At 42.2% G+C, this 72,089-nt stretch overlaps 2 protein-coding genes across 2 annotated transcripts in view; one reads left to right on the top strand and one right to left on the bottom strand.

Annotated features, from left to right (window-relative positions):
* The window catches only part of DIPK1C (divergent protein kinase domain 1C), a gene marked incomplete at its 5' end in the record, with an annotated part of 17,407 nt that extends 11,224 nt beyond the window's left edge, over positions 1 to 6,183 (top strand). Inside the window, 2 exons of the mRNA XM_082640613.1 lie at positions 1,120 to 1,284; positions 5,537 to 6,183. Of these exons, the coding sequence (XP_082496739.1) occupies positions 1,120 to 1,284; positions 5,537 to 5,737 (366 nt within the window). The 3' untranslated portion in view covers positions 5,738 to 6,183. The remainder of the gene's footprint in view (positions 1 to 1,119; positions 1,285 to 5,536) is intronic.
* Positions 6,184 to 41,205: 35,022 nt separating this feature from the next.
* LOC309814987 (uncharacterized protein C18orf63) lies at positions 41,206 to 71,292 on the bottom strand (the record flags this gene model as incomplete). The annotated part of the gene is made up of 12 exons (XM_082641345.1): positions 71,132 to 71,292; positions 68,481 to 68,559; positions 66,474 to 66,530; positions 64,570 to 64,681; positions 63,620 to 63,661; positions 62,082 to 62,158; positions 54,822 to 54,931; positions 52,122 to 52,218; positions 51,928 to 52,010; positions 50,544 to 50,727; positions 41,449 to 42,447; positions 41,206 to 41,262 (listed from the first exon to the last, which is right to left on the bottom strand). Exons 1-12 carry the CDS (start codon positions 71,263 to 71,265, stop codon positions 41,206 to 41,208), a joined length of 2,031 nt encoding a protein of 676 aa, XP_082497471.1. The 5' UTR covers positions 71,266 to 71,292.
* Between the last annotated feature and the right edge of the window lie 797 nt (positions 71,293 to 72,089).

The raw sequence follows: 72,089 nt of genomic DNA, 5'->3' as shown, positions 1-72,089 counted from the left end.
TGAAATAAAGTATTTTCCCTCCTCTGTTTTACTGAATAATCCCCAAGAAGCTGTACTGCATTCTGGCATCAATCTTGAAGGAAAAAACAGAAACAACAACCTGGGAATGTGCCTCCTGACTTTGCAGAGAATTGAGATGTAAATGAACACTTTTTTGAGACGCTACCAAAGGGAGAAAGGTGATATTTTGAGGTTGACCTGTGAAGGCTTGTGAAATGCCACAGACTCCATTAACCCCATCGAGTCTTCTAATAGCTCTTTAATACCTTGAAGCTATAAACTGCTTGATTTGGGCAGAGTCCAGGTTTCCTCAGGTTTGAGCTCATTTTTTTTTTTTTTAATTCAGGTGGTGGAGGAACATCTGCATAATTTAGACATTATTCTTTTTCTGGTTTTGAAGCCTATTTGGGTTGAAGCCAGGAAGATAAATCTGAAATTCCAGGGGCTCATCACATTTTCACGCTGATAGTGGGACTTAGTTTCTGATGCTGCTGGATCAGGGTACACACGTATCGACCCCAATTTGAGAACTTTGGCTTTGCCACTCCCTGCACTCCCCCAGCTCCCCGCAGTTGGAAACTGTCACCTCAGGTAACAGACAGCATAAATAGACGACCTACGTACTGCCCACCCCTCTCTCACCATCACACCCTCCACCTGTCCCTTGAATGTAGTTTTCTTTTGTTGCTTATATTCATAGGGATAGATTATCTGTATTTCACAGCTTTTGTATTCCTGAGGCTTGAATGTCAGAAACCAAAGTGATAAAGCAACAGAAGGGGAAATCAATTCATTTTAAAGATATTTCAGAGATTCAACTTTTAAATCTGAGAAAACTTTTAAAGATGAAAAGTGATACTGGTTCCACATTCTAGGCTTTCACTGGTGACCACGAAGGTCCTTTTTGCAGTTAAAGCCTTGCCATACCATCTGTGGCAGTGGCTTGTATGTCCCCAGCACAACCTGGCTCCTCTTCCCTGCTGGCAGATTTCTGTGACCCCTGAAGTCTGTGACACTGGCACCTGCAAAGGGGAACAGGGGTGGGGTGAAACTGCAGGGCTCCCTCTGTGCTGCGACCTTGGGGGTCCTCTTGAGAGGCATGTGCTGTTTCAATTACAGGTGGTGGCTATTGATGTGGACATGGCCTTTTTTGAACCTAAAATGAAGGAAATTCTTGAGCAGAACTGCACGGGAGATGAAGACTGCAATTTCTTTGACTGTTTTTCAAAGTGTGATTTGCGAGCGCACAGGTGTGGAGCTCAGAGAACCAACAGCAACCTGCAGGTGAGCAATGCTGCTGTCCTCTCTGGGGGGGGGACCCTGTTCTCTCTGGGTGCCTCTGCCTGCCACACTGTGACATCCCGGTGATGTAGCTGAAGGTCATCACCCTTGCCATGTCACCTGGGCTTAGTGTGTCCAGTAAGGGCAGGGATGGTGGGAGACGGGGATCATTTGTTCTTAGTCGTCTAGCCCGGAAGTTGTCGGCCAAGTGACCCCATGGGGCTAATGGATGGTGCTCCCAGCACAGCCTTTACTGGGTCCCCCAGAGCCATGGGGACTTGGGTAGCCCTTCTCTCTGGGTCTAATTTCTGCATCTACACACACACACACACACACACACACACACACACACACACACACCCCGAATGAGCACCCAGAGACTGATTCACCACAGATAAATCTAGAAAAAGGGCAAAGCAGTCCTGAAAATTGGCCAAACCAGAGAGGGTGGGCGACACCACAGATCCAACAGGCAAGAGGTTAGGCCAGCAGGTGGTTAATAGAGGGAGGAAGTGCATGGGTCCCACATCCAGGAGACCAGTGATAAGTAGGAACCCATCCTGGCTTCCAGCTCTCAGATCCAGTCTAGACTGGGGGAGACCCAGATGTGGGGCTGGAGACCCCTGCACTGGGAAGACATATCCCCTCTGCCGGCAGAAGCTGTCTGCTCCCGGCCCTCACTCCAGGCCCTCAGGTGGGTGTGGATGATCTGGGCTCACACGTGTTGATCACAACCAGGAAGAGGTCATAGCAGGGAAGCTGGGCACACCTCCACCACCGCTGATCTGTGCTCTAGCCTCAGCCTTCCTACTGTTTCATTCTCCTAGCCAGTCCACTCCGCAGTCTCACCTCCACCGCAGTCTGTGGAGTCTGTGTACAGTCCTCCAGCCCATAAGGCCAATATAACCCCGGTGCACACCTGGTGATGGGGCCAGAGCCTGGGGCTGAGTCACGCCAGCACAGAGGACTGACCCGGGGAGACCTGGACAGTCGTGTAGTTAACCTGGCGGCCCTGGACCAGGCCGAACAAGGCCCTGGCTTGGCAGCCTCTACAACTTAACGTGGACTCGCACCCTCGCTGGGTCTGCAGCGCAATCATTCTTCTCCAGATGTGGGAACAAGATGCTTTCACTAGAGCATCAACCACCCTGTGACCTCAAACCACAAAGTGGAAACACTAACACCTGCCCTCTGCAGCATAATTGGAGACTAGGGTTGTATCCTTAATATATAAACGGCTCTTACAGAGCCATTAAGCAGTGAGAGGTACACACACACAAAACTGGCAAGCAAAGAACATATGACAGATACACGGGAGCTGAAATGCAGACGGCCAGAGAACCTGGAAAATATTTAATCTTACTATTCAAAGACATGCAAATTAAAACCCAGCGATAATAATTTTTTACTTTTAACTATTGGGAATAGTTGTTAAAATGCTATTAATTAACAGGTGAGGCTTCAGAGAAATATAGGTAAGAGTCTATATTGTTAACGTGATTGTAAAATTCTACATCCCTCTGGAGGGTGCATGACTCTTGGAAATACTCTCTTTAGCTGAGCAATTTCATTTGTGCACCTTTTCTGATTATTGCCTTTGAATAAAGACCTAGAAACGAAATTTCGCTTCCTTTAAGGATATGAGAAAATATGAAGCATTCATTAAGCGAAAAAATGCAGGTTACAAATCAGTATTTACCCATGATCTCATTTTCGTTAAGCAGTACGTGATTGGGAAAAAAGGTATGAAAACATCAAAAGCAATTACTTACAGATGATAGGATTACAGATAATTTTTATTTTCTTCCTTTTGCCCTATATTTTATAAATTTTCTACGGTGGTATGTATTACTTTTCTAACTTACACTTTTACTCAAAAAAAAAAAAAAAAAAATCCCTGCCCTGCATCAGCTGATTGATAGATCAAAGGAATAGAATTTTTAAAAATTGCAGAAGTAGACCTAATGACATATGGGTATTTAGTACGTTATAAAGGCAGCCTCTCAGGCCGGTGGGAGGGAAGCTGGGTTATACAGTGAGTGGTACTGGTAAAGTGTCTATTCAGGAACAACAAATGATCACATTAACTCCTGGTTCACTCCTTATATCAAACTAAACTTCAGATGGTGCAAATACTTACACCTAAAAAATGGAATCCTGAATGTTCCAGAAAAAAACTGGGAGAATTTAAAGTACTACCCTAGAGTTCGGAAGGCCTTTCTGAGTACAGAACAAAGCTCAGAGGCTATTAAGAGGCACAACTGACACATTTAACCATTAAAAAAAAAAATCCACATGGCAAAAACAAAACAAAGTTACAAAAAATATGAGCAAATTTAAAGGTTACATGAGAAAATTGGCAACATATTTGCAACTGCTCTTACAGACGAGGAGCATAGAGGACACAGACAGCCCTTATCTGTCTGAGACTCAGAGCTGCTGAGACTCATGGCATCCCCCAGCATCGTCCTTGGCTCACGGTAACCCCGCATCCCAGGGGCAGCGTCTAGTGATTGGTCAGTGGGGAGGGGGGGAAATGCAAAGCCCAGGCCCCTGGCCTCGATAAGGAAAACTCTGTAGGCCATTCCAGTACCAGAAGTTTTCCTTCTCCCTTAGTTCCATGTTAAGATGGTTTCTGAGAACGCCCCTCAATAAATCCCTGCATGCAAACCTCCACCTTACAGTCTGCTCCCCAGGAAACCAATCTAAGCAGGGGGTTAATGTCCTTAATATATAAAGAACATTTACATATCAATATGAAAAAAGTTAACAATCTGATGGAAATGTGGGCAAAGAACATCACCTTGACCACCCACTGGAAAGGAAGCACAGATACTTTCAACCTGACTGATAAGAAGAGCCATACAAATTAAACCATTTTCATTCAGCAGTTAACAAAAAAGAAAGACGACAGGTGTTGTTGAGGGCATTCTTGTCATACGCTGCTGTGAGAGTGTAACTCGGTACAACTTTTATGGGGTCAATCTGGCAATATCTATCAAAACAAAAAATATGCATACCCCTTGGCCCAGAAATTTCATTTCCAGAAATTTAGTCATATGCAAAATGAAAAAGATATCTGCAAGATATGTATTGCAGCATTTTTCATAATAGCAAAAGTTAGTGAACAACCTAAATTTCCATCAATAGGGAACTAGCTAAATAATTTATGATATGCATTTGAGGTACAGCCATTAAAACAAATGGAATATCCTTATAAGGACTGATTTGGAAGGCTCTCCCTGATATTTCATTAAATGGGAATGGAAGCTATAGAACAGTGTGTGTAATATACTCCCATCCATGTAAAGTAAAAGAAAAAGGAAATGCATGTATATTTATAGACTCTCCAGAAGGACATTCAAGGGAGTGGTTGCCTCTCAGAGCCTGGAGCCGAGTGTCTGGTTGTCAGGAGTGGGGTGGAGACTTAAGATTACAGCCTATCTTTTGGGACATTTTCCATGTTTGCCCCTGAAAGTGTATTATCAACTCAAAAGAGAAATAAGATAATTTGTTTTTAAACAGAATCCTCAGTCTTGCAGAGGTTGGGAAACACAAGTCAAAATTATAGAAACAGTAGCTCTATAAAATTGAGGCATTTGTTAACTGAGTCTAATTTGAAGTGTGACATAGAAAAATGGAGAATATTAATTATGCAGTGCTCCATCCAACAGGGAGGGAACCATGAAGCTTGTAAAACAGACAGCGTGTTTAAATGGAGAATTTAAAGAGATCTTCAGTCTCATTGAATTTCATACCCAAGGAGAATTAAAGGCTGTGAGATAGTGGCTTAATTTTTACTTCTAAAATAAAACATCTCAAAGGCTCCTCAAAAAGAGTCTGCAGCCTTTCCCTTCCAATATACCTTTTTTTCAGTGAGCCTCAAATTACTATCACGTTTGCATACCCCTTGTCACCAGCGTGTCCTGGGGCCCTCAGGACAACCCTGCCAGGTGGCGATGACTGTCACCGTGACCAACCTATGGATAAGAAAGTGCGCCCTCAGGGGTGCGGTGATGGTGGGGCTGGCAGCCTCGGGCCTGCCCAGGGCCCACTCCTTATGCAGCAGCTCCCGCCTGTGATTTTTCTACTGCAGTGTCCTCAGTCCTTTCTGAGTGTCACCCGGAGCTTCCCCCTCGGCATTTCCACCGCACCCGCGGTGGCCTTCTCCCCGCTGGGCGGGTTAGGGTCCAGGAAGGGCCCTTCCAGGAGGTCCCCGGACCTGAGCTGACCGCCCCCTCCCGCCCTCCCCCAGGTCGTCTGCGACAAGATCCTCCGCCACTGGTTCTCCTCGCCCCGCGGCAGCCCCGCCGTCTCGGCCCCGCTGCGGCGGCAGCTGCGGGCGACGGTGCTCGAGTGCGCGGCCCCGGGGGCCCAGAGCGCAGCGCCCCGCGTGCTCGCGAAGCTGCGGCGCCTGCTCCAGGCCGCGCTGCAGGAGCTGCGGGAGGACGAGTAGCCGCGGCCGCCGCGCGGTGAGAGGAGCGCGTGCGCAGCGCGGACAAGGGCCTCGGGGACGCTTACCGTGTGCGGAGGGGGCCGCCCGGCGCTGTTCGTCCCTCAGCCGCCTCCTCTCTCTGCTCTGCTTTGAGGACCCCCTCCGGGCCTCGCCCGTCACCCCTTCGAAGTGACACGAGGGAGGGGGTCCCGGCGCCGGGTTCTCTGAAGGAGGCTCCGCTGTGCTGAAGCAAGAGCCCCGCCGGGGCCCTGCAGACGTCACCATGTCACAGAGCGCACCTGCGTGCGCACACGCGCGCATGCGCGAGGGTGAGTGCGCGCGAGGGTGAGTGCGCACGTGGCCGTGAAAGTTGCGCGGGTGTGTGGACGTGTGTGAGCGGGTGAGGGTGTGGGGCCTGTGCGCCTCCGGGCGGGGAAGGTGCCTTCTCTGGCGTATCCACTGGCACCGCGGGCCTCGCTAGCAGAGAAGCGTCACCTTGCTTTTGGAATTGAAAACAATAAAAAACCCAAGTCTCATCTCTGGGAACTGTAGTTTGTACTGGCGAGGGTGTGAAAGCAGAGTTTACAGTGTTTTTCATTTCGAGGAATGCATGGATTTTACGAATTGTAACATCACCTTTAGGGAGCACTTCATCTCTTATCACAGTACATCCTCCCTGGGAGCAGGCATTGCAGGCTTGGTGAATTCAAGGCAGAGCCAGGCCCAGCTGGCCTGTGCTCAGTGCCTGTCTGTGATCCGGCGCCTCAATGCCACTCCAGTGAAGACCAGGCCGCAGGCCCCATGTCAGCTGTTGGCAGAATTGGTTCCAGGGGGTTCCCGACGCTGCCGCTCTGCTGCAAGAGAGCAAACGGGAGGAAACTGCATGCTGGTCACTCCCCGGGTTGGGCACGTGGAGCCGGCCAGAGGTCTGTCCACCTTGGGGCGGGGGGGGGACACAGTCCTAGTCCACATCTGGGGAGGGTGAGAGCTCAGCAAACCACCACAGGCCACCCTCAAGGTAAACCCAGAAAGACGCCAAGAGAGGATTAGGGATTCTGTTGATGGTTTACAAACATGAGAAGACAAAGTAATCCGAAGTTTTAAAATATCACAAATTGACAAATTCCAAGTATTTGTCTTTTCCTTGCCCAAACCCCTTCTGATGCAGACAAAGAGCAATTGCCTATGTATGCTGGTTCGGCTGCATCTCCACTCACCCTGAGGAAGGACGTGTCTAAGGCCCCCCAGTTCTAACTCTGTAACTCCTCACACTCTGGTTGGAAGGACCCCTCCCCTCCCCCATCACCACTGGCATTTTCCACATGACTGAATTTCATCAACGGCCTCCTCTAATCAAATATATGAACGACCCACTCTGCCTAGCAGGCAGCAAAAATCCACGTCTGTCACTTTTGTGGCAGAAGTAAGTTAAAACTAAAGTTTGAGCACAGGCCCTGGATTAGTAGATTCTAAAAGGAAAGAGAATTGGCTGCGGTGTGCCCAGCGGAGGTTGTTGCACCTGAGCTGTGCTGTTCGAGGTTGTGTCTGCAGTGGTGAGGGTCTTAATGAGCCTCGGGGCCCTCGGGGCAGGTTCTCTTTCTGAGCCAAAGGTTCCCACGAAGACAGTGAGAAATAGACGGCGAGGGAGGGAGGCGCAGGGGCTTTGCGGTCTGTGCCCTCCAAACAGTCAGCTTTTGCATTGTGAGGGCACATGGGTCTCCTGTGGTTGCCCTGGGGTTACAGCCCTTCCTTGGCCTTTGAGCTAACCGCCCAGGCAGCGGAGGGAAAAGGTTCCTTTTCACTTCAACCAGAATGGAAACAAATGTTTCTGTTTGTCATGGAGGCTGTGCAATATGTAATTACCCAACACAATAGTGTTTTTATTGCTGAAAACTGCAGTTTATTCCTTCCCCTGCGTCTGACCACCCATCTCACACACAAACACACAGAGACACACACCACGCCCCTTTCCCATCCTGCCTGGAGAATTCCCTCTATGGCAGCATCTCTTAGACTGTGGTGAAGTTCAGTTTTTTTTTTTCAATATTCAAACCCTTGCAAAATAATACTTTCATCCACTTTAAACCATGTAAATCAATCCCTTCTGGCCCATGCTGCTGAAGGGGGCTCCCCAAAGAGCAAGGACAGAGCAGAAAGGGGTGGAGGCCGGTGGGGTCTGCTGGATGTGGCCCTGTGTGGGGCTGGCTAGAGCAGAGCTGGGAAAAGGCATTCATTCCTTGATAGGCACAGAAAGCATCTCTACTTACTGCTATTTTTTAAACTCCCCAAAGTCAGTTTTTCTCTCATCTTTTCAGTTTATAACTGAAAGAACTCTTTCTCTTGTGTCAAGAGTAAGGCCTGGCTCATAGAAGTCACGCGGAAAGTGTAGCTGGTTACAAGTATGATTCGATCACTGTTACAACTTCTACAAAAGCCACTCGTACTGTAACTACTAAGGAGAACTGGCCCCAGACAATCCTGGAGGGAAGAATTCTACTTTGGACCCAGTCTGGCGCAAAGCAGGGTCTCAGTCACAAAATTCTGCTGACAGAGACATTGGAACCTCTGCCACTATGGCAGCTCCATCTGAACGAGATGGGTTGACAGAAAACTGGGGAGTAGTGATTCTCTGGGAGTCGTCCCAGAATCGTGTGGAGGCTTCTTCAAAGTGAAAATTCCTGGGTCTGGAATCAGGATCTCTGGGGCTGAGGCTGCCCCCAACCCCCATGATTTCCAATGCACCCCAAAAGCTTGAGGATAGCTTCTAAGTCTATCGTTGCGGAGGCCGTTACCAGTTGGCTCCCAGGGGCCTTGGCTGGAGTGTGACTCCTACAGCAGGTCTTTCCTCAAGCAAGCTCCTCTGAGCTGCAGGGCACTGAGTCAGTTTTTCTACAAAGGATCATCTTTACATAAAATAATGGCCTGCTGACCAATCACTTTTGCATAATAGACATGGAGGTACGACTTTTGTCCTTCCAACTTCTATTCCTTAACGTCAACTGTCACCAGCCCGTTTACCAAACTCCCGACTGGTGGTCCAGAAGCACTGCTGCCCTGGCCCTCAGCTGCCTGTCCTGGCCGAGGAAGCGCCACTTTGTCCCCATTTCGCTGGGAAGCGCCCCCTCTGACTGCTCCTTGCTCCCTCCCTCTCACAGTCCTAAGAGAATGCCCCTTGCTCAGGGCAAGGACAGAAAATATGCAGTCGCCCACTCACTGTGTGATTGCTAATTGGGAAAGGTCCCCCCCAACTCCACTGAGATCGTTCTAACTCGTTTACTCTCTCTCACTCCACCTTTGTTGCCAAAACTTGATGTGCCCTGAAAGAAATCTCTGGCCTGGGACAAGCAGAGTCTAGGACACTTACCGGCTGTCACATTTAAAAACACATCTCAGGAAACTGCATGGCTGTTTTCAATGGCTATGGAAGGGGTTTCCCGGGATGCTTTTGCTCCCCTTCTTAGCAGGACCACGTCTCCTCCCTCACATTTCTGGACTGTGGGTGTTTTGATTTGGTTTTCCAGTGGTGATGAGGAGAAACTCGGGGCCATTCATCCCTTCTCACCTGTTCCTTTCCTGCGCAGGGTACCCGTGGGTGTTCTAGAAATATCTGCCTATCTGGAGAGGACCTGGCTGGCCTGGTCCTCGCCTTCCTTCAAAGCACATCTTGCAGGCACCAGGCGGTTTCAGAGAGCTGGAAAGAGCGGGCTAGGCTCCGCCCATTAGCAGAGCTTCGTGTTACGTCATCACACTGCTTCCCGGAACGGAAGGCAGCAAATCATCCCCACACCTCCTTTCTTCAGACTCTTCGGCCCTTCAAAACTTCATTCTTTGCTACTATTTTCCTTCTCTCTAATCACTTTTCCTTTTATCCTCTCCAGCCTCCTGACAGGCCTTTGAAGGCAGGGAGATGAAACTGGAGACGTCTAACAAGGAGGCATGTCATTCTGAGAAAGCTACAAAAGTCTCCAAATTAGTGCTTTTTTAATCAATACTTTGACTCACTATAAAAAATTCCTGCTTACCTTCGGCTCCTGCCACATCTTTAATCTTGCTGTTTCCTCTGAAAATACTCGGCTGAACCCCTGCAAGCCGGCCTTCGCCAGACACCCCCCCGGGACCCCCGGCCCTGTGGGAGCTCTGCTGTGCAGAGACCAGGGGACTCGGGGGCTGCCCTGTGAAGAGCAGCCTCTCTGTGGGCGGTGGGGCTGGGTCCCCGGGAGAGGAGGGGAGACCGCATCCCACGAGCACAGTTTCTCGGGGTCAGGGCGCTTGCAGCATCAGAGGGGCCGAGGGGCCGAGGGGCCTCCTGGTCCCTCTTCCTTGCACAGCGTCCTGTTCCACGGGTGTTAACGCTGTAGGCTTTCAGTTCTAGGAGGGCAAACTACAAAGCGTTTACAGGCAATTCTGATTTATTGCGTTTCTTTCCCACATGTTCTGTGCAGTTCTGTGCACCTGGGACCTCGCCTCATACCCACACGTTTTCCTAAAGGAGGCCAATGTCTACAGCAACGCTTGAGAAAGAAAGAGGCAAAGAGCAGGCAGGAACGTGTAGCTCGGACTTGACAAGTAAAATCGATGCACTCCATAGGTTTTTTTCTTGTGGTAAATATACATAACATAAAATTTACCATTTTCAGGTGTACAGTTCAGTGGCATTATGCACAGTGACGATGCTGCTGTATGACCGTTTCTATCTGCAAATTGAGACTCGTGCCTGCTCTGGGGCTGCTGGGCCGAGGCAGTGTGGACCCTGGCTTGGTGGGGACTCTGCACACAGCAGTGGCTCCTGTGACCCTCCCCAACACCCACTGTAGAGCAGGGTCCCGCGCCGTGTGGGTGCTCTGTGAACATGGGCTTATTTAATTCTCATCTCAACACTGAGGCTGGAACGAGCTCGTATTAGAGATGAGAGAACAATATGTGAGGTCAAATCCGAATTCTGTCCAAGGCAGAAAACCCTCAGTCTTTTGACCTTGGCCGTCACTGGACAGAGATCAAATGCTTCATCAAACTCCACCTACGCGTCATGCGTGGGGCTTCCAGCACTTCAGAGAGCTCCAGGGGCCTCTGAGCTGACTGGGGGTAAGCGCTTCTCTCAGGGGCCGCTCTTGCAGGGAGACCAGCAGAATCTCTCTGCATCTCCAGGACGTTTAGGGTGCTCAGGGTGCTAGGAGCACTGTTGCTGAGCCCAAACTCCTGGGAGGTCTAGGATGCAGCCTTGCACCGACCACCAGGCTTGGAAGGACGGGACTGACAAAGAGTGAAGACCCCAGAGTGGCCCTGCACGGACGACCCAGTGGCATGCACGGAGGAGGTCTGTGTCTGCAGGACGCAGGCTCCCTTGGGCTGGCATGCTTAGCAGGACCAGGCGGGACCTTGCAAAATCATGCCCCTTTTATCCCGTTTGCATCCACCAAGTTCTCTGCACTCACTCACAGCACCATAGGTTCTTACACAGGAAGAAAATGTCAGAGCAGCAACAGTGCCTGACATTGTTTCAGCACTAACTATGGGTCAGGCATTAAGTAAACACCTCACACGTGTTATGTCATTTAATCATCTCGATTCTAACGGGGATGGATGACTAACGTGCACATAACCCAGAGTTGCAGCCTAGGGTGTAGAAAGGCCAATAACTTGCCTGAATTCACGCAGCTTGTACACGATGGGGTTGATGCCTGGGCCCTGGCTTTCAGACTGAGCAGCAGTCATCGCCAGATGCTGCTCCTGAGATGATGGCGTTCGACCTTCTCATCAGAAAACAAAGGAATGCCAGGCCCGAGTGTGGCTGGCCCACGATCAAGGACTGAGAGCTCTACCGTGTGCGATGCTTGCCTTCCCAGGCTCGGTTGGCAGGAAGAAAACCAGGCGGTATGGATAACTGTAGTGATTGTACCATGTGATTTGGGTTCTGAGTCCTCTCCCATGGAAGCTGGGCTTCTAGGGGCCTCCCTGTTCTCTTTGAAGGCTGGGACGTTCTCTTGCTGCTCTGCCCATCACGGCCCCTCTCACCACTGCGTCTTCAGTTGCCTCTGGCCCTGCCCCTCTGTCCGGGATGGAGAGCACCGAGGACAGGGCACAATTAGGCGTCGTGATCCAGGTACCAGGTCATTAAGATGGGACTGTGGTCATGGGAGCTCAGAGTGTAGGGCAAAGCACATAGCCTGGAGCTGCAGCCTAAGGTTCCAGGGTTAAGATCGGATCTCCCCACGTGGTGTATTGAGGCGGGTGTGCCAGTTTGTCCTGCTGGGGGGGAGAAGCATCATCACTCCAAGCGGGTTTTGAAAGATACTGACAGATGGAGAGTGGGAGTAGGACCACGGCCAGGGGCAGCTGTGCTGTGAGGAACACAGGGTACACGATGAGGCCCTTCTCCCAACATGACGGTCCCCCCACTCCCGGGCTCTGTTTGGAAGAGTCTGAGAGAAACGGGGGAGGGGATGCCCAGTGCAGCTGGAGTTCTAATTCTAGAGGAGATGCCTTCTTTGAAAGAACAATCGATTCCCTCCTACACATTAGTGAGGGCATCCCAATCATTTAGGAGGCTTTAGCTACCACAGACAGCAGTGAAAGGGCAAAGAGGCAAAACTACTTGTAAAGACCTGAAGCGTGGCTGGCCTGAGGGATGAGAGCTGCAAACACTCCAGAAGACAGGAGCGTGAAGCTACTGCAGCAACTCCACCCAGAAAGGCTGTAGCCTGGAAAACAAATTACAGTGCTCTGTGTTCCATAATAAAGTGATTTATGCAGCCTCTTGGAGGGAAAATGGCCAAATTCTCTTCTTTAGTAGCATAATAATGCGTAACTTTAAAAGTAGAGTCATCTGGGTCATTGGGGGTATTCACAACCCAGTTTGCTGAGGGCAGGGGTGTGCCCCTTGTTTGCTTGGTTCCGCTGGCATCTGGGAGCAGGCGGTGGGGACAGCAGGGCCCGGGCCGGACTGGGGCACGACCACTTCCAGCAGCCTCTGTAAAGCGCGTCCTCAGGCCAGCGTCTGCAGCGCACGCCTCTGGTGACCCCACTGCTCTGTTCCCCCTGGGGTGGAGCCTGCGGGGCTCACTGCCCCCGCCCTGCCTGCCCTCCATCACCCAGGAGAGACGGCCTTGATAAATCCTGACATGACAACAGCCAGCTGCAGAACAGTTGGTATATTACAATCCAATTTCTTTTTCATTTTTAAAAGTTGAAATATAATTGGCATATAACATTGTGTAAGTTTAAGGTATACAACATGTTGATAATATAATATATATGATTCAACATATATTATATTATGATTACCACCATCATGTTAGCTAACAATTCTATTATGTTACATAATTACCATTTCTTTTTTGTGGCAGGAACAATTAAGATCTAATCTCTTAGCATACACTTCAATTTTTGTTAAAGAATAAAAAGCACCTCTGTGTGCATGTGTGTATACACTAATATTTGAGAATATATGTATATACAAATATATGTATTTAGAGCTCTAGAAGTATACGCACAAAACTACTGCTTGTGATTATCTCTTAGAGAGGGTGGGAAGGATATTCACTTCTTAAATTATATCCTTCTGCATTATTTCTGATTTTTTTGGTAATACTCATTTTTGGTAATTAAAAATTAATAACAAATACATATTTTAAAAGTCAAGGTTTTCAAAGTTTTCCAAGAGTCAGTTTTCAAAGTTTCCCAGGGAAACTTATTTTAAACTGTTAAATTTAATAAGATTATGGGCCAAGGCCTTAGAAAAAAATACAAGTCTATAAAAATCAAGGTTATTTTTGTTCGGATCCTTAGTACAGAACGGTTCTGTGAGTTGGGAAGCAAAGCAACTCTGCTCTTACACTCAAAATATGTGCTACCTATTGAATAACATAAGGGGTACATGGATATTTCTTTTCATGGAAGGGGCTTGGTTTCATATTTTCTGAAACTTAGAATTTATATTTATGAATACGATCCTATATAAACACAGCGTCTATGATAGGCTATGCTCGTAGTTTGAGAGAAAACTGCATTATTTGAATGTACTGTTCATTCTTGAAACGCTTTCAAATTCAAGGCACTATTTACTCAACTATGTTGACTGGATGGAATTTGTCTTTACTTCTGATATTGCCTTTTTTTGTTTTGCAGTTTTCTGAAGTAATTAACCTATTTTATTTTGGGGGGACAAGTAGACTATATACCTAAATATAAGTAGAGATAAAAGACACGCCTTTCAAATCCCTCTCTCTCCACAAAGATGTGGCAGGTTTCTGATTGCTGCTACAACATAATTGATCAAGGACATTGGCGTTGTGAAGCCTTTTCTTAAAATTTTCAAGATACAGGGAGAAAAAAACAGACATGGCAGACAAAGAAAGCAGGTTTGTAAAACTTTGAAGGTAATTCACCAAAAGTATATTTGGGGCCTTTGATACCTTATTTTGCTTTGGTTTGGTTTTTGATTTTTCTGCTTTAGGATTCTTGAGAAAATATATTTCCTTTCAAACCCAAAGGCTGTACCATAGTGATCTCTGAAACACTTTTTGGACAGAGGAGAGGGATGACTAAGCACATCTGTTTGGGTCCAGCATTAGCTGGTGTGCAGGAGTCCGCTGGAAATGAGCACCAGCACATCTGCGTCTTGGCCATACCTTTGTTCTTGGATCCATCTTTGTGACTCTGTTTTCCCAAGCTTCCAGGGATTGGAACCTCCCCACAGGGGGACCATTATGGGAGGGGCTCACGGGAGGACAGGAAGCGCCACATGGTGACTTGGAAAGTTCACGGCAGGGTGGGTGAAGAGGCCAGTGGTGCAACTAATTTTCAGGTCCATCGGCAAGGGCCCCAGAAGACAGCTGCTCCTGCTGCCGGTTCCCAGGGTCCACATGGGCTCAGAATAAGTTCTAATGTGGGGTTTCCTGGGAACACGCAGGCCTGAGACCCCTGATGAAGTTGTCAACGCAGCCATCTCCTCTCCAGCTTCGCTAAAGCTCCTCTTCAGCTGAGTCTGAAGATTAAAATGGGAGGCCCAGTTTCAACGAATAAACAGCCAGGTTTAGGCGCCTGTTCTAAGGAAATGGCTGGAATGTGTTAGATTAGGAGACAGAAGTTATTATCTTAGCTATCCATCGATCCATGGATCCATCCATCATGTATCTATATCTATCTATCTATCTATTTACTATACTTAAGATAGATAGTCTTTCCTTAAAAAACAGCTTGTACAGAAAGTAGAAATGACAGATCAGCACGGGAACTGGAAACCTTTCACAGTTGAGTGCCAAGTCCTCATAAACGCACTGGTGGAGCCTTTCAGCCAACATGCTTGCAGAACACTCAGTGTTCCTGAGAGGAGAGATGAGAAGAGTCAGGGGAACAGGAGCGAGGTCCTCCCTGACCCTTCTCCCCATCTTGGAAGTTTCCTTTTAAAATGCAAACCCTCCGTGTATAAGTGAAAGAACAAATCACACTCCCTTTCAATTTCCCACTTCCCTCCCCTCTTCCCCAGCTGGAGAGGATGGCCCAGCCCTCTATGCCTTTGTAAGAAATGGGCTCATTTCTCCAGCCCAAGGAAGCATAATCTGAAAAGGTGCTGGGGGGATGAGGGGGTGAGCAAACACACTAAGACAAGATGCAGTAATGCACCCACCCCTCTGATGGCATCACAACCTTGAAAACTGTGGGGTTCTTAGGAAAATGTTTGCATTCCTCTGTTTGGATTTGATTCCGTTACTCCTCACTGAGGTTGGATTTGGGAGCGGGTGTGCACGTGTTTGTGTGCGTGCGCATGGGTGTACATGTGTGTGTGTCCCTATGTTGTGCCAGTTGGCACCAGCTTGATGTTTGGAAGGAAAGGATGAAGAGACCTGAGGGGGCCACTGAGGGAGCCCATGCCAGCTTAGCCTGTTCTTCCGTCGGTAACACCCTCAGGGTCTGAAGGCAAACTCTAGCAAGGGGACAGGTACCCCTGGGTCGAGGACAGGTTATGTGCCCGGGGCAGCTTTGTGGCCTAGAGAAGGGGTGAGCCTGTGAAGGTCGTAGCCTGTTTTGGGTGGTCTTCCCCTTGAACCTATGGAAGTGATGCCATCTTGTACTGTTAAAAATCTCCTTCTTTGGGACTTCCCTGGTGGCGCAGTGATTAAGAATCCGCCTGCCAATGCAGGGGACACCGGTTTGAGCCCAGGGCCGGGAAGATCCCACATGCTGCAGAGCAACTAAGCCCGTGCGCCACAGCTACCGAGCCTGCGCTCTAGCGCCCGCGAGCCACAACTACTGAAGCCCGCGCATCTAGAGCCCGTGCTCTGCAACAAGAGAAGCCACCGCAATGAGAAGCCTGCGCACCGCAACAAAGAGTAGCCCCTGCTCGCTGCAACTAGAGAAAGTATAGTAACGGAGACCCAAAGCAGCGGGAAAAAAAAAAAAAAACAAAACTCCTTCTTCCACCGTGTAATTCTCTTTAGTTGTTGCTCTAAACCCTTCAGGAGACTCTTCCCCAACTTCACAGGCGGTGGTAGGCAGAATGGGGGCTGGGCAGAGAGGCAGGGGAGCAGGCCAGCATCTCCCCCTGCTTTGCCTGGGAGAGGAGCATGTGGTGTCCCCAAGTCTAGGAAGGGAGTTCTGTGGAGAAAGCTGAGGGGGGAGGGGTGCTCACAGAGGAGCAGCTGCAGAAGGACCCGGGGTGCCCCTAGAAGAATAACTGAACTTCACACCTAGAGTGGAAACAATCGAAACCTTTTTGGTCCAATAAGAAAGGACCCCAACAAGTCACTTAGCGGCTGTAAATAACTTATAATTGCTGAGTAAATTGCTGACATGGCCGGCAAAGTCGTCCATCTGACATCACAGGGAGGAAAAGAGATGTCCACACACAGCTGGCAGAACAAGTCATGAAGGGACTCTTGCCAAATGGACCTAATTTCTGGATGTGATAACAAGCTTAGTGGATAATGGGAGTGCAGTGAACTAGAGCATCTTTCTGCTTCTTTTGAGCATTTGTGGCCTCTCCATAAAACCTATCTCAGGGAAAACCAGCTAGTTTTATATCCATTGATTGCATGGATTTATTGGCTCCTATTTTTTTCCCAGTGAAATCATACACCAAGTAATCATTAATAGCTCAATGTCAAGTCAGGAGGAAGTATTGATCTGAAGAAAGCACTTTTCTCAACTGCTCCCAGGTTTGGAAATTGAAATTGACATTAAGCTTTCTGATTCCTTGGAAGAAATAAATGGGAATCAATAAAAGAAGACTCAGTGAGACCTAAACAAAGAAATTGGTTGGGAACAGAAAAACTAAAAAAGTAAATGAAAAATGGTGGAGACAGACATTTGAGCAGGAAAAGAGGAGCATGCCACAGAGAAAGACCAGCAGTCCTATGAGACTCTTTCTGGATGCCTAACATAACATGATTTGAGTTTATCCCTCATTCCTAAGGGGCATGGCCAAGTATCTACCAGTCATACGTGGGTGCTTTGTCATGCATGCCAGCTCTACCCTGAAGGCTTCCTGACCAAGTTCCGTAACTCATGGGTGGCACTCATCTCTGTTAATAACCCAGCACTGGTAAGGTGCTTACTCCTCTCTCAAAAAGAGGATGCCTAGAATCTATTATGGCAAAATTCAGGGATAAGGAAAGTAGATTGGAGTTTTCCCTGGGCCTGTGAAGAAATTCTGCTAGTCCCGCATGTTTCTAAGGTAAATGATTTGGGAGCATTGAGGCAGGAGGAGGCCTGCCACACAGTCCTGATGGGTCCCCGGATTCCTTGCTAGCTCAACTAATCCCCATTCAACCATCTTCCTAAAACCCACTAATCTCATCATTTTTCGGCTTTAAAATCTGCATTGCCTCTAGAAAAAGTCCAAGTGCCAGCTGGGATAACATGGGTATGAGCTGCTGGAGCTAGTCTGCATTGAACTGAGTCATGCTAGCTCTACACCAAGCCATGCCATCCAAAAAAAAAAAAAAGACTTTACTTCTTGGAGCAGTTTTAGGTTCACAGTAAAACTCAGCAGAAAGTACAGAGAGTTCCCATATACCCCCTGTCCCACAAAGGCACAGAGTCTGCCACTATCAACCGCCCCCCACCAGAGTGGTGCTTTTGTTATAACTGATGAACCAGCATCCACTCATCATTATAACCAAAGTCCACGGTTTACATTAGGGATCACGTTATGGGTGTTGACAAACGTACAAGGACACATATCCACTATCACAGCATCATACAGAGTAGTTTCACTGCCCTAAAAATCCTCTGTGCTCCACCTATTCACGAAGGAAGAAGGGGGATCTGGAGGGGGATGCAGGAAAGAGCCATAAGGTTGATGGGTGGATTGCGGTCCGGGCTGGACTGGAAGACGGTCGAAGAATAAAAGGATGGATTGGGTTTCCTCATCCTTGAAAGGAGAAATCAGACACAGTGGTCAACCCCTTTAGGGGGCCTTTCAGATTGGTGGGTGAGAGGATGGGATGCCCCAATGTGGATTAAAGGGCGGGGATTTGTATGTGTTAATTCACTTTTATATTCTGAGTTCCTGGCACGTTAACAGGTGCTCAATAAACACCTTGGATGAATAAGCCAGACAAACTAAAGAACAGGGAACTTAGCTGAGCGAGATGAAGGGTTTCCATGCCGCACCCATTACCAGCCTCTGTCACTGATGGTGAAATCCTGCCTCAGGAGGCAGTCAAGTCCCCGGAGGGTGTGACTGGACACGCATTTCCTGAGCGCTAGAAGTGTGGGGTGTTCGGCGTGACTAAACGGCTTCTTAAGTATTATCTGATCCGGGAAAGCAGCAGATGTGCAGTTAGCTATAAAAATAGAGCGAGGCAATGCTGTCAGAAGAAGGAATAGTGCTGCACGCACAGCAGTGTCTCCCCAAGCTGGCTGAGCATGAAGACTCTCCAAGACAGCAAGGTGCAGGCTCCATCCCACACCTTCCAAACCAGAATCTCTGGCAGCGACTCTGGAGTCCTCCCCCCGACCTCTTACAAAAGCTTCCCCGTGTGATTCTGATGATCAGCTAGGTTGGTTTGCCAAATGTTGGTACAGAAAAACAATCAAGTGGGACGTCTTTAAACACTGGCTGGCGCTGGCCTGTTCAAAGTGATCTTGGTGCAGTCCCTTCTGGAGGCCGGGGGGCCAGCCTTATGCTCGTGAGCTGAGGCAGGGTCTGCGGGGTGGAGGACGCCCCTCACAGATCTGCCCTTCTTCTGCCGAACACTCCACCACCTGCAGATGAATCCCCCATTGCGAGGACTCGCCTCTACGGAAGCAAATACTGCATTTCCGGGAGTGTAAACTATCATATCATACACCTGCATCTGTTCCCTGCAGCTGCTGTAACAAATTTCCACGAATCTAGTGGCTTAAAACAACAGAAGTTTATTCCCTTAAGTTCTGGAGGCCAGAAGTCCAGAATCAGTTTCCCTGGGCTGGAGTCAAGGTGTCGGTCGGCAGGGCTGGCTCCTCCTGAGCCCCCAGGGAGAATCCCTTTCCTCACCTCCTCCAGCTTCTGGCGGCTGCCGATTCCCCTCGGCTTGTGGCCGCATCCCTCCCCTTATCACCTCGCCTTCCTCTCTGCCATAGTCTGATCTCTTTCTGCCTCCCTCTTTTTTTTTTCTTTGCGGTACGCGGGCCTCTCATTGTTGTGGCCTCTCCCATTGCAGAGTGCAGGCTCCGGAAGTGCAGGCTCAGCGGCCACGGCTCACGGGCCCAGCCGCTCCGCGGCATGTGGGATCCTCCCAGACCGGGGCACGAACCCATGTCCCCTGCATCGGCAGGCGGACTCTCAACCACTGTGCCACCAGGGAAGCCCCTGCCTCCCTCTTTTAAGGACACTTATGATTATTTAGGGCCACCAGGTAATCCAGGATAATCTCTCCATTGCAAGGTCCTTAATTTGATCACATCTGCCTTTTGTCACATCAGGAAGCGTTTGCAGGTTCCAGGAATTAGGATGTGGGTCTCAGGGGGGGTGGTCACTAGTCAGCACACCCCAACATCGGTCTGAGTGAAGGACCAAACGCAGGCATTAAGCAAATTCACTGACTTCCTAAATATAAGCCAAACCAGCTGCACGGAGTGACAAGCATTTTGTTTGATGAGAAGGAGAATTGTAGAGCTGAGAGGAGGCCTGGGCTGTGCAAACAAAGGCAGAGGATGCTGGGTTCCCCAGGAGTTTAGTGGACTCTGGACTCCCGGGCTAGAAAGCAAAGCTCAGGGCTTGGAGTGGCAGGGGAAGGGCAGGAAAGCCCCAGGGACAAAGGCCCCCCAGCTTCTGCAGGGATGTGCCTGGGGGTCCTGCTCTGCTTACCTCCACGTGTGACAGCGAGGCCCGCGGGAAAGGACGGTCGTGAACGTCTTGGGCCACGTGATAGTTATTACCATCATTGCTTCAACCTGTTCCGAAGATCGTTTCTGGGCTGAGCTATCCAGTTCCCAAAAGGAGATACTCAATTTTCACTTTTTTTCTTTTGTCCTTTTAACCTAAAACCACACTGCTCTGAGAAACTTTATTCTTCTGTGAAGCAAGAGCTCACTAACGCAAACGGTGGGGGGAGTTGCTAAGCGTCGCAGCTGCAAATACTGAAATGGAGACCAGCAGGTTACAAATCATCAGGGGCCTATCCACAAGTCTGTCTGATGAGGTCGGAGGGAAGGGAGTATTTTTAAAAAGTGCCTCAAGACTATGAATAGAAGGTCACGGAACTTAAATAACTGTATTTTAAAAAGAGACATTCTTTTCCTTAAAGCAATACTTGAATAATAATGTTTTTGTCTTTGACACCAAATAAAGTCATTTAAGATGAAAAGCTCCTTCGAGCTGCTAATGCTTGGAACTGACTTAGACGTGAGTGCCCCTGCCCCCGGCCCTGAGTGTGTGGGAATGTGTTCTTCTCTCGAGAGTGTCCCAAAGGGCACATGCGCTGTGGGACCAGCACAAAGCCAAGAGGAGAACCCGGGTAGGTTATCGCCAGCAGGGCCCCTGGGGAGTGGGGTGGAGTCTCTCAGAGAACCCTCTCAAGTCTGTGTCCTCAAGGAATATGCAGGGATGATTCGTGGGGACTGGCCCTGGTTCCTGCGTACCAACCCCGGGAGCGGCCTGGGTTAGAGCCGCGTGCTGGTCTGATGGCCGCGGGGAGCCGCCTAGGGCGCTGAAAACCCGCACCCAGACTGCTGCTGGCCCGGGGGTCAGGCCACTCGAGATGGCTGTTCTCTTGCTCTCTGTACATCCCCTGCCCGACCAATCCCTGCCTCACCGACACTACTCCCAGGAACCGCTTGTCCCCTGCCCCAGCTAGTGACTGTTCTAATCCTCAGGCCAGAACGGCTCCAACCGGCTAGTTTATTAAAGGGACACCTCTGCCCTGATGGTCATTAACCTGCGGGGCTGGGTGGGACGTGCCCCAGCTGCTGGTTTCCCTGGTAACTGATGAGCCCACCTGACATCAATTCCCCTGTAAACTGTAGCCTCCTCCCCGAGTAGCGAAGATTGCTGCCATGTCCCGCCTGCCGTCTACCGTACTCGGTGGGGCGTCGCTCCAGGACCCTTTGTTTTGGGTGTGTTAGGTCCCCTGTCCACTAAGCCATTGATGTCTCTGTTGTTGTCTCCCGGCTCTTTCTTCGGTCTCAAGGTGGGGCAACTACAAGGCTTGCAGTTCTGCAGGGTGCAGTCCAACACCCTGAATGAACACTGCGTCTTTTTGAGCTCTGTTTTTGTTGGTTGGTTTGTTTTTGTTTTATAAGGTAGAATCCAGTGCCCCCAAACTTCATAGGGGTCTGAAGGCAATAAGGTATAGTGCTGAAGTGTGCATGTCACCACTCGTGGATGTGTGCCTCAGTTTCCTGGTCTGGGATCGGATGCTGTGGCCTCTGAAGGGCACTGGGCACAATGCCTGCCAAGCTGCCAGGGCCTGAGCAAGTGGCTGTCTGCTCCCCAGCGCTACACAGTGCCTGGCACAGGGGTGGTGCTGAAACGACTGTGACAGTGTTTTCCAAACCAGAGCACTCCATGGACGGCTGCTCCCATCCCAGGACTCGGTTTTCCTACTTAGGAATGGCCCCTCTAACTCATCTCTTGGCTGTATGGACGGCTCTCTTCACACAACACGGTAATGCAAGGACTGTTACCCAAACGCAGTCATGGTGGGGGACACGGCCCCATTGACACTGGCTCTGAAGCTGGGGAGCGGGGCTCCGGGGCCCCTTCTCTAGCTGCCACTCCGCCTGTTGTCCTGGTTCAGGTCTGGCCTGCAGAGTCGCTTGAAGGGGCTGTGGCTCCTGGGCTAAAGTAACCAGGGGACTTGTGCCTCCATGTGCAGTAACTTCATCTGGGGCCTTCCATGTCCTGGCTTGGTGCTCTGGAGGTTTTAGCCAGAAAGTGGCCCTGTGGCTGGACACCAACAACATCGGAGAGAGGCCCTGGGGCCTGGCTCTCGTCCAAGTCAAATGACAGAAGTCAGGGAAAAGCTGAGGCCAGGCTGCAGAGTCAAGACGAACAATGCTACAGGGCCATTAGGAGCCGACTGAGAAACCGACTGGGGCCCACCTGCATCATTAAGGAGTTCGGTCAATACCAGCCCTTTAGCTGCTGCCTGGAGAGCTCATCGGATTACAAAGGAGTCTCACCCACAAAAACACAGGGATTCACTCCTAAATGGTTCGTGAGTGGTTCACAAGACCATGTCTACCTGAAAGAAATAAAAGTGTATTTTGCAAGGGACAAACCCAGCAGGCCCCCAGGGCGGGGAGTGCTGCAGGATAATGGGAATCTCCATCTTTGGAACTGTGTGGGTCTACTTCTCTCTAGGGTTCTTCCTTCCTGGTCTGTTCCAGTGCTTGGATCAGGATGACACGGAAAAGCCGATTTTTAGTGCAGAGATCTTAGGCTCCGTGAGCAGAAGGAACTGTTCGCTATTTAAGTAGCTGTAGGCAGTCCTCTAGAGTAAACCCCAGATCTGAAGATGAGCACTGATCAGGATAAATTCGTCAGCACTTTATAGCTGTCTGCATCCATTCAGGCTGCTATAGAGAACAGGTTCGACTGACTCAGGTGGGGGGCTTATAAACAACAGACATTCCCTGCTCACAGTTCTGGAGGCAGGAAGTCCCAGATCCAGGCAGATTCGGTGTCTGGTGAGGACCCACCTCCTGGTTCTTAGACAGCTGCCTTCTCACTGTGTCCTCACAAGGTGGAAGGGGCAAGGGAGCTCTCTGGAGTCTCTTTATAAGGATGCTAATCTCATCCATGAGGGCTCCACCCTCATGACCTATCACCTCCCAAAGCCCCCACCTCCTCATACCATCACCTTAAAGGGTAGGTTTCAACCTGTGAATTTTGGGGGGACACAAACATTCAGACCATAGCAATATCCTCTTTAAAATGTTAATTCTGGAATGTCAGTCCATGTGCAGGTTTCAGGAAGGAGAGCCTTCCTAAGACAAGAGCCGTGGCAGCATTTATGGCCCTCCTCTTGAATTCCCAAGGTCAACGACCCTGGGGGGAGGGGAGGGATGGAGGCCAGGGCCCCTGGAGGCCGACGGTGAAGGCGCTACATGGAACCACACTGAGGCTGAGCCAGCATGAGAGGACATGGTGGAGGAACCATAACTGCTCCCACTAAGGCCCTGTCCCGCGGGGCTCAGACACAGGGCACTGAGCTCTGTGTGTGGCTGAGAGAAAGTGCCGGGGCTGGATCTAGCAACCCTGCTCATAAACAAGTCTGCTGGACAGTCACGCTCGCTCGCTCGGGGCTTCGCCCCCTCAACCTGGGTGATAGGCATGTTCTGCCTTGTGGACCCCAGAGCAGGGAGCTAATCTCTCTCGTTGGACTGGGGACTAACTGGGCATCAATACTGTCACCTGAGCCCCTGAGTCAGCACGAGCAAAGTGAGCTTCCTTCCGCAGGGGTGAAGGTGGAAGGTGCTGGGAAACACTTTCAAAAGGCTCTCGCTCCCTCCCTACCCCCTTCTCTCTTTTCTCCTTTTTCTCCTTCTCAGTTCTACTCCCCTCTGCTCCCTGGTGAGGTCGTGGACCCTCACGTGGGGACAGGCTGGGGCCCTACCAGCCAAAGATCTCCTTTAGCCTGACGCTGGGGGGCTGCCAGGCCGTGCCAACGGTAGAGAGAAAGCACTCCCAGTGTCTGCAGCTCCCTGAACTGGATACCCTGCACAATGGCTGGGCCACCTGCTGAGAGCTGCTTAAAGCTATTTGGGTCATCAATTAGATCAAAGAGGCATTATAGTCCAGTGAATGGCCGGCTCTGAATAGATGTGAAAACAGCTTTTGCTAGAGTCCCAGAGTCCCAGAATCCAGGGATTGCAGAGGACCTAAAACCTTCCAGTCTAATCACTCAGCTCAGCTGATTGCTGGAATTCCTTTGGCAATATCTCTGCAGGTTATCCAGTCAATATCTGAGCTCTTCTAATGACTGGGAGCTCATTACCATCCAAGGAGGCCCATTTGGATGTGTTAACTGGTATAAAAATTTCTAATGTGAATCGAAGTAAGTTTCCATTTAGCTTCTGCCCATTAACCCCATTTTATCACTGAGGCTGTGCAGAGTAGGTCCCCTTCCTCTTCTACACTCATTTGTTCAGCAAACATTTGGAAGATTCCAGAGAGCAGTAGAGGTCAGAAACATGGACCTGGGGCTCAGACAAGCCTCAGATAGAATTCCCAGCTTTGCTGTTTTCTGGCTGAATGACCTTGGGCAAGTGACTTAATCTCACTGGGTCACAGTCTCTGCATTTTTAAGTGGGGGTTAAAAACACATGGACTTCAGAAAGTTAGGAGCAATAGAGGAGACATCTGTGAAGCTTAAGCAGACAGCAGCTGCTGCTGTCTGAGTACGTAGGCTGGGCACGGAGTGTTGGACCCCGGAACTCAAGGGAGATGCACAGACTGCCGCTTCCTCACGGCCCAGGGCAGCAGAGCAGTTTTCAGGCTTAAAGAGTGAACTGCTGGCACTAGGACAGCATCCTTGGATTTTCGTATCAAGCTGGACTTGGTTATTTTATTAACTGAAAATTCCAATTCTGCCCCCTGATCTCAGACTTCTGGTCAACACACACATGGTGGATGGAGCTGATATGGGAGACACACGCCCCCTCCATGATGGCCCCACTCCAAAAACACACAAAAATGCTTGATAAAACAACAACACATTTGCAAACTCAGATCCAGGCTGAAAATTCCCCAGTGACAGAAAGAAGGGAACTCAAAGCCATAGCTGAGAACCAAGATGGAAACTTAGTGGACTGTGAGGCTCTCGGACCTCTGCTTCCACCTGCAAGAAGGAAGGAGAGGAGACACAGGTGCCCTTCTTGCACTCTCGGCACAGAGCTGGGGTTTGACGTTCACTGGGGAGCCAGGGAAGGACCCTACAGTAGGGAGCTAATCACCTTGAAGGTTGGGGGTGAGCAGGGGTAAGAAACTTCTGTTCATCTGACTGAGGACATGGCTCAGAAACACACCACTCACTCTGGGTCATGTGTGTAAAAAGAGTCAGCAGAGTTCTGGACTACTTGCAGGTGTAGAGTCTGAATCACACCACCTATGAGGTGCAGAAACCCTCAGCTGAGAAATTAACATGTGAATCTGGTCCAGAAACGATGAAATCCAGGGAGTCCCAAGGGATGTTCCCACATCCCAGGGCAGGTGCAGGGCTGCATGTGGAGACAGCTCATACTGAAGCTGATTTCACAGCCAAATAGTACACATGATGTGAAGAAACAAACTACCACTTGAGAGTAATCAGATGTAGCAACTGGGATAAAGAACCTCCCAGGAAGCACCAATGACAGAGCAATCTGGAAGAGACATCACCATAAATATGCTTGAAATCTCAAAAGGGAGGGGAGGCAATGAAACAAGTGCAGGAAGATTTAGAAAGGAATGAGTAGAAACTCTAGGAATAAGAAATACAGTTATTATAATGAAAACTCAATAGTGAGCAACATAACAAGGTAGATGTCACTGAAGAGATCATTAATGAATTGGAAAATAGATCAGCACAGAGTTAAAGAGAACGAAGATATGAGACGTTAAGCAACATGGAAGACAGAATGAAAACTTTCAACATATCTACAGAATATGTCAACTGGCTCAGAAAGGAAGGATCCCACAAGGTTTCCTTCCGAAGAAAGAAATGCAGAGAACAGGGAAGATAAACTATTTGAAGAAATAAAGACTGAGGATTTTTAGAATTTAAGAAAGACCCAAGTCTTCAAGTTGAAGAAGCACACAATGTCCTGAACAGGAAAAATAAAAGCAACTCCACATTAGACTCATCATAAAGAAACTATGGTATATTAAAGATAAACAACCTTCAGAGAAAAATCACACATCCCTTACAAAGGAATGACAATTGGACTAAAAACAGACTTTTAATCAGTAATTATAAATGCCAGTAAATAATGTTGAGAGAAAATAACTGTCAGCCTAGAATTCTATATTCAGCTACCTTATCATTCAAGAATGAGGGTAAAATAACATTTTCAGTCTAAGACATTTGCCAGGCCAAACCCTCTCTGAGAGAATTACTAAGGGGTAATGAGAAGAAAGTGGAACCCCTAAAATACAGTGGGCAATGCAAGACCCAGTTTGTTAAAAATGATGAAGTTTGAGAAACTTAAAAACAAGGTGGAACTAAAATAACTGACAAAAAATAATGTGGAAATGGAAAGGACTTGGGAATGAAGACATTCTGAGGGAGTGGTTTTGCTCCAGAAAATGATAGAAATTTTAACTAAATTTAAGTCTGAGTGGGAAGAATTAATTGCAGAAGATTTAATTGATGGAGAAACCTACTGTGCAAAGGGAGAGAAAGGAATTTAGCTTAGCTACTAAAATTTAAAGGAGTTAAATTAGGAACTTCAAGTCAGCCAGACCTTGAGGGGAGAAAAGTCAAGCTTTCGTCCTATTATTAAATTGGAATTCCAGTCTCCTGTTTCGATAATAAATATTGAAATGGATTCTGACCACCTGGATGCAACTCTAGGAAAATGTGAGTTGTGTTTGTTTAGTTTAGCTAAGGAGAATGGCAACCTTGATGTTTACACTCCCCAGTATTTTAGTGAAAGACTGGGGGATGTATCATGGACTTTTAGATAGAAGCCATTTGAAACTGGGAGTCTAGTGGCAACTCGTCAGAGGTCAATCTCTGCTAACCACTTTTCTGAAAATATTGTGACCATTAAGTAGGAAAGGGAGAGGCAGTCGCCAGGTACTGCTGATCAATGATTTGAGTGGAATCAGCATTAGATAATAAATCAATATACAACATCTACCCCGTCGTCTTGTCTTCCCTAGCATTACTGCTTGAAAAGAGCTCCAGAATCCAGAATCTCCAAGACTGGAAAAGGCTGAAGCTATTCCTGATGGCTTGTCCTTCAGAACAGTTTGATTCAGAGTGAGCCAGGAAGACTATTCCAGGGTGTTGAGCCTGCCCAGAGGGGCATATAGATCGGGGGTTAACATTTAGAGCGTTTAAAAGAAATTGCTTTTTAAGAATGCATGTTAAAATAGATTAGAAATACAAACTGTAACTTCCCGATCAGGAGAAAAAAGGAGGGGAACTAAAGAAAATTTGATAAACCCAATAGAAAATAGAAATGGTGAAGTAAGGAGCCAAATAAAAAGGAAGGCAGACAGAAAACAAAATGACATGGCAGAAATAAATCCACTGTACTAAATGCAGGCGTGAGCCAATGCAACATTACAAGGAAAAGGAATAAAAGTTATAAAAATTAGAAGAAATAAATAAAAATGTCAGTATTTTTAGATTGCATGATTGCATACGTAAAAAACTGGAAAGAATTTATTATTTAGAAAACTCAAATTAATTAAAGAATAAAACATATCAATCAATTAAGAGTTAAATATAATTAATATGAAATTTAGTCTTTTTGCTAGAAGCAAACAATGGTTAGAAAATGTACTTGGTAGAGATGTTATTTATAATAGCAAAAGCAACAAAAGTCTTTAGTGATAAATCTAATAAAAGATGTGTACACCCTTTATGAAGAAAAGACATAATTTTAAGAAGGGACATAAATGAGACTTAAGTAAGGGCAAAGACCTACAAAGATCTACATGTATTCAAAGACATACTGTAAATATGTTTATTTTCCCTCATGGTTGCTACTGCTGTGGTAGTATAAAAACCAAACTTTTTTTATGCTCACAGATTCTGTGGGTTAGAGTTTAGAAAGCCAAACTCAAAACAGCAGGAACAGGCAGGAAGGCCCACTTCCAAGACGGCGCCTTCCCTCATCAGTCAGGCCCTGGTATGAGTGTAGCCCTGAGCACCTGCATGTGGTCTTGTCAGGGGCCTGGGCTTTGCATGGATAGTGCTGGGCTCGGAGCAGGAGCTTGCAGATGACATTTGATCCCAAGTTAGAAAGGTCTTGGATTTTTCTGTTATATGCAGCCTAAATTTAATGTTAAGTGATACACTTGCATATCTTTGCACCCCAAAATTCCCTCACAAACTCCAGCAGCATAGATGAGTAATGTTGATTTTACTTATGCTGGAGAGGGATATTATATCGCAAATCATATGAATTCCTAAAATCCTCTTTAAAATGTTCTTTCTCGGGACTTCCCTGGTGACGCAGTGGTTAGGAATCCACCTGCCAATGCAGGGGACACGGGTTCGAGCCCTGGCCCGGGAAGATCCCACGTGCCACGGAGCAACTAAGCCCATGCGCCACAACTACTAAGCTTGCGCTCTAGAGGCCGTGAGCCACAACTACTGAGCCCACGTGCCACAACTACTGAACCCCATGCGCCTAGAGCCTGTTCTCTGCAACAAGCCACCACAATAAGACCACTCACTGCAACAAAGAGTAGCCCCCGCTCGCCACAACTAGAGAAAGCCCACGCGCAGCAACGAAGACCCAACACAGCCAAAAATAAATCAATTAATTAAAAACAAAATTCTTTCTCCAAGATTCTTTTTCCCTACAGCAGCTGTTTCATTCCTAGTTTTTCTCTCCCATCCCTTATCTCCTCTTATCTCCCTCATATCTCCTCTTAAGCTTAGCCAACCATTCTTTTCTCCCACTCTGCCTCAAAGTTTTGTCAACCTGCACACTCTGGCCCGGCTGTCTGCTGAGCAAGACAAGACCACCAATTGCTCACCAGGTATGTTCCTCTGGGGCTGCATGTCATTCTTCCACATTTTAGATCATAATTCATGGCTTACACCTTTCCAGCCACTCCACTCCCACCCCCTATATCACATGGTAGGGTGTGGAATGCACAGAACTGCCATCTGCATCTGTGTGTCCCCATTGGCCAGCACGGTGTTTGGCAGCTCGGGGAACGAATGATGGGTAGAATTCAGCAACACCTGGTCCACTTTCTTGTCGCCACACTTCCTATTGCAGCCTCCAAAGCAAATAAGTCTGATCTCTTTGCCACATAAAGAAACCGGCTGAACCAAGGTTATGCTCAGAGCCACTGGGAGTTCTTCACTCCTCCTGACCTGCACTTGGGGGGGCCATGTATTTCCTCCTTTTGGGCTCCTTCTAAATAGGGAGCAGGACAGGGAGGACCAACTTCAATTGTTTGGTAAGCTACAAATTTTGAAGCAAATGTATGTCAGGGCTTCATGTATTTCTGTGGACTTTGCTCTGTGTTTTTCTTGGCTTTTATCCCAAGCCTCTTGGGCAATTATTTTTGGCTCATTCAGTGAATGGCTTTAAATCAATTTCTTCTATCCCGAATGCTTAATATAGGGCTCGTCCACATGTAGTATTCATAGTACTATTGGAGAGTGTCCCTTGTTAATAAACCTTTCTGTCCCTAGGCCAGTTCCCTCCTCATGGGTGCTGTGCAGTCTGTTTTCCTGGGCTGATGGAGAATTCTAAGTGGGTTCTCCCCTGGAGGAGCTGTTTCTCAGACCCCATTTCCATAGGGTGGTAGGGAAAGGTCTGAAAAATACTGCATTGGAATTTCCACAATTTCTAATCTACCCAGATTAGCATAAGGCCTTTTAAGTCTCTAAAGATTTTTGGGCAACAATGGAGGTAAAGGGGCCAACTACATGTTTTGTGGGTGAAGAAAACCCTTGGGCAGGGCTGCTTCCACTACAAATGGAAAGCCAGGTCAGTGTCCACTCCCCCAGTCCCCAGGTGGGAACAGATTATCGTGCCCAGGCCCTGATCAGGGCTGGGGGTGCAGGACTCAGGCTGGTGCCCCAATCTGGGAGTGTGGGCCTCAGGCTGCTTGACGTTTTCTAATCCCCTGTCCCTCTGTATCAGTTTCCTATTGCCGCTGCAGCAAATTACAACAACACATATTAATTATCTTAGGGTTCTGGAGAAGTATGAAACGGGTCCTATGGGCTAAATCAAGGCGTCGACGGGATCATGTTCCTTTTAGAGGCTCTGGGGATCCTGCTCTTTCCAGCCTCTGGAGGTCACCTCATTCCTTGGCTCACAGCTCCTTCCTCATCTTCAAAGCCAGAAACATGCCATCTTCAAATCTCTCTCTCACACCTCTGCTCCATCCTCACATCTCCTTCTCTGACTCCCCTGCCTCCCTCTTTCCCTTAGAAGGGCCCTTGTGCTTACAATGGACCCACACGAGTATTCCAAGATAATCACGTCTGCAAAGTGCTTTATGCCGCATAAGGTGACATACTCAAGAGCTTCTGGGAATTAGGTCGGTGCGTGTTAGTGGGGCCATCATTCTGGCCCCTCCCCGTGTACTGTGAGACCCTGAAGGTAAGGCCTGTGTTGGTCCTTCCAGTTTCCACCCTTCTCACCCCCAAGTCCAACACCGGCAGCACTACCTCCAATGGCTGGATGGCTGGTAAGTGTAAAATGACTGAGTCTGATAAATGGCTTCTCTTGAACATTGATTTTCCTCCACAGAATGATGGCTGCGCTGTCTTCGGAGGGCCCATGGCCCTCCCTCCGCCTTCTTTGTTTTTTATCTTCATTTCTCTATTATCAACTTCCACCTCATTTTCACGTTTTTTGATTGCATGAGGAACTTCCAGAACTTACCAGCGGAAAGGGAGGAGAAGGGCCACTAACTGAGGGACGATGTTTCTTCTGACTCTGTTCCCCAAACGCAGCTGTGGGTAGAGTCGGGGGGTCACTGTGTGGCAAATGGGCCAGCCTGGAACTGGCTTTTTAAAGCACAGAAATGTGCTAGAACTTCAAATCATTTCTGTATCTGCTGTCTTTTTCCTCTATTAGACGGGGCTCTAATATTTCTCTGCTCTTCCTTTAAAAAAAAATCAGTAACAGCCCTTATATAATTCAGTGGCTGGAAAGACAAGATAAACTCAGCAGTTGTCTAGGAAGTATGAATTTTTTTTTTTTTTTTTTTTTTGCGGTACGCGGGCCTCTCACTGTTGTGGCCTCTCCCGTTGCGGAGCACAGGCTCCAGACGTGCGGGCCCAGCGGCCATGGCTCACAGGCCCAGCTGCTCCGCGGCATGTGGGATCCGCCCAGACCAGGGCACGAACCCGTGTCCCCTGCATCGGCAGGCGGACTCTCAACCACTGTGCCACCAGGGAAGCCCGGAAGTGTGAATTTTAAGATTAGGAAGCAGAAAAAGAACACACTGCTTGGGGAGCTCGAGATTCTCAACAGGAATAGATGGACATGATTCCAGCTTAAAGGTGACAGTTCCAGAGCCCAGGAATTTTCTTTAAAGACAAAACCCAAAGCAGTTCATAGTCTCTCTTTTTCACCTTAAAAGCTTTTTCCCCCTTAAATTATTTGGCCTACATCACTTTAAATACAGAAAATATGGGGGTGGGGTGCCTTTTGGGTTCCCAGACCCAATTCCAACACACGTGTGGAGGCTCCCTCACACCAACATGCAAGTCTTGGACTCCAGCTGACGACTTCAACTCAATTCTGATGCCATCCACCAGGAGACAGAATCACATTCCACAGGCTAAGGTCTGATCCATAAGGCCGCCCTCCACTTCAGACGCCAATCCCAAGTCCAGGTTGTTACCTGTGCTTCTGACCGACTGGCCATAAATCAGAGGTCCCCACAAGCCCCTCCTCAGTTTCAATTAACTTGCTAGAATGGCTCACCGAACTCGGGAAACCTGTTTTTTCACTAGACCGATTTATTACAAAAGGATATTAAAGGATAGGAATCAACCGCCAATGAAAAGATACACTGGGGAAGGTACTGGGAGGGGTTGTGGAGCTCCCACGCCCACTCCAGGCGCCACTCTCCCCAGATCGCCACGTGTTCTCCAACCCGGTGCTCTTGGGTTAACTACACAGGCACGACTGGTTACATCATTGGCCACTGGTGATTGAGTCGACCTCCAGCCCCTCCCCTCCCAGGAAATCAGGGGGTGGGACTGAAAGTTCCGTTCTTTAATCACACGGGTCACACGGCAACCAGCCCCCACGCTTGCGTGGGATCCAGAAGTCACCTTCCCTGAAGTGTTTTCAGGAACTGAGGATGAGAGACTGAATATTATCTCACTGCCCTTATCGCTCAGGGAATTCCAAGGGTTTCAGGACCTATGAGCCAGGAACTGTGGATGAATGACCAAATATATATTTCTCATACTGTTTCTCATCCAAATGGCCAAATATACATTTTTTCTGTAAATCACAATATTGCAGGTGGGCATTGCAGCACACACCATGGTTCAAATCCGATGCTCGTCAACACAGTGAGTAAAGAGAAGGCAGGTTTATATGCTTTTACAAGCACATGAGATTACCTGAGAAAGGTGCTTGCAGCCCAGTGGTTCTCAGAGCAGCATCACCTGGGAACGTGTAAGAAATGCGGGTCCCAGCCCAGACTGACACGTTTGAGAACCATCCTCCTCTAGTACGGTCAAGGAGTCTAGTCTGTAGGAGCCGTTGTCATCTTCAGGGCCAGCTTGCACTGTCTGAGTTGAGATGTTCAAGGACAGGATCCCTCTTCCAGCCTCCCCAAGCCCTGCAGATACATGGAATTCCACAATTAGCAATGCATTCCTTTTATGTTAGGCATTACCTCCCCCTTTTAAAATAAGGGACATTGAGAAACACACTTATGCTGTGCTCCTTCTGGGACCACCAGGGTACCCTCAGACCCCCAGCTATTTTGATTGTACAGCCGAAGAGAGAGAGCCACAGCTCCTGCAAGGACATTGGTGTCATTTGAAAGACTATGGCCCTGTAAATTATTTTAATGTTATAGAATGGCATGAAAAAGTATGAGGAAGTTAGGATTCACCACGTCAGAGAAAAATAATACAAGTGATCAGTGCGTTCTGCGTACGAAAGTCTACCAGGGTGAGGGGTTTCCTTCTTCTATTGCTAATGGGGTGGAGAGTTGCAGAGGGTGACCCCTTGATTCTGGGTTTATACCCAGCTTTGTGCTGAGGAAGTGCCCCCCTAAATTTTACACAAGGAGGTGAACCTGGACTGTAAATCTGGAGAGTTCTAAACTCCCTCACCTGTACAATGCTTTGTGGAAATTACCCAGTTTAACTTTTCTGGAGAAGAGCTACCTTCTCATGGGAGAGGTGCTGAGAAATGCATTTTTTAAACATTTATTTACTTATTTTTGGCTGCGTTGGGTCTTCGTTGCTGCGTGCAGGCTTTCTCTAGTTTTGACGAGCGGGGACTACTCTTCGTTTGCGGTGCATGGGCTTCTCATTGCGGTGGCTTCTCTTGTTGAGGAGCATGGGCTCTAGGCACACAGGCTTCAGTAGTTGTGGTATGCGGGCCCAGTAGTTGTGGTGCATGGGCTCAGTAGTTGTGGCTCACGGGCTCTAGAGTGCAGGCTCAGTAGTTGTGGCACACGGGCTTAGTTGCTCCGCGGCATGTGGGATGTTCTCAGACCAGGGCTTGAACCCGCGTCCCCTGCATCGGCAGGCAGACCCTTAACCACCGCGCCACCAGGGAAACCTATCATATATCTTATAAGCAAAAGTGCTTTTGAATTCTCTGTTTACCTTTCTGGTTTTTTCTTAGTGTTTAGACTGTAATTCCTTATGTCATTTTGGCTCTTGGATGTTTTCATGAACTTTAAAAAATTCATCCAGCATTATTAGTTGCTTTCCATGAGACGGTTAGTTTGAATAACCTAGCTTGTCATTATCAAAAACAGGAACTCCAGAAAGAAAGCTAGTTTTCAAATTCTGATTTAGACTAAAACAAGCATTTACCAAGTTGAGAACCAAAGGGAAATGAGGGTAGTGAGGCTGTCATTGCTTCATAAAAGTCCGATATTTATTTCTTTTTTTCAGTATGGCAGTATTGGTAAGGAGGAGAGCTAGAAATGAATTTGAAAAAGACAATTTATATAAAATTTTTACTCTTAGCAATAAAACCTTATAATGGTTGAAACAGCATGTTTATAAAATTCCATTATGTCATTCATCTTAGCTAAATGATTATACTGACATATGTTCCCTTTACATGCAGACCCAGGATTTTATTTTAAAGCAGCTTAACTCCTGTTCTTCAGAGATTTAAATATTTTATTCCAAAACTATTTTAATGATGAGATAAGTAGATATATAATAAACCACAGAGCCAATTATGTTTTGCCAGATTTCTCCTTGAATATGACTGCAGATTTCTGCTTTTTTATACAGGAATGTAGGCTACCAAATGTAAATAATTCCTATTGATCCTCTGGAAAAAAGCTAGGGGAACAAAATATTAAAATATTACTTGCATACTATATATAATTTCTTTCATCTTTGAATGTTAACAGTAAAACATTCCTTCAATATTTAAATTCAGAAATTTAATAATATAAAGTAGCAAGGATGATCTCTGTGGAATACAATAAAACATTAATGCATTTTATTTTTTGTAGAAACTAGGAAAAGTTTCACTGGCAGAAAACATATGAAAGATACAAGTAATATTAAAAAAAATCAATCATGAGCATTCTTAAAAACACAAGCTGATAAACTACGATGATCAACTGTTTATGAGTGTTTCTGTTCATATTTAGTGGTAGCAGTTTTCAGAAATTTTACAGATCATAGACGAAAAGCTTAAATGGAAAAATCCTATTAATTTGTTATATTCTCAGCGTTTCCTTTTCTTCTGGTTATCCTGAAGTGTTTGCACTTTTGTTTCAGATCACACATGTTCCTTCGATCTTGCCATCTCTTCCAATGACCGTCCTCCCTTCACAGCCGAACTTCTCACAGAAAACTCCAGCACTTGCTTCCTGCACACCTGACCATCCTCTGTGCTTCACCTTTGAACCGCAGCAGCCATTAGGGACTTCTGAGACCGAAGCCTTCTGCCTCTCAGGCCTCCTTCTCCTGGGCTTTTACTGCCACCAATGTTGCCACCACATACCCTCCTTTTCCTTGGCTCTGGGACTCCACACCTCTGCTTTCTGACCTTATCCTGACTGCTTTTCTCTGCACCTTCGCCCTCTCCCCCATTCCTTATGCGTTGATATCCTGTCCTCAGAACTGTCATTTGTGTTCTTCTCTTTGCTGCTTACACACGCTCACACATGCCTTCAACTGACATTTCTATGTGGACGACTCCCCAAACGATACCATGTCCTGAATTTTAATCTAGTTGTCTACTGATTCAGTCCAACCCAGTTTATGATGGACGGAATCAGTCATCTTCCTGTTACATCTTCCCTACCACTCATTCATTTCTGCATTTTTAAAGGGGAATGCTCTTCTTGCACTGGTCAAGTTTGAAAATCCAGCTTCATCTCTGAGCCTACCTCTCCAGCATGTGCCATCCACAGCCAGTTTCACTGACCAGCCATTTCTAGGTCTGTTAGTACTGTCTTATTCTCCATTCTCTGCTCCTTGGTCTAGGTTTCTGGAATAGTCTCCAGATGATTTCTACATGCCTAGAACTCTCCTTGACCACCGTGGCCCAGTCTACACTCATTCTGGTCCCCGTATGAAGCACATGCTGACCACACCAGAGTCAGTATTCACTGTTCCTTAAACACATGTAACCTCATCGGGCCTTTGTTCGTTTTAGTTCTTCTCTTTGGAATGTCCTTCTTACTGTTCCTCCCGTGTCCCAAATGTGTCAGGCATAACCACTGTTTATCCTTCAAGGTCTTTGAGGTATTTAATGCCAGCGAGTAAAGGAAACAGAAAAATTGTGTCCAGAGATGTAAGATGACAGAGGCCATGGGAGAACAGTGTTTCAAGAAAGGCGTAATCACAGGATAATATTGTTAAGGAGTAAATGAAAATGAGTTAGGAAAGTCCACCGGTGACTATTCTCAAGTGAGTAGTCTACACTTGTGATTTCCCATCCCCCCCCCGTGCCCCCCTTCTCTCTTAAACTCACCCAGTCAGGCTTTCACCTCCATCATGACACAGAAATTGCTTGTCAGTCATCAATGACCTCCATGCTATGAAATGGTCAATGCCCAGTCCTCCTTGTACTCCAAAGCCTGCTCTTTTTCATCTCAGTTGATAACAGTTCCATCCTCCCAAGTGACCAAGCCAAAAGCCCTGGAGCCCTCCTCAGCACCTCTTTCCCTCACATCCCTAATCCTGTGGACCTCAGCCTTCACAACGTATCCAGAGTCAGCCACTTCTCATCTCCTCCTCTGCTACCAGCCACTTTCATCTTTGCCTGGATTCCTGCAACATCCTCTCAGCGGGTCTCCCTGTTTCTTCTCCTGAACTCTCCTCTACCCCAGTCTAGTCTAAACACAGCAGTCAGAATGATGCTGCTGAAATCTAAGCCAGGTGTGTCACCCCTCTGGTCCCAACTCCATTTCACTCAGGGTAAAAGCATGTGTTCTTGATCAGGTCATATCTCCTGGCTTCTCCTCTCCAGCCCATTTAACTCTAGCCACTCTGGGCTCCCTGATGTCTCCCTGAACATACAGCCTGTTCCTTACACCTGGAGAGCTCATCCCTCAGATATCCACGTGGCTAACTCCCTCTCCTCCTGCATGTCTTTGCTCAAGGAAGGCTACCTAAACCATGTCTCTTACTTTACTCTATTTTTCTTTTTATCTATACTTGTCACTTTCTAATACATTATATAATTTATTTATTTGTTATGTTTATTGTCTGTCTCTCCCTGCCAGTGTTCGCTGATATATCCCAAGCATCTACAATAGCTCTTGGCACATGCCAAATACTAAATAAATGTCTGTTGTATGAAAGAATGAAAGATTTTGAGAATAAAGGTTCTGTAAAGTGGTGAGAACCTAAAATAGTTTACGTGGGTCCAGCAGCAAATGCATGTGAAGAAATGGAACCACAGAGGTAAAAGAATTTGTAATTTATCTAAGCCTTTCCATTCCTATAGAATCACTCTGACATAGAAAAATACATCTATTTGAAATAGTTTTTTTAACTAAAAATAAGACACTATGACACTATGTAGGATACAGCATAAATATTTTAAGCATCAATAGATAATGACCATGACATCTTTAAGCATTTATCAATACTGACCATTCTTAAGTACCAATAAATACCCAATATATTGTCAATTCCAGCAAAATAGCAGATGATGAGCAATTTGAAAAAGAGAGCAAGAACTGGTTAGTGAACTGGTTAGTCAGATAAAAGCTAATCATTGACCTACCCGTATTTTTTACTTATTTGCTATGTAAGAAACAAATAAAATATAAATAATATAATGTATAATATAGTAATATCTAATAAAATATAAATAAAAATAAATAGTAACATAGTAAGCAACAAATACTGTGAAATTTAAAATATGGAAGGTACAAAAAAAGCTTTTTTACATTTCTATGAAGGTGATTTTTAGCATTAATTTCAGCATACTCGGTTTTTAAATGCCATGGCTGATCTATACATAGGCAAACAAAATCATTTGTTTATGGTTTTAAAATTGTAATGGTTCTAGAACTGACATATAATTGGAATGTGAAGAATGATTTGGGGGCAGGGTAAGGGGTATTCCACAATGCATATAAATTAAAACAAGGAACCAAAATCTTCTTTAAAATGAACCAAAATCTTCACTGATTTCTCCAGTGAATTTGAGCACAACAGTTTGGTCTGGACTCTCGTCTCTGAACATGGAGTAGTAAATAATCAGTCAATCAATCAATCTATCTTTACAGTAAATTACATACACACACACACATGTATATGTCTTTATATGTTATATGTGTATACATATTTTTGGTAAATTTTCATTAGGATAAATATTGTCAGATGAAAAATAAACCTACTTTATACCAGAAAATAGACTGATTCTAACATAAGCAGGCTTTGCCATATAAGTTAATATTTATCTGAAGAAGTGCTTTCCTATAAATTCTAAATTTTAGACACTAATGGAGTACAGGAGGGGCTATCAAGATTACTTATATAAAGAATTGGTAGATACTACACACTACTTAAGCATTGGATTTATCTTTTTAAATTATTTTGCTAAGTCTAATAGTAAAATAAGTTTTTATTACCTGAGACATGATAACTGGACAGTAGCAGGAAGGCAGCCTAAAGCTCCACAGAGCAGGAGGAAGACTGGTTTCAAGAATGAGTACAGGTTGTGGTCGACTGACCAAGTGACCAAATATATATCCTTATTAACAGCACCTTCATAAACAAATATTTTCACCACGCCCTCACAAACAAAGTGACATACTGTTTTTTACTGCAGTCTACTAGTTATCTATCATACTAGTTTTAGAATGAGAAAGGCACACTCAAAATAGGCTTTAAACCAGATGTATTTCCCTATGAAAATGGTAAAATAATTATAAAATAGAGATAATTCTGGAAAATAGAAACTTTTTCAGTAAAGGTATACAGTAAATTAATAGGGCACAATTTCAAGAACAAGAATTATAATTACAATTTTGAAGTAAAGTTTGTATTCATTTTTGCCTTTAATTGCAGTGGTTTAGTGAAGTAGCAAAAGCAGTAAGTCACACTAAAAAAATCTAAGTTCAACTTATACTTGACTCTCTGCTGGCTCTTTTTTAATGAAGGATTATTTCAGTGGAATATTAATGAGGATTTTGGTTTCTTTAAATATCTTACCACAACAATTATATCACATTTTGCAAATTAAATTTCTAAAATGTTTGAAAGCCAGAATAATACTAGTTAGGAGAGAAGCTCCATTTCTGTTTCCCTCTTTTTATATATTAGATAATTTATTTGTAATATGGACCAAATATCATTGTTGACATTTGCTTCAATACATTTATACTCCTATGTCTTTGCCAGGCACCCAGAATGGGTTTGCTGGAGAATAGACCACATGGCCGATTGCAGTCTTATTTCAGTAACCCAGTGTATAACCTACTACCTGGCACATAGCATATGCTTAATAAATAAGGATGAACAAATAAATCTCCCTCCAATATTTTGATTATATGATTGAAGGCTCTAGTTCTTCTGTGAAATAGATTTTATTTTTATTGAGGGCTTCCTGTTAGTTTGCATATTTACACTAAAATGAAAGTTAGTGAATCAGTGAAGATATGGTAGACCCCCAAAATTTAATGTATATACACACATTCTTTTTTTTTCTTTAAAAATATGCTATACCTTATCTGTAAGAGATATATACTAAATTATTTATGGGTAAAACTATACGACATATTGAATTTGCTTTAAAATAGTATAGGAAAAAAAGTGTATCTGTGAGAAATAGATGAAACAGAGTGGCAAAATATTAATAATTGTTGAAGCAGGGTGATAGGTACTGAGAGGTTTTTTTATACTATGCATGTTGTGTGGTTTGAAAATTTCAACAGTAAAAATAATGAATTCAAATACATTTCAATAATAAAAAGACAAAATAAAGATATTTCCAACTAACAAAACTACTATATAACTGGGATTTTGCAAAGATCTGTACTAGACTAATTACATGACGCTGTTATAGTGAAAGGCTGTGAACAACTTAAATGTCAATCAGTAGGGACAGTTAAATATAGGATATCCACATTGCAATGGAACACTATCCAACTATGAAGAAACCTGTTGAGTGATAAAAGAGTTTCCACAGCAGCGTATGGAGCCTGATTCCATGTTCACAGGAGTGTGTGTGTGTCCATCCACTGTTCAGAGTGGTTATCTCTGCAAAGAGGAATTGCAGGTGGTTTTTTGTTTTTGTTTTTTTACTTTTTTCTTGAAACTGTTTTTTATTATTTAACAATTTTACAGGGGTATATATTAATTTTATATTTTGGGGAACTTCTTTTCCATTATGATATCCTATGATTTTTCTCATTATGTTATTCTTTCTAGCTGATGGACAGATGTTTTAATTGTTAAAAACTGTGTTAGGTCTTAAGTAATTCAAAGTGGGAAAGTGCTATACTTCTAAAACAATATGAAATCTAGAGTAGATTTCATTTATTTTTAAAAATGAAAATAAAAAACTTTTAAGGCATTCTAGCTAGCACATACATTTTTTCCTCAACCACCTACTGACTGCATATAGTAAGCTATCAAAAACTACATGAAACTTAACATTATAAAATATATGAAAATATACTTAAGTATCTTTTGGTAATTCAAATCAGGCTGAAAACTCTATTAATTATAGAAAGAAATAGCATTTGGAAAACAAAATAAGAAAATGCTTGGTAGTTTGTTCATAATAAATTTGAATTGAAAATATTCCAACAGTTCTATGCAAAAAAGTATTTGTGGGTATTTTAGTAATATGTTTGTTAGATTAAACAGATGGCAGAATGGAATAAAATGTAATTTCCAGATGCATGGTTTTGTGATTTCAGTGCTGTGGACTCAGCCTTATCAGCTAAATCTCAAGTTTAACTTCAGAGAGCACTGCAAAATTTTTTGGAGTAAACTTGAACTTAATGATTAACTTTTGAAACATTTAAGGTTAATCAACTTGGGTAAGAGTCCAAAAGGTAGGTGTTCTAATGGCTATGAAATCCTGTATCTTCAGGCAGTCTGCGCCATGCCTTGTTCTTAGTCTGCAAAGACCCCAGTACAGAGTGGGTGGGAGCCACTGATGGGACCTCTCTCTACCTCATCCTTCTTTAGGGGCCTTTACAACACATTACAGTTGCTGTGTACAGTCCTTAGTCAAGGACTGTAGTGTCCCCACCATTTACTATTTCCTTGCTGATTTTAAGGCTTCAAGGAATTAAAAGTAGCTCCTTTGGTACATGAGATCGGGGATCCCTAAACTTGGTAATTCCAATTGTGTTAATAAAAAATAAATCAGGGACTTCCCTGGTGGCACAGTGTTTAAGAATACACCTGCCAATGCAGGGGACAAGGGTTTGATCCCTTGTCTGGGAAGATCCCACATGCGGTGGAGCAACTAAGCCCACGAGCCACAACTACTGAGCCCGCACGCAACAACTACTTAAGCCTGCTCGCCTAGAGCCCATGCTCCGCAATAAGAGAAGCCACCGCAATGAGAAGCTCGCGCACCGCAACAAAAAGTAGCCCCCGCTCACCGCAACTAGAGAAAGCCTGCGTGCAGCAACGAAGACCCAACGCAGCCAAATAATCAATCAATCAATCAGAAGATATCACCTAAGTTACCTGGTGGATATTTCCTTCTTTCACATCCATGTCCTAAGCTTTAGGAATGATGAGAGATTTCTTACGTTTTGATTTGTCCAAGTTATGTATCTGTAACCAGATGAAGAATCACATTTTGTTATAAATTAACTGTATATACTTGCAGTTGTGTTAGACACTGTTTCTTAATGTTTCTAGATGATCTTGGGCAAAATCATTTAAATCTTTATTTAGAGGTTTTAAAGGTCTATCACATGGTCAATATCCCCAGATTAAAATTGTTTTTAGGTTTTTTACCTGGTTCTTAGAAGAACTGGATTGTCTATAATGGATAGTATTGGAGTGAGGCTTCTTTGAAGTTTCTGAAGAGTCCTGACATAATCTCCTTTTAGACTTGTGGGCTGTTCTGCTTACTATTAATCCACGGTCACTTACATCAGCTTCTTTAGTTTGATCAACTGATTGTTGCTGCAGCAGTTGGGCATCTTCTGTTTCTGTGTCTGATTCAAAAATGTGTGGTGGTCTTTTCACTTTTAGTGACTCATGGCCTTTCCCTAAAATTTGTGTTATGTATTTCCTTGTCAAATTTTCTTTTTCATTCACTTGGAAGTCAACAGCACTTTTTATTACACCTAACTTGTTATTTGACATCTGAAATACTGAACTATTAGATAGTTGCTTAATTTCACTTAAACTCATGACTGGTAATTTTCCACTAGAAGGGGGATTTTCTGTCATATTTTCAAAGGACTCAGTGTTTTTTTCTTGCAGAGATCTAGGAGTCTTCATCTGAATGCTGCGATTAGATCTTTTTTTAATAGCTGGATCTAAATTCAGCTGTTCATCCTGGATCACACTAGTTTTAAGTGAAAGCAACTTGGATTCTGTAACAACATGTTTTCTTTTCAGGTTGTCAGGTTCTAAGATATTTCTGTTCATCTGTAATTGTCGATTTTTGAAAACTGGTATGAATTTAGGGGCAATATTATGTTGGGAGCTAAAATCTGTGTCTTGAACTTGAGTACTTCCTCTGTTGAGCTTTGGTACTTCCAGATGTACTTGTGCTGCCTTGTCAGGCAGGGATTTCTTTCTGCTCTGAACAGATTCTGGCTGGAGGTGCAGAGTTGAGGACACATAGGGCTTCGGCTGGCTGACCGAAAGCTCCACCTTGTGGTCCATGGCTACTGAATGAAGTGGAATACTTTGAGCCTGGACGGGTCTTGTGGAAGGGGCCTGAGCCAGAGAGGACCTGAACTTTTGTTTAGTGGTTAGATTAGGCGCCTTGACTTTGTTTTCCTGAAAGGATAAAGATTAGGAAATTTAGAAAATGTAATAATGTCCTTAATGGAAAAGAAATGAGATATAAGATATCATCAAAATAAGGATAAAAAGTAACACGGCAATACATAGAACAGGTAAAGAAAAACAAAAAACAATGAGCCTTAGTGAGCCTTATGATTTGTATCCTTCTTTAGATACCATCCTTTCAAGATAATATTTTAAGATGAAGTTATATTCTAAATTGTCTATAAATCAACTATAAAAACTATACCCTTAGCTGCTACCATCGTCCTCCAAACGTGCTCGTTCTGCTCTCTCAGGATGTCTTTCCCTCTTCTCTCCATTTTTCCCTCTCAACTTCCCAAGGATCTTCTATCAGTTACTATTTATTTGTCACCAAAAAAATAGGACAAGGTAATGCTCTTATCTTTTAGTGTGCATGTTCAGTCTCCCTAAGTAGATACTAGATTCTCTGAGGGCAGGAACTATGAGTTACTTATTCTTACATCCTTCACATTCTTAAATCTTTCACACAGTTACTAACAAAACACTTACTCAGAAATTAAATTAATGGAGGAGGTGGTTGCATCTACACTACGCTTTTCAGAACAAGTAGGATTTTGAGTATAGGGCAGTGACTGTGTCTTAATCATTTTGCAGTCTTATTGCCTACTAGAGTGCCTGGTACCTGGAAGCAATTCAGCAAGTACTCGTCAAACTGACTTGTCAGATACATCAAAGAGAAACAAGTGTTCACAGTCTTCTTAAAAAATTGTTGTAGAAAAATATAAAGCATGAAATATACCATTTAATCCATTGTTAAGCATACAGTTCAGTGGCATTTAGTACATTCCCCACTGTACTTCTGTTGTGTAATCATCACCACTATTTCCAAAACTTTATCTTTATCCCAAACAGGAACTTCATAGTCTTTAAGCAATAACTCGTTTCCTTCTTCTCACAGCTCTGGTCACCACCATTCTCCTTTCTGTCTCTATGAATTTGCCCACTCTAAGTATTCCATGTAAGTGGAATCACAATATTTGTCTTTTTGTATCTGGCTTATTTCATTTAGCTTTTCAAGGTTCATCCATGTTGTTGCACATGTCAGAATTTCATTCATTTTTATGGCTGAATAATATTCCATTGTATGTATATACCACATTTGTTAATCTATTCATCTGTTGCTGGGAAGGGCTTATAGCCTTTTAAAATACATACCTATGGGCCTCCCTGGTGGCGCAGTGGTTGGGAGTCCGCCTGCCGATGCAGGGGATACGGGTTCGTGCCCCGGTCTGGGAGGATCCCATGTGCCGCGGAGCGGCTGGGCCCGTGAGCCGTGGCCGCTGGGCCTGCGCGTCCGGAGCCTGTGCTCCGCAGCGGGAGAGGCCACGACAGTGAGAGGCCCGCATACCGCAAAAAAAAAAAAAATAAAAATAAAAAAAAATAAAAATAAAATACATACCTATTAAGTCTTAGTGTCTGTAAAAGAGACATGTGACAATAACCTGAAACACTGAACACAGAGTTCTTTTCTCACCCTCTGACATAAAAAACACATAGATTCACACCTCAAAATAAAATTAAAAAAACAATCTGGAACAATATTCAAACCAGAACAATTGTTTTTTCTCTCCCTTACTGGAGATTCAGTTGTTGAATATAGTTGGGAGTACAGTAGGACAGAATTTTAGGAGATGAGTTGTGAACAGGCAGAGGAAAAGTGAGTGAGTGATCCAGTTACTTATCAGGCAAATCATACCAAAACTTAGTGGCTTTAAACAAAAATAATTATGTTTTATCTTTAATGATTCTGGGATTTTTAAAAAAAATTTTATTTATTTTTTGATTCTGGGATTTGACATGGTTTAGCTAAGAGTCTCTCAGGCAGTTGTGGTTAGATGACTCTGGGGCTGGAATCACTTCCTCACTCACATGTGTGATGATCGACACTGGTTGTCATTTGGACTACCTACAGGTAGCCTCTTCATGTAGACTGGGATCCCTCACATGTGGCACAGCAAGTGTCCCAAGAGACAGGCAGAAACTGTTTTTCTTTTAATGACCTAGTCTTGGAAGTCATGTAGCATCACTTCTATCACAGGCCTGCCCAGACCCAAAGGGAGGGAACACAGACCCCATACTACAATAGGAGAGTTGTCACTGGTCAGAAGGGCATGTGGCTGGGTGACCTTGTGGCCACCTTGAAAAATGGAGTAGAATGTCAGACAGCAGTTGGTCTCTTCCCAACTTCAAGCCTCTGACATCATAGTACAGGTGACCTACAAAAGGGCTGGTGCACTTGGCAATGGAGATGCATACAGACCCGACACAGGATTCAGAGAGCTGAAGGAGGAGATGTGGTCTGGGCAGATGGAGCTATGGCCCACCTTCTGCTCCACATCAACAAGCTGCCACAGCTTATCCCGATGAGGCTGAGTTGCAACACTGGCCTCACACAGACTTGCTCTGTGTGAACGTAGCTCTTGCTTCGCCTCCACCTTCCCAATCACGGGCCACCCTAAGCCAGAACGATGTAGGAAGGAATTCAAGGACACATACCTACAGCGTACTCAAGCTGACATAACACAAAGTCACCACAGAGAACAATGCTCCTTCTCCCACCATGGCTATTCGTGGGAGAAGTGGGAAGTCCCCAGTAAAGTCCTGGGTAAGGTTCGGGTGATACTCAAAGTAGGTGACTGGATTCGCTTTTGTCTGTAGATTTCTCAAGCTGGAGTCTTATCCATGTCAGGAAGGCAAGAAGACACCCCTCTTTACTTCCTCATAATTTGCAGAGGGCACAGAAGAGGACCTAGCCAGCTTTCATGACCCTGAGTGAAGTGATGCAGAAGCTAACTGAGGAATGGTTTATAATGCCAGGAGATTGCTAGGCTGAGTGAAAAAGCACACATCAAGAAGGAGTTTGTATTGTTTGATAGGGCTGCTATAACAAAGCCACCACAAACTGGGTGGCTTAAACAACAGAAATGGATTGCCTCAAAGTTCTGGAGGTGAGAAGTCCAAAATAAAGGTGCTGGCAGAATTGGGGCCATGAGAAAAGGATGTGTTCTAGGCCTCTTCCCTCGACCTGGAGATGGCCATTTCATATTCACATGGCATTCTTCCTGCAAATGAGTCTGTGTCCAAATTTCCCTTTTATATAAGAACACCAGTCACATTGGATTAGGGGCCCACATATGCCAGTATATAATCATTTCTGTAACAGCCCTATTTCAAACAAGGCCACATCCTGAGGTACTGCTGGTTAGGACTTCATCATGTCAATTTTTTTTTGGGGGGGAGGGGTGCACAATTCTACCCATAACAGGGTTTGACATGTAGCTCTAGAGAAATTCAAGAGGGGGTACAGCTGTTCTTCTGAAGACCATCTGTACAAAGGAGCTAGAAGAACACCTTGTACACCATCTTTGTCAAGATACCATATGAGACCAGAAACATCAGACTAATGCAAGTCAAGAAGTTAATGCCTGCCCTCTCCCCTCCACTACTCAGCTGTGACTGTGTGATGGATGTGACAGATACGGTGGACTGATGTTCAATACCCATTCCACCCTCCTTCTAGAGCCTGGAAATCTAAAATGAACATTTTCTCCTTTGCAGCTAGGGATCAGGATGTGATTTAGGATCAACCAGTCAGATGCACTCATACAATATTTGGAAGAAAGAAGTGAGGTAAAGCCATACTTCTGTAGTTTCTGCTGAAAAGTTTACTTATGAATGCCTTTGGTTTTTCAGTTGCAGAGTTAGCAGAAGCCCAAGTGTCCACTCACCAGCTTTGCAGGTGTCTGGAAACAGAGCTTAGGGCATTCATTCTCCTGATGTGGACCATTTGAGGCAAACACACCAAATGCCCTCACCCTATATAGGCTTTCCCCTGTACGTAGATGCTATCACGGGGAGAATGATTCTTAAATTTGAATGAAATTCTACCTCAAAAAGATGTTTTGTCATAAGCAGCTGAATCATCTTAAAATGTCTAGATTGAATTTTTTCCATTTGATGAAAAAACAGGTCAAGAACTAAGTTGAAATCAATTATAGAAAATCAAAGAACATTTTTTAGACCCTTGGTTTTCATAAACCGTAGTAACTGTTAAACAATATACCTACTACTTGAGATACCAAAAGAAAAACTCATTCTACGCAGATTCATGTAAGAATAGATTACCTGTATTTTGATATAAAACTTATCTAGAATATGTATCTGAAACGTTTATATTCACACCCAGTTTCATCTTCATCTGTCTCTCAGGAATATATATCTGGTGGAAATAATTTCCAGGAGCTTGTTTTGCTCCCTAGCCTGTCAATGTATTATTTACTCCTTCTTTCAATTTCTAAAATATAGTAAACAGCCCAAAGGGGGAAACCTCTTCTAGGTTTACGTTCAAAAATTTAAAAAAGACTACAAAAAGGGCCAATGTAAACAGCAGATGAAATCATAAGTAATTCACAGAACTTAAAATACTTAAATTGTCAACAAACCAAAGTTTTGTGAAGTCATAACCTAACAAAAAAACATATGCTTTACCACATGATTACCATTATTCTGCCAGGGGTCAGTGTGGCTTAGTTGACTTTTAACTTCTAGAACTTTACATACAATTTATATAACTTTGTACATTAACATAAAATTATAGGGAAACCAAAAGCTTTAACTTATATTTAGATATGAATGGACATCTAATGGAGGCCTAGAATTAAGGAAATTGTTAAAGGAAGCTTGAGGACTTATCAAAATGATGGATCAAATGTGTTTTTTTCTATTAAAATTTGGTTCTGTGTCTTGCACCACCTGAGTGTTTCTTGATTAAAGTCCAACCAGGATTCAGTTAAGCTTAGGATTTAAGTACAGGTTTGTAGGAAATATGGGGCTTGGAAGAATGTGTTAAGTTTAAAAGACATGACACAGCAAGGAAGCCATCATTCAAATGCAAAATACGGGACATTTTCCAGGTAAATGATCCAGTTTTCCCAGCAAATAACTGGCATAAATAAAAGGGAGGGGAGTTTGGAACGTTATTCAATAAAAGAGATCTAAGAGGTAGAACAACCAAATTATGTGGACCTTGCTTGGATTCTGACTTAAACGAAACCTCTAAAATAAATCTTTGAGATAAATAGGGAATTGCAGTATGAACTGGTATTAGGTGATATTAATGAATTATTGTTACATAATATTTTTAAAAAGTTCTTATCAGAAAAAGACACATACTAAAGTCTTTACAGATTAAAATAACAGCATATCTTGGATTTGTTTTAAAATACTACAGTTTACCCCCACCCCAAAAATCCGTCAAGGAGGAGCCAGATGATAGGCATACAAGAGTTCGTTATACTATAGTAATTTCTTCTATGTATCTTGGAGAATTCCAGTAAGTTAAAAAAAAAAAGCTAGTTTGGCTAAGCACTCCTACTAATTTACTTTTTTAAGTCAGCTGAGTTTTATCAAGTAGTTTGATCAATTTGTTTTTCATTTTTTTAATTTATTCTTTTTAGTACTTCATGAATCTTAGAGCTAAAAAGGTTGTAGCAATAATAGGAACTAACATTTACTGAGAGCTCAAGTACAAGGAACTGTTCCAAATAGGATTATCTAACCCCAAAACAAAACACAAAAAACCCTATGAAGTACCGGGAAGGAAATGGTGATGTGCTGCTCAGATCCCCTTCAAGAAAGGGCTGCTCCCCCGCTGCCGGGGCACTGTCAGCAAACCACCTTTGGCAGTCAGCCCCTGCAGAGACTGCCTCAGTTATGGAGACCCGTCTCACCCTATAACCTGCCTGTCTCCAGGTGGCCCAAATCCAACGACAGATGGAAGAGGTATGAAGGCCTGGCTATTGTGGCCAATGCAGAACCACTGTGATGGGCCGTTTTGGCCACTGTGCTCCTCAGAAGGTTGGCCGTGGCCATCTGGCACCTGCTTTGCTTTCGACTTCTCCCTGTACCCATCCGTCCTCCTTCCCTGCTGTCTGTAGGTGTTGGTCCCACGGGCACTTCTCAGTAAGCGTCACGCGCACTGGGCTCCACTGCAGAGCAGGCCTCCTCGAGCCCAATTTGTGACAAGTGCTATCACTGCCACTGCTGCTACGCCCCACTGTGCAACTGGAGAAACTGAGGCACGGGGAGATTAAATAACTTGCCCAAGATTACACACGTAGTAAGGAGTTGGAACCTAGGCAGCCCGTCTCTAGAGCCTGGCTCTTAACCACAAATCTGAGCTTTTTCCAATTTTAGAACTAAGAATCCATTCTTTGGGTTTCAGTTTTAATTTTGCAATGTATTTAACTGTGTGGCTTTGGTTAAATTACTTAAATGCTGTGAGCTTCAAGTTTCTTCTGCAAAACTGAGAAAACAATTTTTTACCCCAAGAGTCTATTTTGATGATTAAGTGAGAAGGCACAGAGAAGGCACTCAATAAAACTGAGGAGAAATTCTTATTGTCAATGTACCAATTGTCAGAAGCAATATAAAGAACAGAATTTCCAAATAAGTGTTATTTTTCATTTAAGAAGCAAATTTTTGCAAATATATTGTCTGGACTCACCACTTACAAAACAGATGTAGGCTGGAAATATAAGGTATTCAAAAAATATATTCAATAAAAATGCATGATGGGCCTCCCTGGTGGCGCAGTGGTTGGGAGTCCGCCTGCCGATGCGGGGGATACGGGTTCGTGCCCCGGTCTGGGGGGATCCCATATGCCGCGGAGCGGCTGGGCCCGTGAGCCATGGCCGCTGGGCCTGTGCGTCCGGAGCCTGTGCTCTGCAACGGGAGAGGCCACAGCAGTGAGAGGCCCGCGTACAGCAAAAAAAAAAAAAAAAAAAATGCATGATGTAATGACATATCTTCTAAATTCCTCAGATCTGGACTTGGCCAACAACTAAACTTTTTAAAATGTTATGTCAGGGCAAAATTTTAAGATTCATAAAGATCATAAAGATGTCAATTGGTATTTGTCCATGCACACTCCCTTCTAAGGAAATGGCCTTGCCTTATAGCACCTGATATCTTGGCTATTACGTTTTTATAGCATTTATATGAGGTGTTAGCCCCTAACCCAAGGATACCAGATCCACAGGCTGGCTAGTGACAGATAGTGTGACCTGGCTAGAAAAGATCAAAGGGGTCTATCAAATACTGGCTCTGGTGAATTTTACTTGAGGATTATAAAGAGAATGAAACAAGTAGTATGGCGGCAAAAGCTGAAAAAATGCCATGAGGCATAGTGTTTGAGCCATAGCAAGTCAACACCACAAGAAAGCCTAAATCACTAGTATTATAAGTCAAGAAAGGAGACTCAGAAGACACAGAAATATTCAAATAATTCATATTACATTTCGAACTGTTCAAATTATTCAAACCTCCGTCTTTCCTTTTGATGAAAACACACATATTTGTCATTTAAAAGAAAGATCATTTTTGAAAAATTTAAATTGAATTTCCACTTGTTCTTCAGAAACTTCCCTTTTGTTTCCTTTTGACAAAGAAATCTTATTCTATTGAGTGTGAAGATAGGCCATCATATTTTCTTCATCAATATTGCTTAATTGCTACTTATTCTTTTTTTTCATAAGTAAGATTTCACTTAGCATATCATCTTACAATGAAAATGCTACCAAGTTAATTCAATTTCTATAAATGGAATTATTCAAAGGCTTTTTCAATCAATCAGACTCAAATGAAGTGGCAGAATTTCAAAGAAAACTTGGGTTTGTATGAGGCAAATGTTTCCAAACTATCCTATACGATCATTTATTCATTTATTCTTTGAAAAAATATTTAATGAACACCTATTAAGTACCAGGAACTTGGAATAAGAAGATGAATATGCTCTTTGCCCTCTAGGAACTCATGTTAATTAGAAGAAATAGAACAGTAAACAACTACTACCATAATACCAAGTTAAATACAATAATAATAATAATGACAATAACAAATGGTTAAGTACAACAATGACAAATAGTATTAGGGAAACACTGAACTGAGGGAAAAGACTTATAGCACAGTGGGTAGGTAGTCCATCACTGAAGCCAAAAGGTACATAGCATGTCTTAGAGAACTTGGTAGGATATGGAATCTCTTACCTGCAGATACAGCTTGGTTAGTTCTTGTGTGTAGTAGCATGGTTTAGTTGTCATCTTTATGGGAAATCCACATACATGGGGCAGTTTAGATTTTAAATCTGAAAGAAAACTTTTCAACACACTTTCCATATCTACCCTTGGAAAGAACTGTATGGGCTGACTTCTGATGCAACTGAGAGGGTATCTGAACATTGTTAAAGAACAGTGGGACATTTTCTGTAGATAGAAGACAGCATTTTTTAATGGAAATAAAACGGTCTTAAAATAGTAACTGCTAAAAAGGCACATAACTAAATCCTAACTATTTTATATATTGCTTATTCCATGTTATCCAAAGCTATAGAGAACGTTTACTCACAGGAATCTTAACTGCTTAAACTTTAACACTCACAATAAAGATGACTCACAGTACCCTTACTATATGGCTTTCTACACAGACTGGCAAACTAAGATTTATAAAAAAAAGATTTATAAAAAAGATACTATGACCTTTATAGATTATAAAAATAAGTGTTTATAGTAAACAATAAACAGGCTGCATCTCCAAGAGCAGTAAAAATTCAGTACAGAGAAACAACATGTATAGATTGTATTCAAGCTCTGAAAGCAGCTCTTTGAGAAAAGCAGTTACTTTTTCTGATGAAAAATATTCGGAAGACTTGGAATAATGTCTTAGCACCTAATGAAGGGGAAAAATTGATACCTGTCAACCTCAGCTGTATATTATGATTTGGGTTAGGAAATGCAGAATACAGAAAGAGAACATTAGGCTCCTCCCTCTTCCATTTGGAAACTCCCCCTGGTCAGAATATAGAGACAGAAATGGTGAAATAAGTACTAATTAAGATGGAAGAGTTTCACCTGAGCGCTGTGTGCTTTTTGTATGTTGATTTTTAAAAATAACATTAAGAAAAATATTTTCTTGAATCAAAGGGGTGCATTAAGTGCAACTCAAATCCTCTAAACTTTGACCGTAAAATTAAATACCCTAAAAAGAAAATTTCATTAAATAACTAATTCTTTTAATTCTACCCTTTCAGTAATATCCAGCAGGCCACAGGAGGGAGCCCTTGGCTAAGGAGAAGCCTGCAATTATTTTCTTACTTTCTACTAGGAATCATGTAAACATCTTTCCTATCTACTCTAAAGTTCCTTCTGCTGTCTAAATTGTTGCAGTAGTGTTTAAGGGGAAAAAATATTTTTATTAAGCTCATCCTCAAATAAAAATAGCAAAATTCTAAGGAAAACGAAAAACACTTATTCAGATAAAAATAAGTAGAGGGAAAGTAGCTTCATTTGAACTTAGAGAAGGTTGAAAATGATGACATCAGGGCAGGAGTAAGCCTGGATCATAAGGTGGGCAGAGAACATATATAAAGGATACGTGAAGATCCTTCTTCCTATCATTTTGAAGTAGATGCTGCAGTATATTTTAGTTCCACAATTTTCTGGAAGCTTATAGCTATACTAAAAATTAAGAACAAAGTTGAAATTCTCCTGAGAAAGCTAAACTTAAGGTTAAATTACAAGAAGTAAAATCAAATAGCTACTAATGTAATATATGTTTCTATTCCTTACCAGGTCATCCCAGTGCATCTGGAAATCTTCATATGAGTGAAAAGGACAGTCAGGGGGTATGGTGTGAAGAATACTTATTATTTGTCCCATTTTCATACTATAAAAGATAGAGGTGGTGAAGTATTATGAGCCAATGCTTAGATACAGTTTAACTATGTGATCTGGAAAGCATTCAAAAATTTTAGCAACTATCAACACATAAGTAATAAGCTCCCAGTTCTAAATTAACATTGTACTAAATTCTTAACAACTAGAATTGTTAGAAAAAACTAAGTTGAACTGATGCAAACAATAAGCCAGTTATAAACACAAACTAATGAATACAGTGTTGCCACACAGAGGTATGCCTGGTAATTGTTACACTTTAGGGAAAAGTCTGTTAAGAGCTGAATCAATCAGAGTCAAATCTTGTTCCCTACGTACCTCTTCTTGGCTTCAATGACCAAGGCATTGTGTGTATGCTGCTTGAAAGTTCTTTTGCCTAAGCAGGTTAAAATTTCATGCCAATAGTCATATTTATGTTAATAATAAGTCATTTTTTCCCCTGAAGACAGTACAAACTTAAAACAGCTCATATCAAATGATAATGAATCATTAATTATATGTACAAGTTTATAATATTCTATTGATATTATAATAGTTGTAATTTTGTAATGAGATACCTAGAAATTTTACTGTTTTAAAACTAGGTCTAATAAAAATGTAAATGTATATCAGAGGCCTTTAGAGTCATGCACTTTAAGATTCTCTCTCTAAAGTGTACTGTGTTTATGTGGTCTGTTTAGCAGAGTTTACCAAATAGAGTAGCATTTTTGGCTTATCAGTATAGTCCCAGGTACTAATGTATACACAGTAAAATGATGCTCTCCCTTCATGGCAGTTTGAGGTTTTTCAAGCTGTTTGCTGACCCAGAATGGGGAGCTGTTTGAGTTCTTGTTTCTACTTGTTATTGTCAGATTCTAGGCTATATATACATTCCCACTTTTAATCATGTACTTGCCTATAGTATCTCCTCCAGGTAAAAAAAAATTTGTTAAACTCTTACGTAAATTAAAAAAAAAAGTAGATAGATATTTTTATTTTTTTGGCCACATCCAGTGGCATGTAGCATCTTAGTTCCCCAACCAGGGATCGAACCCATGCCCCCTGCAGTGGAAGCGCAGAGTCCTAACCACTGGACCACCAGGGAATTCCCAATAGATACATCTTTTTAAGCAGTTTAATTGAGATGTAACTCACATACCATACAATTAATTCACCCATTTAAAGTATACAATTTAGTGGTTTTTAGTATATTTGCAGATATGTGCAACCATCACGTCAATTTTATTTTTGTTTATTTTAAACTTTTTTGGCCATGCCACGTGGCTTGCAGAATCTCAGTTCCCCCAACAGGGATTGAATCTGGGCCGAAGCAGTGAAAGCCTGGAATCCTAACCACTAGGCCACAAGGGAACTCCCACCACAGTCAATTTTAGAACATTTCATAATCTCAAAAAAACAAAAAATGAGTTGAAATGAGGTAGTTTTTTGGTTACAGTTTTATTGAGGTATGATTGACTCTCAATAAACTACATATATTTAAACTGTACGACTTGGTACATTTTGATCTATGTATGTACCATGAAACCATCACCACAATCAAAATAGTAGACATACTCATCACTCTTCAAACTGTCCTTGTAATCCCTCCAATTCTTCCTTAGTTGGCATTTTCTAGATTTTTATATAAATGGAATAATATAATACGTACTATTTTTTGGTCTGGATTCTTCAGTCGTGTTGTTGTGGTATCAATATTTCATTCCTTTTTATTGCCAAATAATATTCCATTGTGTGGATATACCACAATTTGTTTACCTATTCACTTTTTAATGGGCATTCCAGTTTTGGGCTATTACAGATAAAGCTTCTGTGAATATTTGTGTCTTTTTTTTTTAGATAAATTTTAATTTAATTTTAATTAATTTTTTTATACAGCAGGTTCTTATTAGTCACCGATTTTATACACATCAGTGTATACATGTCAATCTTTGTATGGACATATGCTTTCCTTTCTGTTGGGTAAACCCCTAGGAGTAGAATGGCTGAACTGCACGGTAGGTACACGTTTGGCTTTTGAAGACACTGCCCAGCTGTTTTCCACAGTGGTTGCACCATTTTACCTTCTTCCCAGTCGTGTGTAAGTCTTCCAGTCCCTCCACAGTCTCATCAATATCATATCAGGCTGTTGAGTTTGGGCTGTACTAGTAGGTGTGTACCAGGATCTTACTGTGGTTTTGATCTGCATTTCCCTAATGGCTGCTAATGATGTTGAGCATCTTTTAATGTGCTCATTTGCCACCCATATATCTGTTTTGTGAATTACTTGTTTAGATCTTTAATTATTGTTTAATTGAATTGTATATTGTTGAGTTGTAAGAGTACTTTATATATTCCATATGTTATGTATTCTCAGTAAAGGTGCTTTGTTGGATATATGTTCAGCAAAAAACAAAAAAAGTAAATGTATAACAAAATTATTTTAGTAATTTGATGGCTTCTGTATGACAATATTGTTTCAACACCTTTTTAAAGTGATAATTCAGTTTCAAAAATTCACAAAAACGGTTCATACTTTTGCACATATCAATGTTGAAGCAAAATAAGAGACAACTACTGTCTTGAACCCACCCTAGATGTTACAAATTGAAATCTTACCTTGGCAAAACATAGCACCAGTTGCTCAAAATCGAACGTCCCGCAATAACATCATTCTTGTTAGCTTCAAAATCCTTTACGATACTTTGGGAAATATCAAATTCTCTTAGCTTTTAATAGAAATAAGATTTTAATGCATAAGTCCTCCAAAGAATTTGGCAAACAAAAGGAAACATTAAACAACACAGATTTATTACACAGTCAGTTACGCATTATATAGTTTCAAAGGCTATTACACTCAATCATACATAACCACTTTACATACTGTAATCAGTGTTTCCGCTCACCCTGTTTCTCCTCTATACAGTATATCAAATATTTCATGCTTTCCCTCTTATCTTCCAAACCCAAACTCCTATTTTGTACTTATTTGAACTGGTTTTCAGTTTCTTTAATTATGTTAATTTATAAGAAGTTGAATCTCTGTCCAAAGGAAGGTATTTACATTTTGTCAGAATAGCATCTTAATTAAAGTAAAAAAAATTTTTTTTAACTGGAGGATGTGTTAGGGAGTTACACCTCTATCTGGTCTTTTGGAGGGGAGAGAACAGAGCCAATACTCTCACTCTCCTTTTGTATCCCTTTTTCATGTCTTGGAATGCTTTTTTCTCTGGTCCTCAGGTGCCCTGTCTGTAGGGTATTTAAGCCTGTAGGCAGCCAACAACTTGCCACTTACAGTTTTCTCACCCTAGGAAGTGTGGGGCATTTTCTTACAGTGAGACAGAGATTAGACAGACCTCAAGTGAGGTGGAAAATAAAGTATTAATGGGTGAGAGGACACTGTATTAAGATTAGAGAGAACGGTTCACAATCATTTGCCCTTATCATCCATCTTTTGGGAAACAACATTCTAACTTTATTGCCTACTGCTTTTCAATGAACTCCAGCTAACCTGGCCAATTTCTTATTGCCTGGACAAGTCATAAGCATTTTAACAATGCACTGGCTTAAAGCATTGCCCCCACTCTGATTTATCTGAGTTCTACCAATACAAACCTTACAGGCCTAAATCTAGACCCTTCTCCTCCACATTCAGTGACTTATCCTTCTCTGAGTTTCCATTGCATTTATTAGATTAATGGAAATGGGGAGCAGGGCAGAGCAAAAAACCATGGATGTAGGAAGAGGAAGATGATAAGCACTGGTCATGTTGAAAGGACACCAAGAATGAAAAGATACCTATTGTGCTGTACACTGGAAATAAATCTTGTGCTGTGATATTCTGTGCTTAAGAGATTAGTTGCCTGAGCTGTGTGTTAAGAAAAAGATGGTCAGTGCAGGAATGGCTATGATTGTTAGAAAAGACTGGCTGCAGGTGGATGAATAAATTGTTTAAGGGAAAACAGAACCTGAAATCGAATTCAGAGAAGGTGGGTACCAGTTCCAAATGTTTGCAGTTTACGAGTTCTCACATACATCTACTTACACAGCTTGAGTTTATATCCTTCTGAGTATTTTCTACACTATTCAGGGACTCAAGGCAATTGCTGCAGGGATCTCCATGATACTAGCACTATGTTTATATTGGTCTTTCTCAACTTAGAGTTTTCTGAAGTTATTTACTTAACAAATATTTGTGTCCTTATGTGAGCAAACCCACATAAGAAGGTACTCAATAAATATCACTTCCTCCTTATAATGCCAACCTAAAGAATTTGGACTTTATCTTCCCTAGGCAACACTGAGATACTAGAGATATTTAGGTTGGGGACCTCTGTTTTAGAAAGAGAACTCTGCTGACACTGTGAGGAAAAATTAGAGAAGAAGAAGGAAAAATGCTGGAAACAGGAAGGCCAAAATGGAGACCATTTTAATAGTTCAAGCAAAGGAAAGGAGTCTAAATTAGAGCACTGGAAATGAAGACAGAGAGGAAGAGATTTCAGAGACAAAGGTAGACTATTGAAGAGTGACTGGATATAGCAAGCAAGAACCAAAGATGACCCTGAAGCCTCTGGCTGGGTGACTTACTGGCTGTGGATGCCAGTGACCAAAAGAGTAAATTCAAGGAGGAGCAGAGCTGGGGCTGGGGAGGGTGACAAGTAAATAATTCAGTTTTAGACACAACTGGGTCTGAGTACCATTAGTGCATTCATGTGAAAGTATCAGAGAAAGGACAGACAAGCTGAAATTACACAAGGATGTCTGGGAGGTATCACTGTATAGGTTCACCACTGGAATGGGTGAGCCTGTGAAGGAGAAGAAAAGAGGACTGAAAATGGAACCCAAAGGTTCCATTTACAGTGTGATAAGCAACATTTACACTGTGATAAGAGAAAGATGAGCCATGAATGAATGGAGGAGATTCTGGGGAAAAAATACCAAAACAGTTTCAGAGAAATCAAAAAAGGAGCTGATTCAAGAGAGGAAAATTTTGTCAAAGTTCCAAAGGTTTCAAATATGAATTCCCTCAGATATCTCCTTTTTCTCTGAATTCCTAAAGAAACATAGTTCCTATAACAATTATTTTGATACTCTATTGCCAAAAAAACTGCGATTCAATTGTTGTGTTTTTTACTCAATACTTATTAGGTATGTACTTCTGTAAGGCTCTTTGGGACATAAAAATTTGAGCCAAGGAACCCAAGGCTAGGTGAAGGAAGTATGTAGTGTAGTAGAAAGAAGGGAGTGGAAGGACAAAATCTAAATCCTGAATCTATTCACCTTTATGACCTACAGCAAATTACTTAAACTCTGTGTCTCAATTTACTTATGAAGTAATAACAATAGCCATCCTTTATGAACCTCTACTATGTACACTTAATGTACTTTATCCCATTAACCTCCTAACATTGTATGAGGTAAATCTCATTACCTTCAATTTACAAGAGATCCAGGGCAATTAAGTAACATGCCCAAAGAGGCACTGCTAATAAGTGCAGAACTGGGGACTTTAATGTAGTTCTAAGCCTACAGTGAATTTTTTCGGTGTGTGAATTTAACCGGTGCTGAGGAAATGTTCCTTTCTCCTGGTAAGTTGTGTGTGCATGCCGTTTCTTCTGACCAAGATAAAAACTTCTGGAAGGAAAAGATGTCTTCCATCAGCACCGTGCACATATACATAATGACAACCAATAAACAGTTGTCTATGGAATAAATACAAATTTGTTTCCAGGTGCCCACTTCTCAAATTTTCCATATAATTAAATGATCAAGGCAAATAGCTTAAGATTACATAATGCTATTCTGGAATCTATTCCTCATGTAACTGTGGATTCAATTATAATCGCAAAGCATCCACCAGTAAAACAGCAGTTTATGCATATAAATTTCTTTTTAAACACTTAACTGTCAGGAATGCATTATTTTAAAGTTTAAAATAGTCTAAAATTCAATAAATGAGTAAATTATTGTTTCAAATACTTCTTGAATCCGTTTAAACTCTAAAGATAAAGGCTAAAATCCCATTTCTCATAATGAATTATGATAAACTGTCTTAAAATTTGCCTAGATAGGATCAAAGATCAGAATTTAGAAAACTACAATTTGTAGCCCACAGGAGTTAAAGAGGATATAGAAACAAATGTCACTTAGTTCAACATATAAATTAGTCTTCCACTCCACTCAACCTTCCACTCATTCCACAAGTATTTACTGGAGTGACAGGTACTATGGTAGGCTCTGATGATAGAAAAATCCATTAAGACACAGGCCCTTCCTTCTAAGACTTCTAAGTTTAATGAGATAGTTACACGGACAAGAATATGTGATACACGTGGCCAGGGGAGCACAGAGAGAGGTGAGTCTTGGGAGTTGTGTAAGTCTTCACAGAGGGGTGATATCTGAAATAAGCCTTGAAAGACGAGTGGGAAGATGAGCCAGAGAATGGACACGACAAGCTTGGAGAACAGTATGAGCAAACACGTGTAAGTATGAAAGACCATGTTATCTTTGAGAAACAATTAGTAGTTTGGCTACTTGGAGAGCAATGATGGGGGAGATGAATTTGGGTCAACTGGTATATTATACTAAAGAGTTGAGATTTCATCTTATTGATAATAGAAGCCATGGTAGATTTTTAATAAGGAGAGTGAAAGTGTAGAAGATGAACTAGAAAGGAGAGAGATGGTTAATATCCTCCTCCTCACCTTTATTCCCCCCTCCGGACCTATAACCAATACTAGATTTTGATAAAATGAAAATTCAATCCAATTATCTTTTAGTATACTGGGAACAAAGGTAAATAAGGCAGGACCCAGACTCTCAAAGAAATTACAACTTAGTAGGAACATAGACATGTATGAAACTAATTTTTATAGCAGTCTGGAGGTGAAAAATGACATATCAAAAGTATAAGCAAAGTGAGATTTAGAGGAACTGATGAGCAATTATAATTTAGGGAATCAATTTAAATAAACTGAACAAGCATCTGTTGAGTGTAAATGTTGAACAGAAGAGAGGAGCGTATCGCCCCCATTTCTGGTGTTTGCTTCCATGTCGAGAACGATCTACTGACACATATTCATGATGTAACTCTCCTTCACTCACCCCTCCCAGGGCAGATGGGATGGCTTATCTGGTTGGTAAAATTGGGACAACTCCTACCTCGTCCTCTTGGGAGCTGGCCTGCTGGCAAAGAGTGGTGTTCTGTATTCTCTCAGTCATACTGGGAATGGTGCCTGATCTCCCAAGTGAATCTGTGGGTTTCTGTTACTGCCATAAGTTCGTGGGTCAATCTACCTAATTCTAGGGTTCAGACAGGTCACATTCTCCAGTAGCTGTTTTTCTTTTTGAGTAATAAACAGTGTGACCGTATATCTGTTAAAATAATTAAAATGAAGACCAAACTTGAAAATTCCTTAGGCAGACAATACCAGTTAAGCTACAAAGGCAAAACCTAATTTAGCTTATTCTGCAACACAAGCAAAATTTAACTTAGATTATTTCTTGTAAATGCCTCCAAAAATCATAAATGAACCACACTGTTTTCCAAAGTGGTATGCTACAATAACTTTTAACCAATCCCCTGTCATTTGGAAACCCCACTGCTATAACCAATCATTATAAAGATTAAACAGCTTCCACATTTTTGCTATATAAGCTGTCCTATAACAACACACCTCTAAGCTTCATTCCACTGTTGGTTTGAAGACTCCCAGTTCACAAACTATAGCTTTATGCACAATAAACTCTTAATAAATACAATTTTGATTGATCTGCTTTTAATTTTTAACATATCCCAGTTCATACACATTGGGCCAGTATCCCATTAGGTTAGCTAGTGTCCCTTTCACTCTCAAAAGTGTTCATTTTGGATGATAAATTATATTCTCATCCTAGTAATAAAGGTGGTGTTCTGATCTCTATACGTCATACTCTTCTTTGTCATTCTCTAATTGGTTCAAATCTCAGATATATAAAACAGAAGTATCATCTGTAGAAAATTCAAAGGGCAGTAAAACAAAATACTGGTCACTAAGAAGCTAATTATAAGGCAACTTGGAGATACAGAAATGAGTATAACTCTAAAAATACAAATAGGGGGACCTCCCTGGTGGTCCAGTGGCTAAGACTCCGTGCTCCCAATGCAGGGGGCCCGGGTTCAATCCCTGGTCAGGGAACAAGATCCTACATGCCGCAACTAAGAGTTTGCATGCCGCAACTAAACATCCCGCATGCCCCAACAAAGATCCTACGTGTCGCAACTAAGACCAGGTACAGCCAAATAAATAAATAATATTAAAGTAAATAAATAAACAAAAGTACAAATAAGTAGGTGAGCATGGTGAAGAGTAGTGTGAAGGTTTAAAAGAGAGTGAGAGATCACAGTGGGTTTGGAGCCTTGGGAAGGTTCCTCATCAGCACCAGGTATTCATGTTATGCCACCCATTCTGTAACAGAGAAGAACAAACCTGAAATATACACGATGGCCCATTCTCAAGGCTCTGCCTCCCAGGTTTGACCTTTAAAGGTGTAACACTTTTCCTTCATATAGAGATAGAAAGTTGTGGAACAGAGAATAACATTTGTCTTGTTGGAGGTTTACAGGAACATCGTGACCTGACCTACATGGACAGCCGCAAGAACAAAGGATTCGGCACGGAGAAGTTTGCAACAACTAGCCACACCCCTCCCTTTTTAGTATAAAAGAAGCCTGAACTCTAACTCGGGTAAGATGGGTCTCTGGGACACTAGCCCACCAGTCTCGGTCTGCTGGCAAGTGACTACTCCTTGCCCCAACACCTCATCTTTCAATTTACTGGACTGTCGTGCAGCGGGCAGTACGGGCTTTGACTCAGTAACAGTTCCAATTATTTATATTCAGGTCAGCTTTCCTACTGGCTTACATAACTCTTGAAGGCCAGAAAGTAGATCCTATTCATTTTTGACTTGTCTATTGCCTCAACATAACAGGTAATCAAAAAATTATAGAGAAATGAATAAAGTAGCATTTGAGCTGGCCCTTAAAGAATAAGCATAATGTATAGCCAATCAGAGGGGCACTCTAAGCAAAGGAAGAGTCATCTGTGCTATAAGTGGGGTATCTCAATCTGGACGCTACTTACAGTTTGGGCTGGAAAACTCTTTGTGGGGATGGGAATGGGGTTGCTGTCCTGTGTACTGTAGAATATTTAGCAGCATCCTGGCCTCTATCCACTAAATGCCAGTAGCAACACACCCCTCCCACTTTGTGACAGCCAAGTCCCCCTCCAGACATTACAAATGTCTCATGGGGAACAAAATCACTAATTTTGCCCTCCACCCTTCTCTGTTGAGAACCACTGTCATAGAAGAAGGAAAATAACATTTACTGAGTTACCATTAATGTGTAAGATTCTATGCTGGGTGATATGAGAATCAGCAAAATAAAAGACATATCCTTCCACTAAGAAGGAAAAAACTGTTATGTGTAAAAAATAGATGAGGAAAAAAAGCTCTAATAATGCCAATGGGGGGTTATTACATTTAGTATGAGCTGAAATAGCATTTTTAACATTTGGAGATGAAAGAAGAGGCACGTAGTGGGTGCCGAGCCAGGGCAGGGTTGTGGAGTCTTGAATGCCACCTAAAAAGATTTTTGAGCAAGGGAGTAATATAATTAGATCTGTGTTATACTGACAGAATCGTGTTTTCTTTGGTAAACAGATTTAGGACAATATCAATATAGCAAGCATTTAATAATATGGATTTTGATAATAAAAACTTTCTTATCACTCTTCTTGTTAAAAATTAAAACCTCCTAGCATATCAGTAATAATAATAAATATATTAATTATATAGTAAGTATAGTAAGGTTAATTATAGAAATAAAATATGTGGTACCTGAGGTGGTGGCAGTCTGATTGTGTATGCTTCTATGCTTAGACAAACTTGAGTTTCTGTTACATTGATGTCTAATACTGAAAATAAAATTATTAACTGTGAACTTTCCGGTATTATTACTCTATCCTATCAAATTAAGTATTTTAGTAACAAAAGAAATTAATTTAACTCAATTTATTCAAGTTGGAAACTCAGTTAAGAACGGATTTTTTTCACACATGGTAAAATTCAAATAATCACCATATAATATTTGATGGTCTATAGATACGACATCTAAAAGAAGACAAAAGCATATGTGGGTACGTAATTGTAGGGTAGGGTTACAATAAGAAAAATGAGACATCCCACAATGGAGAGGAAAACTCAACAAAATACTTTTTAGAAGTCTGACATCTATTATATGTGACAGATGAAGGCTCTTCTTAACTTAGAAGAGGAACCAGGCCATGCTTTTGACTTCACTCGTCTTACTAACAAATGTCCTCAAATATACTGGCAGATATATTCCAGATCTTTCCGAGCCCCAAGGCTTCTATCTTGCTTTCTTGTGATTAAAATTGCTCATACACGTCAGACAGTGGTACCTGGAGTAAAGCACGAGGGGGCTTCTGGCGTACTGGTAGTGTTACACATCTACAAGTTGTCAGTTTTGCCACAGAATATTACATTCAGTAAAACTAGAAGAAAAAATTCTAACACATGACTGAGGAATTGTGCTCTCCTAAACTGTTATCTTTAACCTCTGACAGCTGTAGTCTCCTGACAGTGTTTGGGGATGGAACTAAATTTAGGTAATGAACCCGTTCATCCAGACCTAATGCACAGTGACTGCCACCGTCCAACTTAAACATAAAACCAGAGCAAGGAGGGCAAATAGGCTTCAGCTTGAAAGTCAACTCAGAGCAAATACTCTGTGGATTATAGGTGCTAGTCTGAGAGTTAAGGCTATGGCCAGATGGTAGTACAAGCTACCATGACTGACAATAATGTCTACTTGGCTCAGGATTTCCCCCATCTGCTATCTCTGGACTACTATTTAGGAACATGTCTACCTGCAATACAACCATGCACATCAATGAAAGAATCAGATTAAACCATATTGTCAACTGTGTGTTTTAAATCATCTGTGTCTCTTTAGACAATCTTTTTTTTTAAGAAGAAAAAGAATCATGTACTCAAAAGAAATAAAGTTTTTACTTACAACACTACTAAAGAATTCTTATGATATGGCTATGGAAACTATACTTTATAAATGCCTGCAGAATTAAACTCCTTTTTGGTCACAGTTTTCTTTAAGTAGAGAAATTTAAAATATAGCTTTTATTCCAATTAAGAGAAGTGAATTTTTTTCTTATGTAAGTAGAATGTATATTTTGAACCAGAGGTGATTTCCTGAGTAAAACTGTGATTGTAACAATATATGATTAAATTCTGATATAACCTAATCAAGATTTTAACAACCTAACCATCTGTACCATTCTTTAAACAACTGTTATTATATTAATGTTTTAACTATTAACTTACGTATTTTTACTTACCAACAGCACTTTGCTTTCCCATCTGAGAAAGAAATTCTCTTCCTTAAAAAATTCATAGGATATGCCATATCATTAAAACTTATAAATCATGCTTAATATAACCTTTTTATGTAAAATTATCAAAGCTATGGAAAATGTTTTAAAATACAGTTTTAGGGACTTCCCTGGTGGTGCAGTGGTTAAGAATCCGCCTGCCAATGCAGGGGACACGGGTTCGATCCCTGGTCTGGGAAGATCCCACATGCTGCGGAGCAACTAAGTCCATGGGCCACAACTGCTGAGCCTGCTCTCTAGAGCCCATGAGCCACAACTACTGAGCCTGCGTGCCACAACTACTGAAGCCCATGTGCCTAGAGCCCGTGCTCCACAACAAAGAGTAGCCCCCGCTCTCTGCAACTAGAGAAAGCCCGTGGAGCAATGAAGACCCAACACAGCCAAAATAAATAAATGAATAAATAAATTAAATGAAGTTTTATATGAATATCTAATGACAATTCAGAGAAAAAATATAATCAGTCAAAAAGTATCTCTTCAATTTAAAGGACAGAAATACCCAGTTCTTCCCTCAAATATTTATTCCTGGTATAAAATATTTAGAAAACAGTTAGATCTCAACAAAAAATTCGAACAGACTTTTGGTTCCAACAATACTGGTAATCTGTGTTCATTTTATTATAATGCTCCATAACTTATATTTATTCCTCTTTAAACGTCAAGTATTCTATAATAAAAACATTTTTTTTCAAAGAAACACTAGGAGCCCTCTGGATATAATCCCAAAGTAAGGAGATGACACTTATGTTGATGTGGGCTTGCTTGAGAATGCTTGGTTGGGGCTATGCTTTAAAAACCATTCCCTAAAAATAATATATCTTAAAATTAAAAACACATGTACATAGTAGCAGTAAGCTAGTTCAGAAAGCTCCAATGACTGAAAGAGATAAAGTCACCTTGCACCAAGAGATGGCCAGCTTTATTCCAGGCTGGAGCAAGTCTAGCTGTGAGTGAATATGAAAGGCAGTTCTGAAGAATTACAGGAATTACTTGTTGTGGAGCCTCCACCTAAAATATTAAAGCACAAAATATGGGCAAGTTCACAGCAATTGTTATGTCCCTATAAACTCAGAGAAAAATGTCTGTGTGTTTAGATCACCACCTAACAAACTGGGCTATCCTGGATATAAGTTACAGTCATCACTACAGCTAATCCTATCTGGTTCTAAAGTTAAAGAAGTGTTAAAATATATTCACTTTGAAATTATGACTATAATGGGCAAATTCTACCTGCTTATCCTGGCTCAATCAGCCTAAATTTTTGGAGCTCCGGTGCTAGGACCTTAAACTTTACTTTGTATTTTGCTGTACACAAAGGAAACAAGTCCAGAACTATATTGTAGTATTTCTCATTATGGTTCACTCTAGTTCAATAACACAAAACAATTAAATATTTACATGGGCACACATGCAACCAGCAGAGTATCTCTACTTGTATAGAACTTTTAATGATCAGATGGGAAACTCATGAGTACCCCTAGCATATTGATTAAAGAGGGTTTCCAGGCTGCAGTGCAGGGAGGAGGAATCCTGGAAGAGGCAGTGGGCTCCGTGGGTTGAGCAGACAGAACTGAGAGTCCAGGGAGGCCAAAGAAGCTAGAGTTTGGGGGTTAAGTACTGAGAGAAGAGAGCTGCATAGAGAGAAAGCTCTGAGATCAGCGGAGTCCCTCCTTGAGTATTCAGTTACATATGGAAGAGCACATGCATATGAGGAAACTTCTCAGGGCTGTTTGCTATACAAACGTCCTTACAAATGTAGCCCAAAAGAAAACATTGCCATTGCCTTTGCTAGCATGTAGAAAAGTGAGCGGGCCAAAGATAACTGTCACCCAATAGGTAAAAAGGAGGGAATTATTTCCTACTTTAAGATTCACGAAGGCAGGAAACCATGAAAGCTGGTTCACAGCTTTATCTCCAGAAACAAGTAAAGTGCTCGGTATATTATAGATGTGCAATAAATCTCTGCTGTGATTATTATCATGTAGAAAATATCTATATAAAGAAAAACTGAGCATAATCATGAAGGCTCCACAAGGGTGGGAAAGAATACTGCCTTCCCACAGATTGTAAATGATGGCTAAAACCAGCTTTCAGGTTATTCAAACATTTCTCAGGGAACTTCAAAGAATCTCCGGGTATTGTTGAGATCTTATCATCCTCCTAGAACTTAAAGAAAGCATCTCATCTTGGAGATGACCGAAAACCTCATTAACCCGAACCCCACTAGGTCTAGGAACAGAAGCCAGCAGCGATGCCTGGATGGGCTGCTAGAATAACCAAGGATACAGTGCCTCAGAGATCAATGCAGACACATGAAGGGAGCCCCAGCAAAGTCTCCACGGCCTAAGGAACTGAGACATGACAGGTGCTCAGCTCCACGCATTCATTTTTGTTTCTTGCTAAGATCCAGACACTCACCACCACGGGAAATACAATCTATACTGTTTCGTTCCTCTACTTATTAGCTATATGATTGTGGACAATACTTTCACCTCTCTGGGTTTCATTTTCTTCATCTGTAAAAATGGGGATATTCACTCCTTGGAAGATACAGATGATAAGTGAAATTATGCCACATAAAATGCCTGCAAGAAAGTACCCAACAAAATTAAGACTCTTCCCCTCTTTCTCTATTAAATGTGCACAAAATAATTGTTCCGGGGAAAAAAATGTTGGTTCTTTCACATGCATAGCAATAACTTATGACAAAGGTACTCCAATTTTTATTTACTGACAAAAGAAGTTGAATACAAAATCAATATAAACAACATCTGGAATTATTATCCTTTTTAAAACTTACCTTAGCTCCATATTTTTCAATATAGGCATTGAGTTTTCCAGCTTTATAAAATGGTATCTATTAAAAAAATCCACATTGATAAGAAGGACTTAACATAAATATATTATGAAATAATGCACTACATAAAGAATTTAAACATTATACAGCACAGCAAAGCAGAGGGCCATCATCTTAACAGTTTCTATGCCCAGGAGAAAGAAGCAGGTAATAATCATTCCCGTCCTGAAATAGAATCTGTGGGTACATTCCAAAGTGAGGAAAGCCTTTCTGGGAGTGACCTGAATCCAGAAACCATATAAATGAAAAGGCCAATAAATTTCATATAATAAATATTTAATACCTTTCTTAATAAACAATAATTTCTTAAACATGAATAAGGAAAATGGACACAAGTGGAAGATCAAGAGAAAGTTCAACAGGCCAAGGTGTTCCAACTAACCAATGAAACAGAAATTAAAAGAAGATATTATTGATATTTTTAACCTAACAAATTGGCAGATACGCAAAGACTGCTAATATTTAGTGTTTGTGAGGATGTTGAAATATAGGTTCTCTCATACACTATTTATTAAATGTAATCTAGTACAAGCTTTTCAGAGCACAATTTAGCAGCATGTAGATTATAGTTTAAAATGTACTGCAATCCAACATCTAAGAATTTAACCCACAGAAACTACCAGATAAATAAAAATGATATAATTTCCACTTTCTGAAGCATTGTTTATAATAGCACAAGACTAGAAACTCAGATGAGCATTAGAAGGTAATAATTAAATTATTATACACCCATACAATGAAATATTTCACATCCTTAAAAATGAGTAAAATATATATACTGACACAGAACAGGCTGTTAAAGGGGAAATAAAAGGTAAGTTTCAAAATAGTATGTATAATAATCCCATTTTCTATTTTAAATATTTTTGCAAAAATTTTTACAGCGTGTAATATCTTTGTAAGAAAGTAAAACATATTTTTAGATGGCAATTTTCCTTTTACTATTCTTGCTAAGATTAGGGTACTAGAATTTACTAGAACTCTAAAACAATGTCCTCCTTGTTTCATAAATTTTTCAGGTAGAAAAGAACACAAATAAGAGACTTTACTGTCTACTTGTTCACCAACAGCTTGTCTTTCTTAATAGCTATATTAAGGATGAAAAGATAAAAGATGGACATACAACCATAAAACCTAGAAGAGAAATAAAAGGCCTGAAGAAGATTTTGAATGGCTTATCAGCATTGTTATTAAATATTGATTTCACTGGATTCTGGGGAATTAAAATCTCAGAATAAGAGGATTTTCAGAAAGATTTTTGACAAAAATCTCAGGATAATATAATTTTTATAAAGATTCTTGGTACTTCATTTATCATTCCCAGTTATATACAGCACTGGAAATATATTTCTTGTTCTAATTTTACTAAGAAAAAATTTTAATGAAATTTCCAAATTAAAAAAAAACTATTGAGCATGTGGTGGTATGATGAATTGGGAGATTGGGATTGACATATATACACTACTATGTATAAAATGGATAACTAATAAGAACCTGCTGTATAAAAAAATTAATAAAATAAAATTCAAAAATTCAAAAGAAAAAAAAAACCTATTGACCTAAGTTCTTTAAAAACAATTGGAGATTTGCTGGAACAAGAAACTTCTTCTTTTATATTAAATGTAATTCTAAAGAATAAAATATAAGAAAAGGATTAAGTCTGTGCTATCTTGAAAATTATGCTGTAACGTACTTTATTCATTGATAATCTTTATCTTAACATTAATGACAGGGAAAACTAAATATGAATTTAGAGCCACAAAAATGGATCTTAAACATCAGGTATATCAAAGTTAAAGTCTGTTAATGGTTTGATCAACCTATAACACAAGATAATTTGTCTTCATAAACCATGTTCAATTTGAGCTTTAATTAATACATGAATTAATGTTTATCAATATTGCTCCCAATAATTAGTAATAATACTTTATAAAATGTTAAAATACTAACCGCCATCACCACCCAAATTTGAGTAAATATTTCAGGTACAGGTGATGTCAGGATATCTTGGTGCAAAAACAGCAATTGCCTGTGGAGATGAAATGTATTCGTTTTAAAGTGGACTGCCCACTCTCTGTTTTTCCTTTTCCAGAACATTTAAAAATTGCTTAGTTCGGGCTTCCCTGGTGGCACAGTGGTTGAGAGTCCGCCTGCCGATGCAGGGGACACGGGTTCGTGCTCTGGTCCGGGAAGATCCCACATGCCATGGAGCGGCTAGGCCCATGAGCCATGGCCGCCGAGCCTGCGCGTCCGGAGCCTGTGCTCCGCGACGGGAGAGGCCACAACAGTGAGAGGCCCGTGTACCGCAAAAAAAAAAAAAAAAAATTGCTTAGTTCCAATCAAAAGTTTAAGTTTCTTCTAGCCAAGGACTGTATATAGATTTCTGTATCTCTCCCCACACTTAGCATGTTACCTTGACCCTGTAAGCAATCAGGCAAGATTTGAATTAAGAGAATTATAAAGTTTTAGATATATTAATATGAAAACTTGTCCATGCATCTGTTTCCTAACTCCTTTCATCTGTGAACCAAAATTTCTCTTTAACTTTATTTATTTATTTTGGCTGCGCCAGGTCGTAGTTGCAGCACGTGGGATCTTCGTTGCGGCATGCGGACTCTTAGTTGCAGCATGCAAACTCTTAGTTGTGGCATGCATGCAGGACCTAGTTCCCCCACCCGGGATCAAACCCAGGCCCCCTGCATTGGGAGTGCAGAGTTTTACCCACTGGACCACCAGGGAAGTCCCCCAAATTTCTCTTTTAAAACTCCAATTCTATCTTAAGTATAGACTTGAAAAAGTCAAACCACTGTGAAGAATCCAGCTCTTTTAATTCCTGTTTCTTCCATTTTCCCTTTTTTTTTTTTTTTAAAGTAGTGGTCAGAAGCACTGGAGGAAAGAGTCTAAGGATTCACCCATCAGTGAAGTTATCAACTACTTTAGTGTGAGAACTATTGACTAGATTCTTTTTCTTCAAAAAGGAATTTTTTTCCAAGCCAGAATGAAGTGGGTAGTGGTTTTTTTTTTTTTTTTTTTTTTTAAGAATTTTTTTTTTTTTTTTAAGATGTTGGGGGTAGGAGTTTATTAATTAATTAATTAATTTTTGCTGTGTTGGGTCTTCGTTTCTGTGTAAGGGCTTTCTCTAGTTGTGGCAAGCGGGGGCCACTCTTCATCGCGGTGCGCGGGCCTCTCACTATCACGGCCTCTCTTGTTGCGGAGCACAGGCTTCAGACGCGCAGGCTCAGTAGTTGTGGCTCACGGGCCTAGTTGCTCCGTGGCATGTGGGATCCTCCCAGACCAGGGCTCGAACCCGTGTCCCCTGCATTAGCAGGCAGATTCTCAACCACTGCGCCACCAGGGAAGCCCATGGGTAGTGGTTTTAGTACAGTATTGAAAAGCCAAATGAACTTACAACAACAATCATTACAATTCAAATTACCATCAATAATTTTGTTGGAAAAAATGGGAAAAATGTAAAAGGGAATAGAGGTGGAAATGTAAAAATTTTCAGAACTATTAATCATCAAGGAAACAAATTTTAAAAACCAGGAGTGTGTGGGGGATTACATCAAAAAGTGAGATGGGTCAATCTGTTTCTGGTGGCCTCATCTTTTCTGGAACTGTGGTGCAGCAGGTACGTGCTTTTGCAAGGCCTGCCTTTGTCTGACACGACCACATCTCTGCTCTCTCTGTTCCAGCCTCTTTGTCAGTGATTGGAACGATGAGTCAAAACACCCCTCTCTATGGGCATGACCCATATGAGGGTGAACAGCAAAAAATCTCTCTTAAGGTTTTCTACGTATTTGTTTCCCAAAGGGGTCACAAGTGAATGCTCAATGGGTATTAAATTGTACCTTAGCAGGAAGGGTACAGACTCCTGGCTGCACTCGAGTGGGAAAATATACAGTGGGCAGGAGAAAAGTTTTATAAATAAGAGCAAAATGGAGGACACCCCAAGAGTGTCTTATTTCTGGCCCCTAGCAATCTTATACGTGTTTGTTCCTCTCCAAGAAATTCAGTTACAGATATAATATTGTTATGTATTCTAAGAGTTCTTTTGTGAATGTCTCAAACAATTTAAGGGACTAATACATGGTGGGTCCTCAGTAATCACAGTGACTTTAGGCTTCAACTAAGCTGTTTTTCAAAGACTACCTTGGGTCAGATATTTCAAGATAGTTCTTGGAGAAATACTCTTGAGAAATACTCTTATATCAACCTGAAAATTTTAAAATTATATTAATCTAAAATGCTTACAGTATCTCCTAAAGTGTTTCATAAACAGTAGGTACTTCATATATATTTATTAATTACTGTCTCTATGTTTTGGGAGCCTGACTTAATTCATCAATGTCTATAAAATATTTAAATTAAAATATCACACAAGAAGCCGCAAATATAAAATCTCAACAGTGAGATGGTCTATCTCAAGTATTTCAAGTCCTCCCCTGAATGTAATTCAATATACCTGATTAGAACAAAACTGGATTCCTTTATCTCAAAATTATATAAACAAATTGAGTAAATGAGTATTTTGCTTTAAAGGAGATACTACTAAAACAGCTCTTAAAGGTCTCAAAAAGTTATAAGATGTGTTTTTTTACCTGCATATCTTCAACTGTGTACTCCTCATCTCAGTATCTGCCACTCCATTACTCAATATTATCCTGACAGCACAGAGTTTGTGTAAATCTGGAAGTGTGATGAAGAACAGTGACTGCTTCCTAGAGTCATTCATACTTTCTTGTTGACTGAATGTCTCAGTAATCAGGCCTTTAAAAATAAACAACAATAAAAGGGTAGCAAACTATTTTACCAATAGGGTTTCAATACCAATCCATTACAGAATATTTGATATTGTGTTAGTATAAGATGATAAAAACAAGTTAGCAAACATCAGCAGTTAAATATCATTCACATTTTACCTATGAGGTTTTCTAACGATAATCTAGAATTTGGGGGAGGGTACAAGTTTTATAAGGATGTAATGCATATAACATAAAATTCACCTATTTAAAGTGTACAATTAAATGGTTTTTATTATATGCACAGAGTTGCAACCATCACGATACATTTTAGAACACTTTTGTCACCCCAAAAATATAAGCTAGAATTTTAAACCTGCAGTTCTATACAACAAGTAGAATAATTTGAATACAAATAATATAAAAACCCCACAGCAATGTGTATTAAATGCCTACTCTGTTCTGGGTACTACATATGTTTCTACTATATTGTTTTTATTTAACAAATTCCTTCTAAAGTTTCTGGCTATTCTTAAGTTTCATTTTGTTTTCAGGAAAATGAAATCTTTCCTATGACAAGAATAATTTAAAAAAATCAAAATGTATAGCAAAGTCTTCTGCTGTTTCACGTTATCTCTATAAAGCACTTCAAAGTTGAAGAATATATTTTCATTATCTTACACGAAAGAAAATGTTTACTGAGATCTCTAAATTTTTATCTAGTTTCCTTTCCCACTAATTATCTGGCTTTCAAACTTCTATGTGGGACACATTTTACAGTTGATAATTCAGAGGGCGTACGTTTGGAGTCTATCTT

This window comes from Mesoplodon mirus (genome assembly GCF_964341445.2).
Source record: "Mesoplodon mirus genome assembly, chromosome: 13".
Taxonomy (NCBI): Eukaryota; Metazoa; Chordata; class Mammalia; order Artiodactyla; family Ziphiidae; genus Mesoplodon; species Mesoplodon mirus.
The sequence above is the reverse complement of the archived record's forward strand: the minus strand, read 5'-3'. Positions and strand labels throughout refer to the sequence as shown.